Source organism: Salmo trutta, chromosome 15, assembly GCF_901001165.1.
Source record: "Salmo trutta chromosome 15, fSalTru1.1, whole genome shotgun sequence".
In the NCBI taxonomy this organism is placed as follows: domain Eukaryota; kingdom Metazoa; phylum Chordata; class Actinopteri; order Salmoniformes; family Salmonidae; genus Salmo; species Salmo trutta.
Window position 1 is genome coordinate 54,100,407 of NC_042971.1, and position 56,898 is coordinate 54,157,304.

Here is a 56,898-nt window from a genome sequence, read left to right on the forward strand (position 1 = left end):
CAACTACTTCTCTGATAGGGTTCAGTGTGTCAAATCGGAGGGCCTGTTGTCCGAACCTCTGGCAGTCTCTATGGGGGTGCCACAGGGTTCAATTCTTGGGCCGACTCTTCTCTGTACACATCAATGATGTCGCTCTTGCTGCTGGTGAGTCTCTGATCCACCTCTATGCAGACGACACCATTCTGTATACTTCTGGCCCTTCTTTGGACACTGTGTTAACAACCCTCCAGACGAGCTTCAATGCCATACAACTCTCCTTCCGTGGCCTCCAACTGCTCTTAAATACAAGTAAAACTAAATGCATGCTCTTCAACCAATCGCTGCCTGCACCTGCCCGCCCGTCCAGCATCACTACTCTGGACGGTTCTGACTTAAAATATGTGGACAACTACAAATACCTAGGTGTCTCGTTAGACTGTAAACTCTCCTTCCACATCACATCAAACATCTCCAATCCAAAGTTAAATCTAGAATTGGCTTCCTATTTCACAACAAAGCATCCTTCACTCATGCTGCCAAACATACCCTCGTAAAACTGACCATCCTACCGATCCTCGACTTCGGCGACGTCATTTACAAAATAGCCTCCAATACCCTACTCAATAAATTGGATGCAGTCTATCACAGTGCCAGCCGTTTTGTCACCAAAGCCCCTTATACTACCCACCACTGCGACCTGTACGCTCTCGTTGGCTGGTCCTCGCTTCATACTCATCGCCAAACCCGCTGGCTCCAGGTCATCTACAAGACCCTGCTAGGTAAAGTTCCCCCTTATCTCAGCTCGCTGGTCACCAAAGCAGCACCCACCTGTAGCATGCGCTCCAGCAGGTATATCTCACTGGTCACCCCCAAAGCCAATTCCTCCTTCGGCCGCCTCTCCTTCCAGTTCTCTGCTGCCAATGACTGGAATGAACTACAAAAATCTCTGAAACTGGAAACACTTATCTCCCTCACTAGCTTTAAGCACCAGCTGTCAGAGCAGCTCACAGATCTCTGCACCTGTACATAGCCCATCTATAATTTAGCCCAAACTACTAGCTCTTCCCCTACTATATTTATTTATTTATTTTGCTCCTTTGCACCCCATTATTTCTACTTTGCACTTTCTTCCACTGCAAATCTTCCATTCCAGTGTTTTACTTGCTATATTGTATTTACTTCGCCACCATGGCCTTTTTTGCGTTTACCTCCCTTATCTCACCTCATTTGCTCAGATTGTATATAGACTTATTTTTTCTACTGTATTATTGACTGTATGTTTTACTCCATGTGTAACTCTGTTGTTGTATGTGTCGAACTGCTTTGCTTTCTTGGCCAGGTCGCAATTGTAAATGAGAACTTGTTCTTAACTTGCCTACATAAAGGTGAAATAAAAAATAAATAAAAAAATCTACACTGGTTTTTGAAGTGTATTTAACAAGTGACCTCAAAGGGATCATAGCTTTCACCTGGTCAGTCTGTCAAGGAAAGAGTAGGTGTTCTTAATGTTTTGTATGTTCGGTGACATTGTCAAGTTGTTTGCATGTTGGTCTATCATGATGACACCTGAAACCCCACCTCTTTAAGGAATACCTGGGATAGGTTAAAGTAATCCTTCTAACCCCCCCCCCCCCAAAAGATTTAGATGCACTATTGTAAAGTGGTTGTTCCACTGGATATCATAAGGTGAATGCACCAATTTGTAAGTCGCTCTGGATAAGAGCGTCTGCTAAATGACTTAAATGTAATGTAAATGTAATGATTCCCATCTGAGGTTGTATAGGGTTGCACTGCAGTTGCTGAGGGAGAATTGCAAGCTGTACTGTCATGTTGTCCTTAGGTGTGTGTTATTAAGAGCTAACTGGAGCACATGGTCATCATGGGATCTGTCAGTTTTAACACCAACCAGCTAGCGTAAGATTAACTTTTAATAGCTCAACCTTTGGTCGCTCCTAATCTTTGCTCTGCCAGAGTGAGTCGTGGCTTAGTCAGCTTTTAAACACCCAGCCTCTTGCCTATGCTCGACTTGGACTGGTGGTGTTCTGGACAGGACCCCTGTGACTGTGGGAATCTGATGACTGACGGGATGCACAGTTTGAAACAGGAAGTGTGTGTGTGGCCAGTTGCACAACTCTTTCTGATGCCCTCCAGGTGTTCCTTTCTCTCTCTCTCCCACACACACTCAATATTAATTAAAGATCCCACTGAATTGAATGGCAGTCCCATTACCTGCGATCAGCCGTCGCTACATAAAGCACATTGTTCACAGCAAGGCTACAACACGGGTCAAAATGGTGTGTGCTCCTGTGCGTGGCTAGTAGGAACAAGGTACTGGGGTCATGACTCTTGGATGTTGATCATTAAAGTGATATTACTTTTTATGATGCTCACAAAACCCGTAAGGGCCAATTTTCAGGTAGCACAAGCCAGCGAAAGCTGTTGGTCTTTAAAATGTTTTAGAGCTGTAATGTCTTCTGTTATCACCAGAAATGTTTTTGTATTTCACTTTTTTAATTTTTCTGAAAGCTTAACATCAGCGTGTCATTGCATTATATTTGTCACATGCCTTCCTCTCGCCCTCCTTCAGGCACATAACTGAGCATATGCGAGTGCTGAACCTCTTTGCTGAGTTAACCCCACCCCCTGCCTGAACGAGGAGCAACCGGAGCTGCCGCCTCATCAGGTTTACGCCCCCCCGTTCTGTCTGCCTGTCCCAACTCCCATAAGGCTGGCCCCCCAACCCACCATGTCTACGGAAGTGGAGAGCAGTGCACCTGTGGTCCCAGCCGACCCCTCCAGCACTCCCTCCCCCACAATAAGCATCCCCACCACCCCTTCCACAGCACCAGCCAAGACCCCCTTCAAGAAAGAGAAGAAGAAAGGTATTGTATGTAAGGGCCACTCCCTCTCTCCTCACATGTGAGGGATTTGGTGTTAAGGGCTGAACAGCCTTTTTCTGTGATCTCCGACTTGACCTATTTTGACTTGGCATATTTTGATTTCCATGCGTCTTGTGGTGTGGTGGTTGAGGCTATATCATGAAATAAATACAGAAGAATTAGAGGGCATGCTCAACCGGATAGACAGTGAAAATCAATCAATTTAATATCCTTCTTTCATACCTCTGTCCAGCTCCAGAGAAGACTGATGAGTACCTGCTGTCCCGGTTCCAGGGTGATGGTGTGAGGTACAGGGCCAAGCTGATTGGCATCGATGATGTCCCAGAGGCCCGAGGGGACAAGATGAGCCAGGACTCCATGATGAAACTCAAGGTACCACATATCATGATGTAACCGCTACAGTGCACTTACTGTTACGCATCTACACTCAGTGGTCAGTTTATTAGGTACACCCATCTAGTGCCAGGTCGGGCCACTGTTTGTCTCCAGAACAGTCTGAATTCTTTGGGGCATGGAAACGGTATCACCGGGACTTAACGTTCCAGGAAAACATTCCCTCACCATTCCAACACCACCTGCCTGTACCGTTGACACCAGGCAGGATGGAGCCAGGGCTGCTTATGCCAAATCCTGACTCTGCCATTGGCATGACGCATCAGGAATCGGGATTCATCTGACCAAGTGATGTTTTTCCACTCTTCAATTGTCCAGTGTTGGTGATTGTGTGGCCACTGAGGCCGCTTCTTGTTTTTAGCTGATAGGAGTGGAACCCGGTGTGGTCTTCTGCTGCAATAGCCTGTCCGTGACAAGGATCGATGAGTTGTGCGTTCCGAGATGCCCTTCTGCACACCACTGTTGTACCAAGCTGAGTTTGTGGGCCCACCTGTTAGCTGAGCTGAGGTTGTGGGCCCACCTGTTAGCTGAGCTGAGGTTGTGGGCCCACCTGTTAGCTGAGCTGAGGTTGTGGGCCCACCTGTTAGCTGAGCTGAGGTTGTGGGCCCACCTGTTAGCTGAGCTGAGGTTGTGGGCCCACCTGTTAGCTGAGCTGAGGTTGTGGGCCCACCTGTTAGCTGAGCTGAGGTTGTGGGCCCACCTGTTAGCTGAGCTGAGGTTGTGGGCCCACCTGTTAGCTGAGCTGAGGTTGTGGGCCCACCTGTTAGCTGAGCTGAGGTTGTGGGCCCACCTGTTAGCTGAGCTGAGGTTGTGGGCCCACCTGTTAGCTGAGCTGCGGTTGTGGGCCCACCTGTTAGCTGAGCTGCGGTTGTGGGCCCACCTGTTAGCTTTCACGATTCTTGCCAATCTCCTTCGACCTCATCAACGAGCTGTTTTCGGCCACAGGACTTCCACTGACCGGATGTTTTTTGTTTGTCGTATCATTCTCCGTAAACCCTAGACACTGTAGTGTGTGAAAAGCCCAAAAGGCTGGCCGTTTCTGAGATTCTGAAACCGGCGCGCTTGGCACCGCCGATCATGCCACGCTCAGTCGCTTTTGTCATTCATTTTCCCATTCGAACGTTCAATCAAACAGTGCTGTTATAGCAAGCCAAGGTTACGTGACTGTCTGTAGGAGCAAACCGTTTTCGTGAAAGGGGTAGTGTACCTAATAAACTTGCCTTCCTTCCTCACTTACCTAAATTCTAGCTGTAATGACAAAGTGAAAACATGTTTTAAGAAGTCTTTGAAAATGAAATACAGAAACATCTCATTTGTATAAGTATTCATACCTTGGAGTCAATACATGTTAAAAATATGGAGGGTAGTACTGAGTAATCTTCTTGGGTATGACTCTAAAAGCTTGGCACACCTGTATTTGGGGAGTTTTTCCCATTGTATTGGATTTCCCCCGTAGCATAACACTTTGCATTCAGGACAAAAAGTTAATTGCTTTGACCTTTTTTTGCAGCATTACTTTAGTGCCTTGTTGTAACAGGATGCATGTTTTGGAATATTCTCATTTTGTACAGGCTTCCTTCTTTTCACTCTGTTATTTAGGTTAGTATTGTGGAGAAACTACAATGTTGATGCCATCCTCAGTTTTCTCCTATCACAGCCATTAAACTCTAACTGTTTTAAAGTCACCATTGTCTTCATGGTGAAATCTCTGAGTGGTTTCCTTCCTCTCCGGCAACAGAGTTAAGACTCCTGTACAGTGCATTGGAAAGTATTCAGACCCCTTGACCTTTTACATTTTTTGTCACGTTACAGCCTTATTCTAAAATTGATTAAATCGTTTTTTCTCTCATCAATCTACAGAATACCCCATAATGACAAAGCAAAAACAGGTTTAGAAATTACATTTACATATGTATTCAGATCATTTACTCAATACTGTGAAGTACTTTTGGCAGCGATTACAGCCTCGAGTCTTCTTAGGTATGACGCTACAAGCTTGGCACACCTGTATTTGGGGAGTTTCTCCCATTCTTCTCTGCAGATCCTCTCAAGTTCTATCAGGTTGGATGGGACTGCCGCTGCACAGCTATTTTCAGGTCTTTCCAGAGATGTTCAAGTCCGGGCTCTGGCTGGGCCACTCAAGGACATTCAGAGACTTGTCCCGAAGTCACTCCTGCATTGTCTTGGCTGTGTGCTTAGGGTCGTTGTCCTGTTGGAAGGGGAACCGTCACCCCAGTCGGCGGTACTGAGCGCTCTGGAGCAGGTTTTCATTTACATTTACATTTAAGTCATTTAGCAGACGCTCTTATCCAGAGCGACTTACAAGTTTTCATCAAGGATCTCTCTGTACTTTGCTCTGTTCATCTTTCTCTCGTTCCTGACTAGTCTCCCAGTCCCTGCAGCTGAAAAACATCCCTACAGCATGATCCTGCCACCACCATGCTTCATCGTATGGATGGTGCCAGATTTCCTCCAGATGTGACACTTGGCATTCAGGCCAAAAGGTTCAATCTTGGTTTCATCAGACCAGAGAATCTTGTTTCTCATGGTCTGGGAGTCCTTTAGGTGCCTTTTGGCAAACTCCAAGCAGGCTGTCATGTTCCTTTATACTGAGGAGTGGCTGCTGTCTGTCCACTCTACCATAAAGGCCTGATTGGTGGAGTGCTGCAGAGATGGTTGTCCTTCTGGAAGGTTCTCCCATCTCCACAGAGGAGATCTGAACCATCAGGTTCTTGGACACCTCCCTGACCAAGGCCCTTCTCTCCCGATTGCTAAATTTGGCCGGGTGGGCAGCTCTAGGAAAAGTCTTGGTGATTCCAAACTTCTTCCTTTTAAGAATGAAGGAGGCCACTGTGTTCTTGGATCTTCAATGCTGCAGAAATGTTTTGGTACCCTTCCCCAGATCTGTACCTCGACACAATCTTGTCTCGGAGCTCTACAGAAAATTCCTTGGCTCGTTATTGCTCTGACATGCATTGTCAACTGTGGGACCTTATAGACAGATGTGGGCCTTTTCCAAATCATGTCCAATCAATTGAATTTAGCACAGGTGAACTCCTAGTTGTAGAAACATCTGAAGGATGATCAATTGAAACCGGATGCACCTGAGCTTAATTTCATGTCTCATAGCAAAGGGTCTGAACACTTAAGGTATTTTTCATTTTTATAAAATGCATATATTTTTGCTTTGTCGTTATGGGGTATTGTGTGCTGAGGAGTTTATTACATCCATTTTAGAATAAGGCTGTAACATAAGGGAAGGGGTCTGAACTTTCTGAATGCAGTGTATCTTTGTAGTGACTGGGTGTATTGATACGCCATCCTAGTGTAATTAACATCACCATGCTCAATAGGCTTATTTAATGTCTGCTTTTTTTTTTTTTTTTTACCCATCTACCAATCGGTGCCGTTCTTTGCGAGACATTGAAAAACCTCCCTGGTCTTTGTTAGCATGTCACTTTTTTTTGTGTGTGTGGTGTTTATGTAACTCTGTTCTTTGCATGGTGGTCATTGTTTCTTTGCAGGGCATGGCAATAGCCTCTCGGTCACAGGGCAAACACAAGCAGAGGATCTGGGTCAACATATCCATGTCAGGCATCAAGATCATTGATGAGAAAACAGGGGTGAGAACAACTCTTCTGTGGCTTTCTAAACCTTGTCTCAGTGGCTGGGGAGTACCGACCTACAAATGGAATGATCTATTGTAGACAGAGGGAGCACATTTTCAGAATAATATGAACACAGGACATGATCTCGGTCAAGAGTAGATGCCATGTAGGCCTCAGTTCATAGTTATATTATGCTAATGAAGACTACACTTTTTTTAAAGCTGTTTTTTTTTTCATTTCCTCCCTCTCAGGTAATAGAACATGAGCACATAGTGAATAAGATCTCGTTCATTGCCAGAGACGTAACAGATAACCGGGCCTTTGGTTATGTGTGTGGGGCCGAGGGACAGCACCAGTTCTTCGCCATAAAGACTGGCCAGCAGGTAACACACACAGGGACACACAGACTGAACGTCTTTGATTGAATCTATTGACTGTTTTTCCATTAATCTCCTCTCCATATAGGCAGAGCCCCTGGTCATTGACTTGAAGGATCTGTTCCAGGTCATCTTCAACATGAAGAAGAAAGAGTCTGAGGCCTCACAGAAGGTAAGTTACTATGGTGGGATCCGGGTTGTGTTCAGTAGGACACACCGTAGCTAAACATTTTGCAACAGAAAACACTGTTCTATGTGCTAATATTTCTTCCCTGCTTCAGTTTCAAAACTTTTTTTTCCTCCCTACTGAACATGACCGCTATTTATTTATTTCAAGTATTGTTTTTGGAGGTAGCATTTTGGGTTTGCTGACTGGATGGAGGTCATGTGACTGAAGTTGAGGTTGACACTGCCCCCTAGCGCTGTATTACAGTCCTGCACCACAAACCATGCTTTCTTTGTATTGCAATGAGATGACTCGTTATGGCACAAAAATATCACATCTCATCCAATAAGTAAATGGAGAACATATGACATTCCTCCAATGGAATCACCTTGTTTTTCCCTCTTCCTCCATCTGTTCAGGATCAGCGCAATAACACAACAGTTGAGGTAAGTGCCTGTGTATTTGTCATGCCACTTAGCACCTATTTGTGGTTAGGTTTCCTTTTGCTTTTTTTTAATCACCTGTGTAAGTTGATTTAATATAAGCTTGATCTGAGATGTAGGCTGTAGTAGTGCATAATTGACCCTTAATTGCTGTTTCTCAATTATAGAATGGTGGCAACACCTTGCTCAGTAACGATGGCCAGGCAGGCACTGCCAAAGTAAGTGTTTCAGATGATGGAATCATACATGCAAAAGTGGATGCAAAAGAGCATTCTCCAGGACCACCTGTCTACTAGTAGACATTATGTTGTGTTGATCAAGACTATTTTGTTACATCTCTTTCTTTATGATGGCACTGGATATATCTTGATGATACTGGATATACAGTGCCTTCAAAAAGTGTTCAGAAACCTTGACTTTTTCCACATTTTGTTACATTACAGCCTTACTCTAAAATCTGTTTTTTATATATATAAAAATCCTCAGCAATCTACACACAATACCCCATAATGAGAAAGTAAAAACAGGTTTTTAGGAATGTTTACAAATAAAAAAACATCTTATTTATGATAGTATTCAGACCCTTTGCTATGAGACTGGAAATTGAGCTCGGGTGCATCCTGTTTCCATTGATCATCCTTCAGCTGTTTCTACAACTTCATTGGAATCCACTTGTGGTAAATTCAATTGATTGGACATAATTTGAAAAAAAGCACATGCATGTCTATATAAGGTCCCACAGTTGACCGTGCATGTCAGAGCAAAAACCAAGCCATGAGGTCGAAGGAATAGGATTGTGTTGAGGCACAGATCTGGGGAAGGGTACCCAAAAATGTCTGCAGCATTGATGGTCCCCAAGAACACAGTGGCCTCCGTCAATGTTAAGTGGAAGGTGTTTGGAACCACCAAGACTCTTCCTAGAGCTGGCCGCCCAGCCAAACTGAGCAATCGGGGGAGAAGGGCCTTGGTCAGGGAGGTGACAAAGAACCTAATGGTCACTGACCGAGCTCTAGAGTTCCTCTATGGAGATGGGAGAACCTTCCAGAAGGACAAGATAAGAAACAAGAATCTGTGGTCTGCTGAAACAAAGATTGAACTCTTTGGCCTGAATGTCAAGCGTCACGTCTGGAGGAAACGAGGCACCATCCCTACGGTGAACCATGGTGGTGGCAGCATCATGCTGTGGGCATGTTTTTCAGAGGCGGGGACTAGTCAGGATTGAGGCAAAGATTAAAAGAGCGAAGTACAGATCCTTGATGAAAACCTGCTCAGGACCTCAGACTGGGGTGACGGTTCACCTTCCAACAGGACAACGACCCTAAGCACACAGCCAAGACAACGCAGGAGTGGCTACAGGACAGGTCTCTGAATGGCCTTGAGTGGCCCAGCCATAGCCTGGATTTGAACCCAATCGAACGTCTCTGGAGAAACCTGAAAGGCAGGCCGTCATTGTAAATAAGACTTTGTTCTTAACTGACTTGCCTAGTTAAAGGTTCAATAAAAAAAATATCTTTATGATGATGCTGGATAGATCTTTATGATGCTGATACTAGATATTTGTGTGTGTTGTTCAGGAGGTGGAGCAGCTGGATCTGTTTGGAGACATGTCCACCCCTCCAGACATCCATTCTCCTACAGTAAGTTGGCCTGTTGCTGTAGGGTGAGGCTCACTTGATGTGCGCACACATAATATAGAACCCCTCGTTTCTGGAAACATTTCATTCTGTGTTCATAAGGAGACCAAATGATGGCACTGGGGAAATGGTCATAACGCATACACTTTAGAAATGGGTATAATAATGCTGTGGTTGGCGGTTGGTATGCTCAAACATTTGTCATTACATTTTAGGACGGTACGGACAACATAACTTTGCTTCTATTATATTTTTGAAGATCGGCGGCTTTTTGCCTGTTCTTCTTATTCCTAACAAGGATCTTTATAATTGGGTGGCTTTGACAACTCAATCTCTGGTAAAGTTCCTCTCAGGTTCTCGCTAGCGCAGTCTTGCCAGTTGTCAAAGATGTGTGTTTTGTTCTGCGTTGAGGCAGTGTCTCAGGCTCTTGCCCCAAAACTTCACTCTCATTTTCCACCAATCATATCATCCCACATGTCATACAGGGCTCTCAAACTCAACTCTGTAAAGGTCTGTAATCTGGATGTTTGTCTTGAAGTAGTTTGGAATACAAAGGTAAATTCCTGGATATATCTCAAATGTCAGCATGTTAAAAGCTAGCCTACTGCCATCACAAAGCACATTCCTAGAGTTGAGTTTCTGATTCCTGTTGAAATGTTTATTGGTCTGTCGTCAACAATCATTAACTGTCATGTCATTATGTGATTAATTTAGCTATGTTAACAGTTGCTTCTCTTTTTCAGCACAACTGATTTTTATCTCTTTCTCCTCTTGATAACCAGGAGACTAATGATATTCTATTGCTGGATCTGTCTGCTGAGGTTGACAGCAATCAGAACTGTATAAAAGGAAATCCCTTCACTTCCTACGCCACTAACCTTTGGGGCACCCCCCAAACAGAGAACCCCTTCTCCTCCGCGTTTGGCTTCTTTCCAACCCCAGACTCTGACCCTTTCAGCGATGACCCCCTTGCCCAATCAGCACCCCCCAATTCTCTGATCTCAGCACTCTCCACCAATCACAGCCAAGAGAGCTCTGTTCACATCTTGGGCAGGCCAATCATGAACTGCAATGGTCTTAATGGAGACTCTGACCACTTTGGTCAGCAGTTGAACGGGTTGTCCAATAAGAACATGATCCTGGCTCTCAGTAATTGCCAGTGGCCACTAGGTGGCGTTATGTCAGAGTGCCGGGTCCCTGTTCTAATCCAGAACGCTTTGGGACCTGTGGCCTCTCCACAGAACCCCTTTCTCGACATATCTGGGAAAATCCCGCCCCTCTGTAACGGTGTGTTGTTCGATCCCCAAAAAAACGCACCCATGGGTCATGGCAAGGACAGTTCGGTAGTGATAAGCCTCCCTCCACAGAACACTAAGGCTGGACGAGGTCGGAGGAGTGCCAAGGTGAAGCTCCATAATGAAGCTCTGATGTTGCTGCATGTCTGAGAATGAGTCTCTGTCTGCACACCACCTCCCCAAACCATGATTGGTTTTCTAACAATCCTTTTTTACAGCACTGGGATACCATACCACTATACTCTATTCCTCAAGGGCAACAGGTTGCGTTGCACTGGGTTTTGTATCTACCAACATGGTTTTTGTGGAAGTATATTAGGGTTGGTGGTGCGTTGGATTTGTCTCTGGGATGCAGATAGAACTGGTATGGGTTTCTAACGTAGCTAACTGCATGGTGGTGCTCCCATGGCTTCTCTAACTTGCGTGTCCCAGGGAAGTTTAACAACCTCTGCTCGACTGTAAACACTGCATCTGTCTCCTGTTTGCTGTCTATTCATATGTTCCTTGTCCTAACGTTCATGCTTCAGTGAGGTGTGGAGGTAAGTGTTGGTATTTGTGTCTAAGTATTGTTAGAAATATTTGTTTTTAATTATCATATAACTGTGAATACAGTATATCATTTAGTTTTCATCCATACAATAAACCTTATCATTAATTTTGTGCTTACCACAGTTCTCTGACAATTAATTGAGGGCCAGTAAATCATTGTTCACTATTCCTGTGGTAAATTTGGTTGAATAATCTGACATTTCACTGCCAGTGTCCTCCTGCTGACGACTTGTTTGGGGCTGACATGTTTGCTGCTCTCAGTCAGCCTGACAGCTCGTCTGCCTCAGATGACCTCTTCAGTCCCACCACCTCCTCCATGGCAGCTCTGGGTAAGACTAGTGTTACCATTGGCTCGAATTAGTCAATGATGCTACCCATGCAGTGTTGATGCATGTTAGTTCTCTAAAGTGGTAAAATCTGCATCCGTAGCTGTGTGGCTCCAGCAACTATGTTTCATGTGTAATCAGGCTAGAGCAGTAGGCCATACAGCATGGCTCAGCTGGACTCAGCTCAGTAGTGTGCATACTAGCTAGTGTGTTAGATTCTGTTGATTTGCAGCCAGTAGGCTACCTACTGTACCCAAACCTAAATACATCATCACCCTCCTCTCTGTTCTTGCTCTCCCCTCCAGGAGCGTTGCAGTTGGGTCCCCCTTCAGTCACCATCCCTCAGACCGCCCCATCACCATGGGGAGCCCCAGCCTCTTCCATGTTCACCATGCCAGGAGGGGTCACACTCCCCAACCCCCAGCCCACCTTCCCCCAGCCATCTGCCTTCGGTGCCCTGCCCATACCTCCTGCCCCCTGGGGCCAGCAGGCACCATCCCCTTATGGGGCCCCGCCAGTCACCCAGGCTTGGGGACAGCCTGCACCTGCAGGGCCCATGGGTGCACCAGGCTGGGGCCAGCCTCCTATGGCTAACCCCTTCCAGCACGGGCCTTACAACATGATGGGAGGCCCTCCACAGGGTCCACCACGGCCCCCACCCCGGCCGCCAGTAAAGGAGGCCCCAGCTAAGGTGGAACCCAGTGCCTTCACGGCTCTGGACCCACTGGGAGGGGAGAAAGAGAAGAAGAGTGGGAAGGACATGTTCAAGGACTTCCAGATTGCCAAGCCTCCAGCCATCCCAGCAAGGAAAGGGGAGCAGGCACCCGGGTCCGCCGCCCCAAGCACCAATGGGGATGGGGTGTTTGCCCAGTACTTCTCCAGCAAAGTGGGCGTGCCCCAGGAAATTGCGGATCATGACGACTTTGAAATTCAGAGTCGGATTTCAGCTGTTGCCAATGGTAATGGCAGTTATTTAGGATTTTAAATTCCTGTCAATTGATTTGGAGATGACCACATATTTATGATAAGATATCATCCTAGTAAAGATTAATTTAATGTCCAATGAGTATACATAAATTTGAATCCACCTGATTACCCCCTTCTCTCTCTAGACCCACCCAAACCAGCCCCACGGCACTCTGCACCCATGATATCTCCTGCAGTGGTCCCTGGGCCAGGGCTCCTGGATGCATTTGCCCCTACTCCAGCCACATTCCTTGCTCCAGCAGCAGCAGGTCTCAACCAGAACCTATTTGATGACGCATTTGGCGCTGCAACTCCTAATGCCTTTGGAGCACCACTTCTAGCTACGGTATGGATGTACACTCGTATACAAACAGGGGTGCAACTTTCACTGAAATAGCTTTTTTTTTATCCCAGTTTTCTCATTGGAATGTGATACCAAACGAGGCAATGGTGTGCTCTAGGACCATGCGGACGCCTCCGAGCGTCGGCTATGCTGTTTGGAGTGTTTATCCGAATGGATTAAAAAATAAACATTTATGTCCCGCACACTTCTAAAACCAAAGTTGCGCCCCTGCAAGCACACATATAGGGGAATTAGTTCTATCAAAGTTCAATTGATTGTGATGTAATGCTTTGTATCACTATAAAACCTTAATCTTTTCCCTTTTTTATGACGGAACACTGCTGTTGCCCAGACCACTGGTGGCTCGGATCCCTTCGGAGACCCCTTTGGAAACCCCTTTGCCTGAGTGACACCCTGCCCATCATCTTCCACATGTGAGTGACAGACGGATAATGCATTCTGAACCTTAGACTGAATTTAGATATTACTTTAACCCAACCTGTTTATTCTCTTCTTCCAGTTAGGTTTACAGTGGTCCAGAGAATAAGCAGCGACGCTCTACGACCAAATGTCTTCAGAACCAGCTACTACAAGCGCCAGACAATCCTACATAATTACTTCTAACCCCTTGCCCACACTGAATAACTGCCTTTCTTGATGTCCATTACATAGCCCCTCATTTACCCCCCAAAACACCTTCACTTTAATGTCTTGCCCAATCAGTAGTATTTTTTTTCTTTTTTTCGGTTCCCATCTCGCATAGCTTTTCAGTACCACTGAGTTAAATGTAAAAAATGAAATGTATTGTTATAAAGTGACTATTTTTAAAAAGGGATATAATGTGCGAAGGATGGATAGAAGGGAAGGCCCTGGAAATGCTCTATATTAAACACTGAAAAATGTATTCCTTTAAGTGTGGTCTTTTGGGTGTCTGCCTATAAAAATTGTGTTTTAGATAATATTTCCCAGAGTAGAATAATGTTCAGGTTTCAGAAGGGGGTTATTACTGCATCCCTAGACTACACTCATGACTGTAACCCTGTTTTAGTATCCCATGTGTGTTTTCGTATAGGTCACTCAAATAGGTTTTCATAGAGATTGTGGGGTGCAGTGTTTTAATCCACCTATGATTTAAGTTAAATGAGTGGAGTCGGCTCTTCAAAAAAAAAATCTGAAACTGGAGAAAGGCTAGAAACAAGCAATTTTTACTTTGGCTTTCCGAGTCAGCCCATAGATACTGTGCCATTGATGCACATACAGTAATAAGGGCTGACTGTAAAGCACCTGGCTAAATGTTTTCGACCATCCTAGCCAGTGGAGGTTGCAGACGGGAGGACGGCTCCTAATAATGGTGGAAATGGAGTGGAATGGCTGGATTGGTATGGCATCAAACACATGACCCCGCCCCCCCCCCCCCAAATTCCTCTTTGATCATACAAATGGGTTATATGTATGTGAATAAATAAAAAATGCCAGAAACACAGATCATGGAAATTGGTCATGTTTGTATTTAAAATCACAGTACTTTTGTGTTGTAGTTTAGTACCCCCTGATAAAGATTAACTGGGGTGAATTTGACTTTGATAAACCTACTTCACAATCATGTTGACGACATGGGAAAATCAAAAGAAATCAGCCAAGACCTCAGAAAAAAAATTGTAGACCACAAGTCTGGTTCATCCTTGGGACCAATTTCCAAATGCCTGAAGGTACCATGTTCATCTGTACAAACAATGGTACGCAAGTATAAACACCATGGGACCACGCAGCATTCATACTGCTCAGAAAGGAGATGTGTTCTGTCTCCTAGAGATGAACGTACTTTGGTGCGAAAAGTGCAAATCAATCCCAGAACAACAGCAAAAGACCTTGTGAAGATGCTGGAGGAAAAAGGGTACAAAAGTGTCTAAATCCACAGTAAAATTAGTCCTATATCGACATAACCTGAAAGGCCGCTCAGCAAGGAAGAAGCCACTGCTCCAAAACTGGCATAAAAATATCCAGACTACGATTTGCAACTGCACATGGGGACAAAGATTGTACTTTTTGGACAAATGTCCTCTGGTCTGATGAAACAAAAATAGAAAAGTTTGGCCATAATGACCATCGTTATGTTTGGAGGAAAAAGGGGGAGGCTTGCAAGCCAAAGAATACTATCCCAACTGTGAAAAACAGGGGTGGAAGCATCATGTTGTGGGAGTGCTTTGCTGCAGGAGGGACTGGTGCACTTCACAAAATTGATGGCATCATGAGGTGTGAAAATTATGTGGATATATTGAAGCAACATCTCAAGACATCAGTCAGGAAGTTAGAGCTTGGTCACAAATGGGTCTTCCAAATGGACAATGACCCCAAGCATACTTCCAAAGTTGTGGCAAAATGGCTTAAGGACAACAAAATCAAGGTATTGGAGTGGCCATCACAAAGCCCTGACCTCAGTCCTATAGAACATTTGTGGGCAGAACTGAAAAAACGTGTGCGAGCAAGGAGGCCTACAAACCTGACTCAGTTACACCAGCTCTGTCAGGAGGAATGGGCCACAATTCACCCAACTTATTGTGGGGAGCTTGTGGAAGGCTACCTGAAACATTTGACCCAAGTTAAACAATTTAAAGGCAATGCTACCAAAAACTAATTGAGTGTATGTAAACTTCTGACCCACTGGGAATGTGATGAAAGAAATAAAACCTGAAATCAATCTCTACTATTATTCTGACATTTCACATTCTTAAAATAAAGTGGTGATCCTAACTGACCTAAAACAGGGAATTTTACTAGGATTGAATGTCAGGAATTGTGACAAACTGAGTTTCAATGTATTTGACTAAGGTGTATGTAAACTTCCGACTTCAACTGTATCTCCCTCTCTAACTTTAAGCATCAGCTGTCAGAGCAGCTTACCCATCGCTGCAGCTGTACACAGCCATCTGTATACAGCCCATCCAACCAACTACCTTCCTCATCCCCATACTTGTTTTTGTTTTTCTGCTCTTTTGCACACCAGTATTTATACTTGCACATCCTCATCTGCACATCTATCACTCCCGTGTTAATTGCTAAATTGTAATTACTTCGCCACTATGGCCTATTTATTGCCTTACCTCCTTACTTCATTTGCACACACTGTATACAGATTTTTCTATTGTGTTGTTGACTGTACGTTTGTTTATCCCATGTGTAACTCTGTGTTGTTGTTTTTGTCGCACTGATTTGCTTTGTCTTGGCCAGGTCGCAGTTGTAAATGAGAACTTGTTCTCAACTGGCCTACCTGGTTAAATAAAGGTAAAATAAAAAAACTGAGTGGCTACTCACTGTTTGTTATCCTGCATAGTCGATTTACCCCAACCTACATGTACAAATTACCTCGACTAATTATTACCTCGACTAATTACATCGACTCGGTAACCCCTGTATATAGCGTCATTATTGTTATTCTATTGTGTTATTTAATTTAATTTAATTTTAACTTTAGTTTATTTAGTAAATATTTTCGTATCTCTATTTTCTTAAAACTGCATTGTTGGTTAAGGGCTTGTAAAGTAAGCCTTTCATGGTCTTTATTTTCATTTTATTTAACCAGTTAAGAAAAAAACGTTATTTACAATGACAGCCTAACCTGGCCAAGCCCGGAAGACGCAGGGCCAATTGTGCGCTGCCCTATGGGACTCCCAATCACGGCTGGTTGTGATACAGCCTGGACTCGAACCAGGGTGTCTGTAGTGACGCCTCTAGCACTGAGATACAGTACCTTAGACCACTGCACTACTCGGGAGGTCTACATCCGTTGTGTACGGCACATGTGACAAATAACATTTGAGTTGATTTGATTAATATTTGATGCCTTCCGCCGTTTAACCCCATCGAAGAAGAATGGTCTGTTTGGTCTGTTTCGCAAGCGTTCCCAGAAGTCTCGCGATGTTGCGCCTCTCGGTTTAGAAACTCTGTAACATTTGGGCAATCACTATTGTTACAAAACTACTATTCCCATAATCCCCATCACGAATTACATCCGACGTCACCGAAAACATCATGGCGGGGTAGTGTGTTCATGGGCGCTAAACTTGGAATAAAACATCAAACATATGGAATATATCTCTAAAAAAGGAATTTAATCACGAGGTTTGTATTTGTATTGATCATGATACGTATTTGGAGAAGAGGAAGTTAGTCTTTGCTAGATTGCTACATTGCTTTCCTAGGCGTAGAACTTATAGCATGCTAATAATAATGCCCTTTTGCCGTTACTATTCTGTTATAACAAATGCTAGCTAGCAAGATAATGCAATTACTTTATCAGATGTCTGTATCTCGCTATACGTTTTCTGGTGCATGTATTTACCAACCCAATCATGTCATCATCTGTGTCACAGTCTCTCTCTGCAGTAGGACAAAATGCTCCGCAGATCCAGGATCAGTGTTCGGCCCAACGTCAGGCCGGCAGGCAGAGGCCCAGCAGCCCCAGCCTCCTCCCAAAACACTCCTCCATCGTCCCAGGCCACCGAGGCTCCTTCCCAGGCAGGGGGCCAGGAGGTGGACACCACCACTACTGCAGTGCCAGAAACCTCCACAGAGTCCACCACACCCAGAGAGTGAGGAAAAGTCTGTCATTAAATCAAATGTATTATAGTCCCTTTTACAGCAACATTTTTCAATGATTAGTTGCTGCTGGCCAGCAGTCAGAGCTGGTTCTGGAGGTTCGTAACCTCTCATAGGATTTATAATTGTTGTAGAATTGAGAACTGTTCAAGGTAACATGGGTTATACACATTAGTAACTTGCTTCTTTCCCAACAACCATCCACTGACTGTGTGGCTGCTCACATATTCCTTGATTGTCAGCATTGTTTCTGATCCTTTTGTTTTTTGGTATAGGGATGAAAAAGACCCAAATGGTGAGGCTTCCAGTGGCACCCCCTCAGACAGTATTCAAAGGAGGAAGAGGTTATCTTTCATGCCAAACCTTGCCAAACCCCGGGCGGCTGCAACCCCGGCCCTCACCCTCTCCTCCCCCCGGACCTCCAAGTCCCCTGTGAGAGCGGGCACTGAGACCAAAGCCCCTGAGGCTCCAGGGGCCCCCAGCGAGACAGATGCTGGACCCCCACAGGGCATGAGATACCCAAGGCGGAGGCCCTCTGGAGGTAGTAGGCAGGCCAAAGTACAACCCAAACCCAGCCCCCTGTCCCCATCTTCCCCAGCCCCTGAGACAACAACCCCCCCACTGGGGAAGCAGGCAGTGGATTACACATTCCCGTCACAACAGACCCTGCAGGCAGCAGACAAGGAGGAAACATCCTCACAGCTCACCAAACAAGACAAAGGCAGCATCCAATTAGATCTCTCGAAAAAAACACCAGCCACTAAAGCTCCATCCACTCCATCAGAGAATGTCCCATCATCCTCCCTTCCACACAAAGAGGGTATCTCAGTATCTGAGAGAGCTAAGACTCTGGTAACCAGGTCTGTGTCTGTTGGGTTCACCGGGTTGGCACCAGGGAAGTCCAGGCTTAGCAGATTCCTGAATGACCCAACGGACCTGCAGAGGCTGGCCAAGGCCCGGAAGCTCAGAGAACTGCTGAGACAGGAGATGAACAAGAAAAAGGTGAGATTGGTTTCAGTCTCACTGATTTTCTTTAGTTCAGAGATTAAGGCTTGATAATGTAATCTTGTGAAGCTAACACATGATGCATGTTTGATAGCACAGACTCTGCAAAGAATGTAGGATTATTATTGCAAATTGATAGGTTAAGCGAAGCATTTAGTGTACCTCCAACACATACAGTTGAAGTCGGAAGTTTACATACACTTAGGTTGGAGTCATTAAAACTCGTTTTTCAACCACTCCACAAATTTCTTGTTAACAAACTATAGTTTTGGCAAGTCGGTTAGGACATCTACTTTGTGCATGACACAAGTAATTTTTACAACAATTGTTTACAGACAGATTATTTCACTGTATCACAATTCCAGTGGGTCAGAAGTTTACATACACTAAGTTGACTGTGCCTTTAAACAGCTTGGAAAATTCCAGAAAATGATGTCATGGCTTTAGAAGCTTCTGATAGGCTAATTGACGCCTAAAGGTACCACGTTCATCTCTACAAACAATAGTACGCAAGTATAAAACCATGGGACCACGTGTTCTGTCTCCTAGAGATGAACGTACTTTGGTGCGAAAAGTGCAAATCAATCCCAGAACAACAGCAAAGGACCTTGTGAAGATGCTGGAGGAAACAGGTACAAAAGTATCTATATCCACAGTAAAACGAGTCCCATATCGACGTAACCTGAAAGGCCGCTCAGCAAGGAAGAAGCCACTGCTCCAAAACCGCCATAAAAAATCCAGACTATGGTTTGCAGCTGCACATGGGGACAAAGATTGTACTTTTTGGAGAAATGTCCTCTGGTCTGATGAAACAGAAATAGAACTGTTTGGCCATAATGACCATCGTTATGTTTGGAGGAAAAAGGGAGGCTTGCAAGCCGAAGAATACCATCCCAACCATGAAGCACAGGGGTGGAAGCATCATGTTGTGGGAGTGCTTTGCTGCAGGAGGGACTGGTGCACGTCACAAAATAGATGGCATCATGAGGTAGGAAAATGCTGTGGATATATTGAAGCAACATCTCAAGACATCAGTCAGAAAGTTAAAGCTTGGTCGCAAATGGGTCTTCCAAATGGACAATGACCCCAAGCATACTTCCAATGTTGTGACAAAATGGCTTGAGGACAACAAAGTCAAGGTATTGGAGTGGCCATCACATAGCCCTGACCTCAGTCCTACAGAAAATGTGTGTGCAGAACTGAAAAAGCGTGTGCGAGCAAGGGGGCCTACAAACCTGACTCAGCTACACCAGCTCTGTCAGGAGGAATGGGCCAAAATTCACCCAACTTATTGTGGGAAGCTTGTGGAAGTCTACCTGAAACGTTTGACCCAAGTTAAACAATTTAAAGGCAATGCTACCAAATACTAATTGAATGTATGTAAACTTCTGACCCACTGGGAATGTGATGAAAGAAATAAAAGCTGAAATAAATAATTCTCCCTACTATTATTCGGACATTTCACATTCTTAAAATTAAAGTGGTGATCCTATCTGACCTAAGACAGACTTTTTACTATGGTTAAATGTCAGGAATTGTGAAAAACTGAGTTTAAATGTATTTGGCTAAGGTGTATGGAAACTTCTGACTTCAACTGTACTATGTCTATATCAGTGATAGGCAATTTTGATGGGGGTGGGGGACACAAAAAAACAGAGCTCATCATGAGGGGCTGCAGTGGCTCATGGGTCTGTGTACCGTTAGCAGTTTTTAACTTTATAACTGATGATCATTACCGTTTGGTAATTCGACCATGCTTAGTACAGGATTAGATAGCTGGCCACTAGACTAACTTACCAATCTAAAAAAAAAGGTTGCTGACATGGGCTAATTGAGTGACTGCTGATGCACAACCACAACTGAGTCCCCCCCTGATTTTACTGAGTTACAGTTCATATAAGGGAATCAGTCAATTAAAATCAATTCATTAGTCGCTAATCTATGTATTTCACATGAATGGGAATACAGCTATGCATCTTTTGGTCACAGATACCTTAAAAAGGTAAGGGTGTGGATAGGGTTGCACATTTTGGGGAATATTCAGAGATGGAAACTTTCTGTGGGAATTAACGGAAATATATGCTAATTAATATTACTACCATTTAAATGTAGATGTTTCTTGCATTGGATATATTTACCATATCATATGGAGACAGAAACATAAACCTTTTAATGATTAAACCCTCCAATAGAAAAAAAAAAACAATTTAGTCACGAATTGATCTTTAATTAAATGAGTTGACTCTTCATATGGTATGATTTCACTGAACAACAAAAGAACGGGAATAGTGAATGATCCCCAATGATCCATCGCATCTCCCAAAAACGTTTTCAACATACATCTGTAAAATGATAGTCTAGAAACTAAAGCTTTGGTTGTCTTCCTCTCAGGCTTCCATGTCTTCTCCTTGGACCTCCTCAATGTCCACCTCTTGAAAATCAGAGGTGGACATCACTGTCACTTTCCAACCTTGTTGAGGATGGCTCGTTGTCAGGCTCAAAAAGCCTCACATTTGCCCGGATGGCCACCAATTTTTCAACCCTTGTATTGGTCAGCCTGGTGTGTGTGTGTGTTCCCAAACAAGGACCAGTTGCGCTCTGAGGCAGTGGGATTTGGAGACAACAGGGGAAAGAGCCTCAGATTCACAAAGTCCCTTCCACCAGGTGGCTGATGAGATATGTTGGCACGACTGCCATATTGCATCTCCATCCCAAAGCCCTTGCTTGCATTTACATTTACATTTAAGTCATTTAGCAGACGCTCTTATCCAGAGCGACTTACAAATTGGTGCATTCACCTTATGATATCCAGTGGAACAACCACTTTACAATAGTGCATCTAAATCTTTCAGGGGGGGGGAGTGTACTTCGTCATACTGCCAAGAACCTTGCCCTCATCCAGGCCAAGGTGGCGAGACACGGTAGTGATGACACCATAGGCCTTGTTGAGCTCTGCACCAGACAGGATGCTCTTGCCAGCATACTTGGGGTGCAACATGTACGCCGTGGCGTGTATGGGCTTCAGGCAGAAGTCTTCATGCTTTTTGATGTATTTCAGAACTGCAGTTTACTCAGCTTGGAGCAACAGTGAAGTGGGCAGGGCAGTACGGATTTCTTCTCTTACATCTGCAAGCAGAGTCTGAGCATCAGACAGGATGGCATTGTCTCCCTCAATCCGTGTAATGACTACTACTATAGGTTTCAGGAGTTTCAGGCTGCTTACCACTTTCTCCAAAATGCATCATCCAGGAGGATCCTCTTGATGGGGCTGTCCATATCGGCCATTTCTTGGAGAGACTCCTTCCCCTCCAGGAGACTGTCAAACATGATGACAACACCACCCCAACGGGTGTTGCTGGGCAGCTTCAATGTGGTGCTCTTATTCTTCTCACTTTGCTTGGTGAGGTAGATTGCTGCTATAACTTGATGACCTTTCATACCTAACCATTTAATTGGCTCTCTTGTAGAGTTTATCCATTGTTTTCAGTGCCATGATGTCATTGAGGAGCAGATTCAATGCATGAGCAGCACAGCCAATGGGTGTGACGTGAGGGCAGGACTCCTCCACCAAGCAGCCTTCATCTTCGCAGCATTGTCTGTCACCAGTGCAAATCCCTTCTGTGGTCCAAGGTCATTGATGACTGCCTTCAGCTCATCTGCAATGTGGAGACCGGTGTGTCTGTTGTCCCTTGTGTCTGTGCTCTTGTAGAACACTGGTTGAGAGGTGGAGATGATGTAGTTAATTATTCCTTTCCCACGAACATTCGACCACCCGTCAAAGTTGATTGCAATACAGTCTGCTTTCTTTATGATTTGCTTGACCTTCACTTGAACTCTGTTGAACTCTGCATCCAGCAAATGAGTATATAAATCATGTCTGGTTGGAGGGGTGTATGCTGGGCAAAGAACATTCAGAAATCTCTTCCAATACACATTGCCTGTGAGCATCAGAGGTGAACCAGTTGCATACACACCTCGAGCAAGACATTCATCAGCATTTCTCTGACTACGTTCCTCCATTGAGTCAAAAAAACTTCTGATTCCAGGAGGACCATGAGCTGTGTCTAATTCATCATTTTCACCTCGAATAGAAGTAGAGGGACTTTTGTCAGAGGTTGCTTATTGTGAGCGCTGAGGGAGCTTTGTGCACTTGGGCAGATGATTCTGCATATTTGTTGCTTTCTTCACATATGATTTGGCACAGTATTTGCAAATGTACACAGCTTTTCCTTCTACATTAGATGCAGTGAAATGTCTCCACACATCAGATAGTGCCCGTGGCATTTTCCTGTAAAGATTAGAACAAAAAATAGAAAAAAACAACAAATTCAATTCCATGTAAAGATAAATAGTTAAGCAGTTAGATTAAACATCTAATTTGTAAGATAAATGTTTTAAAATTAAACATTTATGGAAACAGGTGAATTAGCAGGCTCAAACAAGCTAAAACCCACATGGTAGCAAAAACTAACTAGCAGAAATTGTTAACAAGTTAGAAATTATTTAAACACACTTTACTGTAGGCTACTATTTAATAGTTAACAGAAAAGCTAGTATGTCATATGAAATATTTTCACCCCACCCAGTATTGTAATCAAAACTTACCAGAAAGCATTTAGTCCTTGGCTCAGACAATGTAGTAGTGTGGGCTCAATAGCATCTCATTAGTTTGCAAGATCTTGAGAATCAGCTGTACATGTGATGGAAGAATGCACTGTGCATGCAGAGGGTTGCAATTCCATTGAATTGTGGAAAGTTTAACCAAAATATGCCACAATATATAGAATTGCCTTATGTGTATCCCACAAAAAAAGGTTCACTGTTATAAGCTACATTTTTTGATGAATGTAAGCAAAATTCCCAAAACTCCCAGGGCTTAAGGTATGGGCAGGCATAAGCTATGGACAACGAACACCATTGCATTTTATTGACGGCAATTTGAATGCACAGAGATACCGTGACGAGATCCTGAGGCCCATTGTCATGCCATTCATCCGCCGCCATCCCCTCATGTTTCAGCATGATAATCCACGGTCCATGTCACAAGGATCTGTACACAATTCCTGGAAGCTGAAATCGTCCCAGTTCTTCCATGGCCTGCAGTCAACAGACATGTCACCTATTGAACATGTTTGGGATGCTGTGGATCAACGTATACGACAGAGTGTTCCAGTTCCCACCAATATCCAGCAACTTCTCACAGTCATTGAAGAGGAGTGGGACAACATTCCACAGGCCACAATCAACAGCCTGATCAACTCTATGCAAAGGATATATGTCGTGCTGCATGAGGAAAATGGTCGTCACAGCAGATACTGACTGGTTTTCTGACCCACACCTAGGGTTGCAAAAGGTCAGAAACTTTCCAGTAAATTTCCAGAATTTCTGTAAATTTTCCATGGGAAGTTAAAACCTCTTAACGCATGTTAAGGATAGGGGGCGCTACAGTGAATTTAAAAAAAAAAAGTGCCCATTTTAAACGGCCTCCTACTCAAACTCAGAAGCTAGGATATGCATAGTATACAGAACTCATATGGCAGTCAAAACCCCGAGACAGAACCTAACAGGAAGTGGAAATGTGATTTGTGGACTCACTTTCAGCACTTTGCCTATAAAACACACCGTGAGTTAGGATTCATTGAGCACTTCCTATGGCTTCCACTAGATGTCGACAGTCTTTACAAAGTGGTTTGAGTCTTCTATGGTAGAAACTGACCCAAAGAGAGGCTTTGGAAGTTGGTCACAGGGGGAGGGCCATTACCATTATGACGCGGGTGCCCCTGGCTACCCTCCCCTTTCGAAACGTTTAGTAAGACAATGCAATCGTCCCCCTTGAATATTATTGAAGCTCTGGTTGAAAAAGGCCCTAAAGATTTATGTTATACAACGTTTGACATGTTTGAACGAACTTAAATATATATTTTTTGCACATTCGTGACGACAAGTCCCGCGCACTACGGTACATTTTGAGTAGCCTTCGGAACGCGCTAACAAGAAGAAGCTATTGCGACATAAATTATTAACTTTTTCAAACAAAACTACATTTGTTGTGGACCTGGGATTCCTGGAAGTGCCTTCTGATGAAGATAATCAAAGGTAAGGGAATATTTACAATAGTATACAAGAGTATATTTGATATTAGATTGTTCCAAGATGGCGCTAACCTGTATCGCCTAGCCTATTTTTCTGAGCATAGCATCCCCTTTTATTGCAAAGTGTGATTTCCCAGTAAAGTTATTTTTAAATCTGGCAATGCGGGTGCATTTACGAGATGTTAATCTATAATTCTTTGAATGACAATATTACATTTAAAAAATGTTTTCGAATAGTAATTTAGTAAATTGTAGCGCTGATTCACCGGATGCATTTGAGGGAAAATATTTTCTGACAGTCACGTGCCGATGTAAAATGCTTTTTTATATATAAATATGAACTTTATCGAACAAAAGAATGCATGTATTGTGTAACATGATGTCCTAGGAGTGTCATCTGATGAAGATTGTCAAAGGTTAGCGCTTCATTTAGCTGTTTTTTGGTTATTTGGGATGCATGTGGTTGGTCGGAAAATGGCGGTGTGGCTATTTTGACGATGTACTCTCCTAACATAATGTAATGTTTTGCTTTTGCTGTAAAGCCTTTTTGAAATCGGACAACGTGGTTCGATTCAGGAGAGGTGTATCTATAAAACGGTGTAAAATAGTCCTATGTTTGAGAAAAAAAAAATATTACATTTGGTTATGGTTAGGCTATGAATATGGCGCTCTGATTTTTCGCTGGATGTTGATCCCGCATGCGGGACGAGCGCTTAAAGAGTTAACCCCATGGGGCACTCTGTTCACAACGTTGACATCAGCAAACCACTTGGCCACACAACACCATACACGTGGTATGCAGTTGTGAGGCCGGTTATACGTACTGCAAAATTCTTTAAAACGACATTGGAGGCGGCTTATGGTAGAGAAATGAACATTCAATTATCTGGCAACAGCTCCGGTGGATGTTTCTGCAGTAAGCATGCCAATTGCAAGCTCCCTCAAAACTTGACATCTGAGGCATTGAGTTGTGTGACAAAACTGCACATTTTAGAGTGGTCTTTGATTGTCCCCAGCACAAGGGGCACCTGTGTGTGTAATGATCATGCTGTTTAATCAGCTTCTTGATATGCCACACCTGTCAAGTGGATGGATTATCTTGGCAAAGAAGAAATACTCACTAACAAGGATGTAAACACATTTCTGCACCAAATTTGAGAGAAATAAGCTTTTTGTATGTGTGGAAAATTTTGCGGATCTTTTACAGTATTACAGGAAAACACCTCACACTGCCTGATGATGCTTGATGAAGACCTAAGGGTCGAAACTTTGTTACAATAAAATCACCTGGGAGCATGAGCAGCAGTGTGTGCCATTTTTCCTTTCTGTTTTCCATGACTTTGCCTAAAACTCCAGCACCTGCGGAAAGTACCTGGATGTGCATATGTTCTTCAGCTTTTGGACATCTTTTATGTAAACAAAATTTGTGCACAACATTTGAGAGAAATATGTTTTTGGGCGTATGGAAAATTGGGATCTTTTATTATCACTCATGAAACATGGGACCAACACTTTACATGTTGCGCTTCTTGTTCAGTGTTGCCCATCCCTGGTCTATATAAACTCAGCAAAAAAAGAAACTTCCTTTCACTGTCAACTGCGCTTATTTTCAGCAAACTTAACATGTGTTAATATTTGTATGAACATAACAAGATTCAACAACTGAGACACAAACTGAACAAGTTCCACAGACATGTGACTAACAGAAATGGAAAAATGTGTCCCTGAACAAAGGGATTGTCAAAATCAAAAGTAACAGTCAGTATCTGGCGTGGCCACCAGCTGGATTAAGTACTGCAGTGCATCTCCTCATGGACTGCACCAGATTTGCCAGTTCTTCTTGTGAGATGTTACCCCACTTTTCCACCAAGGCACCTGCAAGTTCCCGGACATTTCAAGGGGGAATGGCCCTAGCCCTCACCCTCCGATCCAACAGGTCCCAGACGTGCTCAGTGGGATTGAGATCCGGGCTCTTCGCTGGCCATGGCAGGGCACGGACATTCCTGTCTTGCAGGAAATCACGCACAGAACCAGCAGTATGGCTGGTGGCATTGTCATGCTGGAGGGTCATGTCAGGATGAGCCTGCAGGAAGTGTACCACATGAGAGAGGAGGATGTCTTCCCTGTAACGCACAGCGTTGAGATTGCCTGCAATGACAACAAGCTCAGTCCGATGATGCTGTGACACACCACCCCAGACCATGACGGACCCTCCACCTCCAAATCGATCCTGCTCCAGAGTTCAGGCCTCGGTGTAACGCTCATTCCTTCGATGATAAACGCGAATCCGACCATCACCCCTGGTGAGACAAAACAGCGACTTGTCAGTGAAGAGCACTTTTTGCCAGTCCTGTCTGGTCCAGCGACGGTGGGTTTGTGCCCATAGGCGACATTGTTGCCGGTGAGGACCTGCCTTACAACAGGCCTACAAGCCCTCAGTCCAGCCTCTCTCAGCCTATTGCGGACAGTCTGAGCACTGATGGAGGGATTGTGCATTCCTGGTGTAACTCAGGCAGTTGTTGCCATCCTGTACCTGTCCCGCAGGTGTGATGTTCTGATGTACCGATCCTGTGCAGGTGTTGTTACACGTGGTCTGCCACTGCGAGGACGATCAGCTGTCCGTCCTGTCTCCCTGTAGTGCTGTCTTAGGCGTCTCACAGTATGGACATTACAATTTATTGCCCTGGCCACATCTGCAGTCCTCATGCCTCCTTGCAGCATGCATAAGGCATGTTCACGCAGATGAGCAGGGACCCTGGGCATCTTCCTTTTGGTGTTTTTCAGAGTCAGTAGAAAGGCCTCTTTAGTGTCCCAATATTTCATAACTGTGACCTAATTGCCTACCGCCTGTAAGCTGTTAGTGTCTTAACAACCATTCCACAGGTGCATGTTCATTCATTGTTTTGGTTTATTGAACAAGCATGGGAAACAGTGTTTAAACCCTTTACAATGAAGATCTGTGAAGTTATTTGGATTTTTACGAATTATCTTTGAAAGACAGGGTCCTGAAAAAGGGACTTTTCTTTTTTTGCTGAGTTTAGTAGCCTAGAGATTCTGTTAAATCAGTGGTTGCTGTCACTATTTCCAGATGCTAGATGGCAGCAAAGTACACTGTCAAGATAATAATAATCATATAATGTATACATTTTAAAGATATCTCTTTATTGCTCCACTGAATATAACCGTGTAATGTTTTCAATGCGCAGAAACTGATGAAAGCCAAGGTGTGTTTGAGTGAATATACGCTGGATCCCTCTAAAATGACCATGAGAGATCTCCTATACTACCTGCCTGATACCAACCCCATGACGTAAGGTTATATATAGGCTACCTTCCGTGTGGGTCCTATACAGTATAATCTGTGTTAAGAGGGTTTTTCTGAGCCCTACGATCCCTGTGCTGTGTGTTCCTACCAGGTCCTATCTGGAAGAGGAACAGAGGGAGAACCAGACTGTTCTGCCGCTCACCCCCCCAAGAGAAGAGTAAGTAGACAGATCACAATGGAAGTGAAATGGATCACACAATATAAAGAGGTGTGCTATGCTGTTTAACCCAACTTAAACTACCATCTCTGTCCCCCACGGGTCCCCTACGAGGCCCCCAACGCCAGAGGCCCCGGCTGAGACAGCAAGCCAGTTGGATGAGGATGATGATGATGCTAACGATGGGGTGATTGTGCCGCGAGTGAGGGTGGCAGAGGACGGGTCTCTGATCATCGATGAGGAGAGGTCAGTGTTTAAAGAAGCTTTCTACGGTTCCTTTTGACTTCAATAGCCACTTGCCCGTTATCATGACTTATCAGTGTGAGCCATGTTACCTGACTTGGTGTGGGTGTGTCCTCCAGTTTGACGGTAGAGGTCCTGAGGCAGAAGGGGCCAAATCCAGCTGATGATGGAGACCCAATCTTTGAGCGTGGCTCCACAACCACCTACTCTAGCTTTAGGAAAGGGACACACGTCAAACCCTGGTCCAACAAAGGTACAGTATGACAACCACTTGGTATCTGATGTGTACTCCCACATCATGCACAACTAGGCAATCTGCATTTGTTTCTGCACATTGAAACCAAAAGTCTTACTTAAACCAAACGTGTGTGTTTCATCAGAGACAGACATGTTCTTCCTGGCTATCAATATGGTGGGAACAGACTTCTCTATGATTGGACAGCTGTTTCCTCACCGCGGTCGCATTGAGATCAAGGTATATATTACCTGTATACGCTATGATAGTCTCAATATTTCCTGTATAGAATATTCTAATTATTAGCCTCATTAGAAATCACTGATATTCTTAAGATATTTGCTTTACTCATCAAATACTGTAGGTTGGGCTGTATCACTTTAAAACTGTACTAGGCATGGTTGTGTTACTGCAGGTTTATAATTTGGTCTCCTGGTTTTTTATCTTTCAGAACAAATTCAAGAAAGAGGAGAGAGCAAACAGCTGGAGGATAGACAAGGCCTTCAGTAATTTTGGAAAACTATTTTATCAGAAGCATATTACTATACTGAGTCATTATAGATGGGATTGGGGAATCAAACGCATTATGGTATTTTCTCTGTTCAGAGGAGAAGCGTAGGCTGGATCTGGAGTTCTTCACTGGCCTCTTGGAGAAGATCTTGGGCATCGAGGCGAAGAGTAACACAAACAACAAGTCCCCCACGGAGAAGAAAGTGATCAAGAAAAATAAGAGAAAACCAATAGGTAACTAAGATACATTTCCTTGTCTACTTCGTATTGGTCGTGTAGGGACTTCCACCACAAGTCAATGCCTGAATTTCTCAGAGTGGATTTGCTATGTGTTGCATCACATATAGCATCTCTCACCCATGAAAGTGATGAGATTTCTTGGTCATAGTTCATATTAAGAGGGTAGTAATGTCTTCAGCCTCACTCACTAGCCATCCTTGCGTTCTGTATGGGTCTCAATATCTCTCTGCTCTCTGTCCATCAGAAAAGAAAGCAGCGAATCAGTTGAGTGACGTGGAGGAGGAGAGGTCAGATGCGGAGATGGACAGCGACGAGGTGGAGGGAGAGAAGGAAAATGTCTCTAACGTAGGGACCACACCTGCCGCTGACGCCACCACCCCCAAGAGAAAATGCAAAAGGAAGGATGGAGGAGAGTCCTCCCCTAAAAAAGCAATGTATGGAAATAAAAAGAAGAGCAGCAACCTGATAACAAGTGATCAAGGTGCGGTAGAACCACCATGACTTCAGCAGTGCTTTTCACAGTAGCCATATAACTGAGTTAAAATACACAACATTTAGTAACTAAGGATCTTGTCTTACTTACTGACATTGTTGTGTCCTCTGCTTCCTCAGAAGAGGCTGGAGTACTGGAAGGTGAAGTACCTGAGGACCAGTCACCTGCTGAAAGGTAACGTGCAGTTTGGAAACAATTTCACTATAGGATAGGAAACAAGTGTTATGTGCTGAGATATCTCTATTCTGTATTTTTGTATTAGTTCAAAGCAAGCAGAAGGGCCAGTGGAAGGCGATAAGGGTCATGTGGAGATCAAACCAGCCCAGCTGTCCCGTGGTCGACCCCAGAGACCCCTCCCTAACCTGGGGAGGAAGTGGGGCCAGAGAGGCCTGCATCCCAAGACCAAGCCTAAAGATAAGGATAAAGATGGGCCCACACCTGTGGAGGAGGAGAACATTGAAGAAGGAGTTTCTAAGGAACAGGTTGGTCTTTGTGTTGGGAGGAAAACCTAATTTAAGACAGCAAATAGAGGTTATATTCTCGTCAACATCATCGTGGATAGAAATGTTCCAGTGGTCATATAATGTTTCAGGGCGGCAGATAGCTTAGCGGTTAGAGCGTTGGGCTAGTAACCCTTGAGCAAAACACTTAACCCTAATATGCTCCAGGAGCTCCGTACTACTATGGTGACCCTGTAAAACAACCCATTTCCCTGCACCTATCTAGTGTATGTGACAATAAAACATATAAACTGAGTGTACACAACATTAAGAAGACCTTCCTAATATTGAGTTGCATCCCTTTAGCCCTCAGAACAGCCTCAATTCATAAGGGGATTGGACTACAAGGTGTCGACAGTGTTCCACAGGGATGATGGCCCATGTTGACTCCAATGCTTCCCACAGTTGTTTCAAGTTGGCTGGATGTCCTTTGGGTGGTGGACCATTGTTGATACACACGGGAAACTGTTGCGTGTGAAAAACCCAGAAGTGTTGCAGTTCTTGACCCATAACCGGTGTGCCTGGCACCTTCTACCATACCCCATTCAAAGGCACTTCAATCTTTTGTCTTGCCCGTTCACCCTCTAAATGGCACACATACACAATCCATGTCTCAATTGTCTCAAGGCTTTAAAATCCTTCTTTAATAACCTCTTAAAGATCTGACCCTTTTTTTAGATTATCGCCAAAATTGACATTCTAACAAATCTAACTGCCTGTAGCTCAGGACCTGAAGCAAGGATATGTATATTCTTGATACCATTTGAAAGGAAACATTTTGAAGTTTGTGGAAATGTGAAATTAATGTAGGAGAATATAACACATTAGATCTGTTAAAAGATAATGCAAACAAAAAACATGCACTTTCAGTGTTTTCCCTATCATTTTGAGATGCAAGAGGAGGAGTTTAGGAGCAATTTAGATTTTGGCCACCAGATGACAGCAGTGCGTGTGCAAAGTTGTGCAATACTGCACAATATTTTCTATCAAGTCTGGCCGAATGTGCCGAATTGGTCAATTGATACATCTTCAAGTACATAACTATAGAGAACATATAAAAATTAAGTTTACACACTCCCAGGAATGTGATACAAAAAAAAAAAAAACACATCTAGATGGCCGGGCGGGGTGGGTGTGGAGCCAGAGACAGCAGTGGGGTCAAATTGCAGAACCCAGTCCCTACATTTTAATATAAAAAATGATTTTATCAAACAAAACTATCTCTGGGACACTCAGAATGATAAATCAGAGCAAGATTACTGAATGTAAGTACATTACTTACCTTCAGAGGTGAATGTATCAAACCAGTTGCCGTGGTAAAGTTTTTTGTTGTTGTGCACTCTCCTCAAACAATAACATGGCATTTCACTGTAATAGCTACTGTAAATTGGACAGTGCAGTTAGATTAACAAGAATTTAAGTTTGCTGTTACTTACAACATCATTCTAGTCACATTTGCGCACGTTAGCAACAACCGTCCCGGTATAGGGACACCGATCCTACGGGATCTTTAGGTTTTAACATGTCTTCTCCCCTTCATCTACAGTGGGGGGGAAAAAGTATTTGATCCCCTGCTGATTTTGTACATTTGCCCACTGATAAAGAAAGGATCAGTCTATAATTTTAATGGTAGGTTTGTTTGAACAGTGAGAGACAGAATAACAACAAAAATATTGAGAAAAATACATGTCAAAAATGTTATAAATTGATTTGCATTTTAATGAGGGAAATAAGTATTTCACCCCCTCTCAATCAGAAAGATTTCTGGCTCCCAGGTGTCTTTTATACAGGTAACGAGCTGAGATTAGAGCACACTCTTAAAGGGAGTGCTCCTAACCGCAGCTTGACACCTGTCCACAGAGGCAATCAATCAATCAGATTCCAAACTCTCCACCATCACCAAGACCAAAGAGCTCTCCAAGGATGTCAGGGACAAGATTGTAGACATACACAAGGCTGGAATGGGCTACAAGACCAGCTTGGTGAGAAGGTGACAACATTTGGTGCGATTATTCGCAAATGGAAGAAACACAAAATAACTGTCAATATCCCTCGGCCTGGGGCTCCATGCAAGATCTCACCTCGTGGGGTTGCAATGATCATGAGAACGGTGAGGAATCAGCCCAGAACTACACGGGAGGATCTTGTCAATGATCTCAAGGCAGCTGGGACCATAGTCACCAAGAAAACAATTGGTAACACACTACGCCGTGAAGGACTGAAATCCTGCAGCGCCCGCAAGGTCCCCCTGCTCAAGAATACATATACATGCCCGTCTGAAGTTTGCCAATGAACATCTGAATGATTCAGAGGACAACTGGTGAAAGTGTTGTGGTCAGATGAGACCAAAATGGAGCTCTTTGGCATCAACTCAACTCGCCGTGTTTGGAGGAGGAGCAATGCTGCCTATGACCCCAAGAACACCATCTCCACCGTCAAACATGGAGGTGGAAACATTATGCTTTGGGGGTGTTTTTCTGCTAAGGGGACAGGACAACTTCACCGCATCATTTGACGGGGCCATGTACTGTCAAATCTTGGGTGAGAACCTCCTTCCCTCAGCCAGGGCATTGAAAATGGGTCGTGGATGGGTATTCCAGCATGACAATGACCCAAAACACACAGCCAAGGCAACAAAGGAGTGGCTCAAGAAGAAGCACATTAAGGTCCTGGAGTGGCCTAGCCAGTCTCCAGACCTTAATCCCACAGAAAATCTGTAGAGGGAGCTGAAGGTTCGAGTTGCCAAACGTCAGCCTCGAAACCTTAATGAATTGGAGAAGATCTGCAAAGAGGAGTGGGACAAAATCCCTCCTGAGATGTGTGCAAACCTGGTGGCTAACTACAAGAAACGTCTGACCTCTGTGATTGCCAACAAGGGTTTTGCCACCAAGTACTAAGTCATGTTTTGCAGAGGGGTCAAATACTTATTTCCCTCATTAAATTGCAAATCATTTTATAACATTTTTGATGTGCATTTTTCTGGATTATTTTGTTGTTATTCTGTCTCTCATTGTTCAAATAAACCTACCATTAAAATTATAGACTGATCATTTCTTTGTAAGTGGGCAAACGTACAAAATCAGCAGGGGATCAAAAACTTTTTCCCCCCACTGTACACTGACTGAAGTGGATTTAACAAGTGACATCAATAAGGGATCATAGGTTTCACCTGGATTCACCTGGTCAGTCTATATCGTGGAGGCAGCTCTGCAGAGTCGTCACTAGCTGGCACAGCGACAGTCATAAAATCTGATTTTAAACCTAACCTTAACCACACTGCTAACCCTAATGCCTAACCCTAACCTTAAATTAAGACCATAAAGCTCATGTTTGTTTTAATGAAATTTTGCAATATAGCCAATTTTGATATTGCAGCTGGCCCATCTAACAGAAATTGCTCAGTTCTGCCTCATCCCAATAAACGTCAACCTGCATAATGCACACCGATCACACACAATTGTTTCTTGTCCTTAGAATGTTACAAATGTTTTAAATGAATATCAACTCGGATAGTACTGTCCAACCTCTACTTTAACACTTTCAGGTTGAAACAGCTGCTTCGTTGAAAGTCAGTCAAAAGAAGAAGAAAGCAGGTGATGTCTCTGAGGAAGAGGAGGAAGAAGCCAACGATAAACCCATCAAAACCACTAGGTAGGTACAGTTCAAGTCGGAAGTTTACATACACTTAAGTTGGAGTCATTAAAACTCATTTTTCAACCACTCCACAAATTTCTTGTTAACAAACTATAGTTTTGGCAAGGCGGTTAGGACAGCTACTTTGTGCATGACACAAGTCATTTTTTCCAACAATTGTTTACAGACAGATTATTTCACGTATAATTCACTGTATCACAATTCCAGTGGGTCTGAAGTTTACATACACTAAGTTGACTGCCTTTAAAAGGCTTGGAAAATTCCAGAAAATGATGTCATGGCTTTAGAAGCTTCTGATAGGCTAATTAACATAATTTGAGTCAATTGGAGGTGTACCTGTGGATGTATTTCAAGGCCTACCTTCAAACTCAGTGCCTGTTTGCTTGACATCATGGGAAAATCAAAAGAAATCAGCCAAGACCTCATAAAAAAAATTGTAGACCTCCACAAGTCTGGTTCATCCTTGGGAGCAATTTCCAAACACCTGAAGGTACCACGTTCATCTGTACAAACAATAGTACGCAAGTATAAACACCATGGGACCACGCAGCCGTCATACCGTTCAGGAAGGAGACGCGTTCTGTCTCCTAGAGATGAACGTACTTTGGTGCGAAAGGTGCAAATCAATCCCAGAACAACAGCAAAGGACCTTGTGAAGATGCTGGAGGAAACAGGTACAAACATATTTATATCCACAGTAAAACGAGTCCTATATCGACATAACCTGAAAGGCCGCTCAGCAAGGAAGAAGCCACTGCTCCAAAACTGCCATAAAAAGCCAGACTACGGTTTGCAACTGCATATGGGGACAAAGATTGTACTTTTTGGAGAAATGTCCTCTGGTTTGATGAAACAGAAATTGAAAAGTTTGCCCATAATGACCATCGTTATGTTTGGAGGAAAAGGGGGGAGGCTTGCAAGCCGAAGAACACCATCCCAACTGTGAAGCACGGGGATGGCAGCATCATGTTGTGGGGGTGAATTGCTGCAGGAGAGACTGGTGCACTTCACAAAATAGATGGCATCATGAGGTGTGAAAATTATGTGGATATATTGAATCAACATCTCAAGACATCAGCCAGGAAGTTAAAGCTTTGTCGCAAATGGATCTTCCAAATGGACAATGACCCCAGGCATACTTCCAAAGTTGTGGCAAAATGGCTTAAGGACAACAAAGTCAAGGTATTGGAGTGGCCATCACAAAGCCCTGACCTCAATCATATAGAAAATCTGTAAGCAGAACTGAAAAAGCACATGTGAGCAAGGAGGCCTACAAACCTGACTCAGTTACACCAGCTCTGTCAGGAGGAATGGGCCAAAATTCACCCAACTTATTGTGGGAAGCTTGTGGAAGTCTACCTGAAACGTTTGACACAAGTTAAACAATTTAAAGGCAATGCTACCAAATACTAATTGAGTGTATGTAAACTTCTGACCCACTGGGAATGTGATGAAAGAAATAAAAGCTGAAATAAATAATTCTCTCTACTATTATTCTGACATTTCACATTCTTAAAATAAAGTGGTGATCTTAACTGACCCAAGACAGGGAAGTTTTACTTGGATTAAATGTCAGGAATTGTGAAAAACTGAGTTTAAATGTATTTGACTAAGGTGCGCACACACACACTGAAGAAGGTCACAGCCATGGATTGTAGTGGGCAATCTAATTGTTTGTTTGTGTATTTCAGGTATGGTAGAATACCCCAAAAGACACAGCTCCTGAATTACCCTGCAAAGGAGGAGGGGGACTCGCCCTCTGACTCTGCCCCCACTCCTGCCTCAAACGGATCCCCCTCCACTTCCTCCTCATACACCAAGCCGAAAGCCAAACCACCAACCAGAAGGGCCAAAATCAAACCTGGCCCCGCCCTGCCAGGTAGGAAGGGCCAATCAGCGGCCCGGAAACCCAAGCTGATAACCCTGAGGGCATCCCAGTCTGAAGATGATGATGATGATGATGAGGGAGGAAGAGAACAGAAAGAGGAGGCACAGGCCCAGGGGGACCACCACAATCCCACAAGTGCCCGGGAGGAGAACCAGGCGCCAGCGTTTGTTCCTATGAGCCTTCGCTCGCCACAACCCGTCGTCACAGAGGTTGAGGAGACCATGGAGGAGGTGAGAGTGGTGACACACATACCATTTTCATACTACTGAGCTGACATGTACAGCGCTGTCCTGGTTACGCATCCACTATAATTGCTGGAACTGTACTAGAAAGGGCAAGGTGAAAATAAAATATCAATGCTAGCACAGGGCGATATAGATTGGCTCAATGGTTTGAAAGGGGTGACAGAGTCTACAGTCCTGGGGATGTAGATCTTCTCATAATGGAGTCACCTATGTATTTTTAGTTCTTTTTTGGGTTAATTTACAGTGATTGGAAAAGTATTTAGACCCCTTGACTTTTTCCACATTTTGTTGCGTTACAGCCGTATTCTAAAATGGATTAAATTGTTTTTTTCCCTCATCAATCTACACACAATAAATACCCCATAATGACAAATCTGCAATACCCCCATTGGTTTACCCATTCATTCACTCTCTGACTTGCTATTCACAAAACTGCTTTAGTTATCCTAAACTTTTAAATGCAGCACAACCTTCCCTCTGTATGTATTTTTATTAGTTTATTATCAGTTTTATCATGCATTGTTTTTCCATCCTTTAACCTTCCTCCCTGTCTTCCTCTCCTCCACTCACAGCTTGATATCTCTACCAATCTGCATGACGTCCTGGCTCTATCCCAGGATGCATTCTGTCCTGACTTGTCATGCGATCAGGCGCAGGGTGAAATGGGCAGAGTGCCTTGTGAACATCAGTTGGACCTGTTAGTAGTAAGTCATCATGTGCCCTGTCTTGTGTGGACAAAATGTGTTTCCCTATACGTCAGGAGTATTCAACCAGGGGTACTGCAGGGGATCCACAAAAAAATCATAAATAAACTGGATTTTTTAAATGTATATTTTTTATGAATATGTTTTTTTTATGTCAACTTTATTTCTCAACTCCTAATGTTGAGCCAATTACACTCACTGGAGTCAGTTACACTCACTGGAGTCAGTTACACTCACTGGAGTCAGTTACACTCACTGGAGTCAATTACACTCACTGGAGTCAGTTACACTCACTGGAGTCAGTTACACTCACTGGAGTCAATTACACTCACTGGAGTCAATTACACTCACTGGAGTCAGTTACACTCACTGGAGTCAGTTACACTCACTGGAGTCAGTTACACTCACTGGAGTCAATTACACTCACTGGAGTCAATTACACTCACTGGAGTAACTGACATGTGCTTTTTCAAAGTCTCTGCTAATAGGCTACCAGTCAATAGGCTACCAGTCAATAGGCTTCCAGTGTGGCAAGTGCTGCTGGTATGCTTTTTTTTTGCCAGCACATTGCTAACCTCTGTTTAACCAGCTAAACAGCTGCTTCTGGCAGAAATGTGTCTGGAGTTACTTTTCTAGCTAAAAGGTTGGAGTTTGAACTAACAGTATACTTCCTCTTCCAATTATTATGTGGGGAGGTCAAAATAGTTTTTCATTGTCTACCAAATCTATTCATTTTTAAATGTTGATTACTTCTCTTTGCCATTATCATTCACCTAATGATAAGACAAGACGTGAAAAAATATGCTTTTGATAATGTATGATGGTAAGAAAAGGTTGAAGACCCCTCCTTATACAGTGCCTTGGAAAGTATTCGGACCCCTTGACTTTTTCCACATTATGTTACGTTACAACCTTATTCTAAAATGTATTCAATATTTATTTTCCATCATCAATCTACACACACTACCCCATAATGAAAATCAAAACAGGTTTTTAGAAATGTTCTGCAAATTTAATATCACATTTACATAAGTATTACATAAGTATTCAGACCCTTTACTTGAAGCACCTTTGGCAGCAAAAACAGCCTCGAGTCTTCTTGGGTATGACGCTACAAGCTTGGCACACCTGTATTTGTGGATTTTCTCCCATTCTTCTCTGCAGATCCTCTCAAGGTCTGTCAGGTTGGATGGGGAGCGTTGCTGCACAGCTATTTCCAGGTCTCCAGAGATGTTTGATCGGGTTCAAGTCCGGACTCTGGCTGGTCCGCTCAAGGCCATTCAGAGACCTGTCCTAAAGCCACTCCTGCGTTGTCTTGGCTGTGTGCTTAGGGTCATTGTCCTGTTGGAAGGTGAACCTTCGCCCCAGTCTGAGGTCCTGAGTGCTCTGGAGCAGGTTTTCATCAAGGATCTCTCTGTACTTTGCTCCGTTCATGTTTCCCTCGATCCTGACTAATCTCCCAGTCCCTTCCGCTGAAAAACATCCCCACAGCATGATGCTGCCACCACCATGCTTTACTGTAGGGATGGTATTGGCCAGGTGATGAGCAGTGCCTGGTTTCCTCCAGATGTGACGCTGGGCATTCAGGCCAAAGAGTTCAGTCTTGGTCTCATCAGACCAGAGAATCTTGTTTCTAATGGTCTGAGAGTCCTTTAGGTCCTTTTTGGCAAACTCCAAGCGGGCTGTGATGTGCCTTTTACTGAGGAGTGGCTTCCGTCTGGCCAATCTACCATAATGGCCTGATTGGTGGAGTGCTGCAGAGATGGTTGTCCTTCTCCCATCTCAACAGAGGAACTCTTGAGCTCTGTCGGAGTGACCATCAGATTCTTGGTCATCTCCCTGACCAATGCCCTTCTCCCCCAATTGCTCAGTTTGGCCGGGCGGCCAGCTCTAGGAAGACTTGGTGGTTCCAAACTTCTTCCATTCAAGAATGATGGAAGCCACTTTGTTCGTGGGGACCTTCAATCCTGTAGAAATGTTTTGGTACCCTTCCCCATATTTATGCCTCGACACAATCCTGTCTTTGAGCTCTACGGACAATTCCTTCAACCTCATGGCTTGGTTTTTGCTCTGACATGGATGATAAGTGTTAACAGGATGCACCTGGGCTCAATTTCGAGTTTCATAGCAAAGAGCCTGAATACTTATGTAAATATGGCATTTCTGTTTATTATTTTTAATAAATGTGAAAGAAATTCAAAACCATTTTCGCTTTGTCATTATGGGGTATTGTGTGTAGATTGAAGATTGTTTTATATATATTTTTTAATACATTTTAGAATAAGCCTGTAATGTAACAAAATGTGGAAAAAGTAATGGGATCAGAATACTTTCCCGAATGCGCTGTACATCAAAACCATCCCTGCTTCAGCCATGTTGTTATACTATGTTTTGTCATATCACATTTGATTTATATAGCACGTTCCACAAGGCCTCAGTTTTATATTGAGGTCACTGGGTCAAGCACCCACCTGGTTCAAGCACTTCAGCTATTTTGCTCCAGATTGTGGATCTCTTATGAGGACTAATGTGTTTTTTTGTTTTTTTCATTCTAGGATGTAATTGACTTCCTGTCTCCAGATAACATGGAAGGTTGGTTGGTCATTTCAAGAGCTGATATCTATTGCATCCTCTTAAGTAAAACATTCAAAAACCTTTCTCCCTCTATCCACTAACTATAGAGTGTTAATTAAACAGTCTCTCTCTTCTCCTCGGTCTGTGTTCCAGTATCTGATCTACCTCTCAGCACTAACTATAGAACGTTAAACATTCTCTCTCTTCTGTGTTCTAGTGTCTGAGGAGAGCTACAACGAGGCAGCTAGAACCTTACTGGCCATCGGCAACCTCACCCACCTGTCTCAGGCTGCTGAGGCCTGCACTGCAGGAGCAGATGATTTCATCACTGAAGAATGTTCCAATGAGGAACAACAGTACCATATGTCATCACAGCCCGCTGACCAATCACAAACTAGCACCACTCCTTCTGAATCTCTGACCCCTGACCTTTGGGTCACTGAGGAATCACTGACTGCTGAGGATTCTGTCCCTGTTGCCACGTCAACAGCCTCTATCCCAGTCTCCAAGATATCAGCCTATGTTGCAGTCGCTATGACAACAACCACATCTGTCCCAGTCACCACGACAACAAAAATAGCCTCTGTCCCAGTCACTACGACAACAGCCTCTGTCCCTGTCACCACAACGACAGCCTCTCTCCCAGTCACCAGGACAACCCCCTGTATTCCAGTCACCACAACAACCGCCTCTGTCCCAGTCACCACAACAACATCCTCTGTCCCAATCACCATGACAACAGCCTCTGTCCGTGTCACCACGAGCACAGCTTCTGCCCAAGTGCCTCAGAGCAGTGACGCGCCAACTCAGGAAACCACACCCGCAGAGGAGGAGCCTCTCAGACATGGGGAGGGAACTGTTATTGGACACGCCTCTCATGTGGAATTATGTTCAGAAGTGTCCAAGCAGCAGACGACCTCACAGACCAGGAGGAGCCGCTTCCCTAAGGTCAAACCCAACCTGGGCCTGGCTGCCAGGACCACACAACCCAAACCAACACATCCTACAGAAAATATTACCACACAGCCAAAACCACCACAGTATACCATCACACAATCAGAACCACCACCACAGCCTATGCTGAATATCACTGCATCCTCAAAACCACAGCCAACCAAGAATATCACCACAGAACCACCACTGCCTACTGAGAGTATTACCACAGAGTCAGAACCACAGCCCAAACAGAGAAGTACCACACACTCCAAGCCACAGCGCACTGCAAATATCATCACACACAGAGAACCACAGCCCATTCAGAGGACCAGAGTAGCCCATTCAAAGCCACAGTGTACACAAAATATTACTACGCACACAGAACCAGACCAGCCCACACTAAATACCACCACACAGTCAGAACCACACCAGCCTACACTAGATACCACCACACAGTCAGAACCACCCCAGCCCACACTAAATACCACCACACAGTCAGAACCACACCAGCCTACACTAGATACCACCACACAGTCAAAACCACCCCAGCCCACACTAAATACCACCACACAGTCAGAACCACCCCAGCCCACACTAAATACCACCACACAGTCAGAACCACCCCAGCCCACACTAAATACCACCACACAGTCAGAACCACCCCAGCCCACACTAAATACCACCACACAGTCAGAACCACCCCAGCCCACACTGGATACCATCACAAACACACTCTCAGAACCACAGCCCATCCCAAATCTTGAGCAGCCAGGCCCAGGTACATGCAGAACCAGAGCCACAGTCCCAGAGTCACCTCTGAGGTCATCAGAAGAGGAGAAAGGTCGCGATGGCCCAAAGGAATATACGTCCTCCTCCCTCAGTGCTGTAGGGTCTCAGTCAGGAACATCAGACACAGACCAGCCCAAACAGACTGGTCCTCCAACCCGCAGAGCCCGTTTACCTAAACCCAAACCCAACCTGGGTCGCACCGCTAGAGCTGCCACACGCACTTCATCCCAGGTACCAGAAAGCAGAAACTGCCCTGTAGCCCAGACACCAGATGTGGCTACCAGGCCCAGCTCTGAAGTCCAGATACCACATGTTGAGGCTACCAGGCCCAGCTCTGAGGTCCAGATACCACATGTTGAGGCTACCAGGCCCAGCTCTGAAGTCCAGATACCACATGTTGAGGCTACCAGGCCCAGCTCTGAAGTCCAGATACCACATGTTGAGGCTACCAGGCCCAGCTCTGAAGTCCAGATACCACATGTTGAGGCTACCAGGCCCAGCTCTGAAGTCCAGATACCACATGTTGAGGCTACCAGGCCCAGCTCTGAAGTCCAGATACCACATGTTGAGGCTACCAGGCCCAGCTCTGAGGTCCAGAGACATTGCACTGAAGTTCAAACACCAGAGGCTGATGAGGTTCCCATGGAAATACAACAGATTCTCCAAGTCATCCCCCTTACTGACATCATTGATGTTACCCAGGTAAAGTTATTATAAAAATCAGCTATTAGTTTAGCCGTAAGCGCTATTTTACAATTCAATGTGTTCCAACAAAAATGTCTGATTGTCTTCCGGTTGCATTACCGTAATGTGCTTTTAGAATGTGTGTCTGATCTGTGTGCCTTTTGATGTTTGTATTCATAGGAGGAAATACAGCTCATTCACCAAGTCACCCCCCTTACTGACATCATTGATGCTACCCAGGTAATTCATGAATTGTATTCCTACCACAGATGTCTGGTTGCGTGTGGAAATGTGCTCCAAAGATGTGTGTCTGATGTTTGGATTGACAGGAGGATACATCTCTCCTCAAGGAGGAAATCTTCTTCTCTCAACGAAGTGATGCTCTCATCACACAACATTCAGAAAGTTCTGGATCAACTGTTCTGTTGGACCCGGCCCAGCCAGACCCTGATGAGCCCATCTTCATCCTCTCCCTGACTGAAATCCCTTTCATCCCCACGGAGGAGGAGTATGGCTGTACGTCCCAGACCCTCTCCGAGCCCCTCTCTTTTCTACCGGTCGCAGACGCATGCTCTCAACTGCAGCAGAGGTTAGTGCCTGTCTGTCAGTCATCACAAACCCGGTCCACTTAGTTTCCCCCCCAGATGCAATTTATCCAGTGGTGTAAAGTACTTAAAATACTTTAAAGTACTACTTAAGAAGTTTTTTGGGAGTATCTGTACTTTACTATTTAAATGTATGACAACTTTTACTTTTACTTCACTACATTCGTAAAGAAAAGGATGTACTTTTTAATCCATACATTTTCCCTGACACCCAAAAGTACTTGTTACATTTTGAATGCTTAGCAGGACAGAAAAGGTCCAATTCAAGCACTTATCAAGAGAACATCCCTGGTCATCCCTACTAGCTCTGATCTGGTGGACTCACAAAACACAAATGCTTTATTTTTGAATGATGTCTGAGTGTTGGAGTGGGCCCCTGGCCATCCGTAAATATAAAAAACATGAACAATTGTGCCATCTGGTTTGCTTAATATAAGGAATTTGAAATGATTCATACTTTTCCTTTTGATACTTAAGTACATTTTTGCAATTCCATTTACTTTCATACTTAAGTATATTTAAAACCAAATACTTTTGGACTTTTACTCAAGTAGTATTTTACTGGGTGATTTTCACTTTTACTTGAGTCATTTCCTATTAAGGCATCTTTACTTTTACTCAAGTATGACAATTGAGTACTTTTTCCACCACGGAATTTATCTACCATATGAATGTACGTTCTCGATATCTCTCTCTTTTGTGCTGTCGGTCTCTTGTCACCTGACATATGCCTCTCCTCTCCTTCAGCAGTGATATTGTTGGTCCTGGTGGTGGTTTGGAGGAAGGGTATGCTGGTATCCTCTGTAAAGCCCCTGAGCCCATGTCAGTGGATGAGGTCGTCCCTCAACCCACGTACACCAGTATCAAGGAAGTGGAGTATGGCTCCACAGCAGGCCCAGTAGATGTGTGTGCCTCAGCCAATCCCTCAGAAGACTCCATGGCTGATGCGGAGACTAAGGAGGACATAGATCCTCCTTTTAAGAGGAAAGTGCCAGAGAGAGCCAGGAGAGGTGGGCACAGAATACACAGTAGTTGTACATCTAATACAATGTTTAACAGACACATGGTTTCCATCGTTTGTTTGTTCATTCAATGCCATCCATTCATCCATCCTTTTATCCCTCTATCCATTCTTCTATCAATCCATCTTTCTGTCCATCCATTCATTCATCCATCCTTCTATCAATCCATCCATTCTTCTATCCTTCTATCAATCCATCCATTCTTCTATCCATCCAGGCTATCTTTCTATCCATTATCCATCCTTCTAGCCATCCATCCATCCATCCATTCTTCTATCCATCCAGCCTATCTTTCTATCCATTATCCATCCTTCTAGCCATCCATCCATCCATCTATTCTTCTAACCATCTATCCATCCATCCTTGTATCCATCCATTGTTTTATCCTTCCATCCATCCATCCTACCTATCCATCCTTCTATCTATCTATCCATCCTTCCATCCATCTATTGTATTGTGTAATATGTTTTTCATATAGTTCTGTCTGTGACCTAGGCAAACTGCAGATGAGACCTAACACAGCAGTAAGGAAACAGCCCAGTCGTTCGGTCCTAGCCAAGGAGGCTGTGTCAGCCTCCACCTCAGACCATACCACCATCCCAGAGACGGACCATAAGACAGCCTCCACCTCAGACCATACCACCATCCCAGAGACGGACCACCCCACAGCCTCCACCCCAGACCATACCACCACCATCCCAGAGACAAACCACCCCACAGCCCCCAGCCCCCCAGCCCAGCCAGGTCCCTCCCTCACAGAAACAGCATCAGGAGAGGTGGCGGCTGAGGAGGCACAGCAGGAGATTGTGGGCCCTTTAGACCTCCCAGAGACAGAGGAGGACACGCCCACTGGAGGACATGAGATGGAGGACAGTAGGTCCGGGGCGGAGTCTCAGGTTGCCCGTCAAATGACACCGCTGGCTACGAGTGGCCCCTTGAGCAGGTGAAGATTCTAATACCTGTCAATCTCTCCATCTGTCTCAGTTTGTACTATCTAACTCCTCAATAAAATATGAAATCTCAAGTAGTTGAAAGGACCTCATGTTGAATTATAGTTGTTGATTGACAGGACACATTCGGTTAATGTTTTCCATTGATTAGATTGATTGATTAGGAATAATTATTGATTTAACTTCTTTAATATTCCTTCCCTCTATAGGCCTGGTAGAAGACCCAGAGGATTTCTTTCTTTCATGTCCAATAAGACCAGCACCCCTGCAGCTACCCCCTCTGCCCCTCCTCGAGGGCCCAGAGCAGCCTCTCAGAGGCCCCAGGTCAACACCACCCGGCCAGGGGGGAAACGGGCGGCGCCAGCCCCCTCCACCAGAAACACCACCATTAGTTCCACCAGAACGGTCACTAGGCCAGACAGTTCCCCCAGGGTGACCTGGGAACAGCCCTTTGATGTCCAGGCCTTCCACTCAGACCCAGATCCCAGTACTTCCCAATGTACTACAGCTACCAAGGTAAAGAGATGGACAACATGTGGTGATATTTTATCTCTGCAAAATTGCACTGAACACAAAAAACATTGATCTACCATTGTGGGAATAATCTTGAACGATCAGACACAGAATTATTATTGTGCTTCTATCCTACTCTCTCTCCCGCTCTCTCTTTCTCTATCTCCCTCCCCATCTCTCTCTCCACTAGCCTTCTCAGGTGCCAGCCACCCAGCCCAGTACGTCTACCTGTGTAGACAGCTGTTCAGCAGGCGAGGAACCCCTCAACGTGTCCCAGTACTTCTTCACTGAGGTTGAGGAAAGTGAGGGATGAGAGGGGGAGTAAGTGAAAGGAGAACAGGAAGGCACTCTCGGTTTGAATCAAACTGGAAAACAAAATGTTAAGAAATCCATGAAAGATTGCGCTTGAGAAAAATCAGGGTTCTTTGCACGTATGTTTGTGTATGTAGCAGTAAAATTACGTCTCTGATTGTGGTTATGCTGTTTCATGCTTGCAGTGAATACATTTGGCCACAAGATGGCAACAGGGAAAACAAACAAGTGAAAATGTATCTTCAAATCAGAAATGTTTTGTCCAAACTGGCACCTAGAAGCTTTGCCAATGTCCCATATTGGATGATTACATTTTGGGCTCTTTCACCCCAATCATATCATCTAGCCTTTTGGGTAATCTATATATTCTAAAATATATTTATTTGGTTATATTTTTTCAAACCTCACAAAGCTAGACATTCATGGTCATTTTTCTCCATCTGCGTACAAGCAGAATACTTGAAATCAGTGTTAACTCACTCTTCTACATCGGAGAGTTTGGCAGTTTACTCAGGGACTTTCACATTCAGATTTGTGTTTTTATTTGAAGCATTGTTTACGTTTAAATCGGAAACCATTGTCTTAAAATGAGCATTGTATATATGTTTATTTTAATGTAGATCAGATATACTGGAAGGGGTGTATTCCCTGAGCATTTACGGTTTTTCTTTCTTGGTGCATGAACAAGACCCAGCTTGAGGGACACCACAGCGATGTCAACACTTGTTTCTTTATTTCATGCTACCTGAAGATACAGGAAATATATTTTCAAATGGTTCTGCACAGAAACCTCTCATTTAATACATGTACAAGTGACAAACTCACAGAAACCGTGCACAGGTCACGAGTCCAATTTCAAGGATTTATTATGTTCTGCAGCCACTGTTCAAACTAACGTAGCTGTTATGTAGCTCATGTGAATACAATTTTATACGTTAGTGTTATGTCTTGCTACATTATAGAAAACTGAGTATAGAAAGGTAAAATAAATGTATAAGAATGGTCAGAGTGTACTTGAAACTGGACTAGTGTAGAACAGTCCTGCTGCACACTAAACACTGCTTCTTGCAGACCACCTATGCAACCTATGCAACCTATGCAGAACCTTATGTTCACATAAGAAATATGTTACGAAGATTTTCAAAAAATATTGTGCTGTTATTTTGGAGAAGATAGCATGGATATCATCTTAGTTAGGCTCAACAGAAATTAAGAGGACACATGATCTCAAAAGCCTTAAAAGTGCAATGAAAACTTCAGCATTTGAGTGTAGTCTTTTTTTTTTTGCTGTGTGTGTGTCGGGGGATGGGGGAGGAATGTGCAGATGTTTAATTTCCAAGCAGCATAGAGAGGCAGTGAGATCGAAGAGACGAGGCTGCATGTTACTAGGTGACCTCACTACATAAATATTCCACCCTCACAGTCAGCCCTTGTGCAGTGTCACTCTTCTTTCGGTCCATGTTGAATAGGGATGTAACGGAATTCACTTTTATAGACCCCGTGCTTTTGAATTAATGAGGGGTTTTCCAACAGTTTCTGTTCTGCCTTAAAGATGTGATAAAACACTGCAATGGGAGGCATTACTTGCCAGTCAATGTTTTAAGCCAGTATGAACTCATCACTAGTAATGTCTGTCTCTGATTATGAACATGCAATGGTAGATTGTCATAAACGTTTTTGTGGATAACTCCGAACCACTAATTGTGGCGATAAACTGAATACTGTAATCTGTAATTAAGTGTAATCAGGAACCAATTAAGTCAAAATATAGGGAATAGTTGAAGTGCATTATCCTCCAGGGAAGAAGTGGTAGAGCTTCCGTTGATAGTAGACGTTCAAGGGAATCCACATCCAGGGTCCAGTCTGGGTGAATTACACAGGTGTATTTGATTTGTACTCGTGGGTCCTGCATACCATAGGGCGGCGCACAGTTGGCCCAGCGTCGTTAAGGTTTGGCCGAGATAGGCCACCATTGTAAATAAGAATTTGTTCTTAACTGACTTGCCTAGTTAAATAAAAAAATAAAAAATACCATGTGCACGGTCACGATTTTGGTATGTATACTTCCGTTATTCACTACAATAAACAAACAATGGAATCTACTGGTGCTTCCCAATAATAGTGCATTTTCCCCGAATTGTGCCCTCATTCACTATTTACCACAAATCTAAAATCATTGGATTGGTGGAGGCATGACATGGACTTGTGGGAGTTCCCACTATATATCAGTAATTGCCTTTAAAATCAGTGAAGGGAAGTGAATACCGTTTGGGAAGAAGGATAGATCATTGGGACATAACCTACATTTACATATCTATGGTTTTAGTACAGCCTCCTACTAGTAGGGTTTCGGTGGTAGGACCTATCGACAACGCCACCACCATTTTTTACCGTGTCGTACACTGAATTAAATCGAGTGCACCTAATTTCTGAATTCGATTATGCTGAGCCGTGGGGTATTGGTCTATGGCCCGTGACGTGACCGAGCAAAAGCGGTGAGGGAGGAGCGACATCAAATGGAACAGTATTCTGCGCCGCTCTGTGATGTTGTCAACATGGTACATCGTCCAGAAACATACAATAGCTATTTTCCATAGAATTTATGTTTGGATTTTTTAAATAGTTTTCATTGGAAGGCACTTTTGCATGTGAAAACACCGAATCCTGCTCATTACTACACGTGCTTAATTACGTCACGTTTGTTTATGAGCCGATTTCTCCATCAGACAGAGTGTGGCACCAAGTTCGCGCCCTGGAAGCAACCTGGTTTCGAACTCAATAGAGTCAACTTTCAGCCGGTGCAAAACACGCTTACAATGGCGCCCGGGCAAGATTCATCGAATCCCCTCAATGTTTAGAGGTTGGCTCCACCGGCCTTCGCTCTGATTGGAGAAGCTGTCTCTCCCAGACAGAGGGGGACCTTGAGTTACCGCAGACTGCCGAGTAAGCACCGAGCAGTCTGACTGTACACTACTGCAGATGTAATGGGGGGCCTGGCCCCGAGCCAACAGCTAGCTAGTTAGTTAAAGACGGTGGCAGTTGGGTCAACGCAGCCGTGTATGGTGTTCTGTCCCCGCAAGGGTGCTTGCCGTTTTTACTAGCTACACGTATGCAACATTGTGCCAGTAAAATTGAAACTTCATCGGCGCCAGCTAGCCGCCCCACCGCTAGCTGGCTAGCGAACTAATGGAAATGACTTTAGTATAACGGGACTTCAATCTGTAAGTACATTTAATTACAATGAGCTGTTCGATGTTACTTATTGAATCTAGTTAGCTGGCTAGCCAGTAGCAACATAATTGTTTTATTTTTGCCGGTCTAACTACGTTAGCTAGCTAGTTATGTGGGTTAGCTAGCTAGCTCACTAACTAGCGAGCTGCCAAGCTGGCATGGCATTTTGGTGTTGCACTGTCATACAGCGCGAGCCAACCCTAGCTAGCAGTTTCAGGCGAAGACTGAATGCAAACCCCTTTGTTTGAGAGGCTAGCAAGACGGCAAGTACAATTTGCTTGACGCAAACGCTAGATTATTGCTTGCAGACCAGCAAATTTATGCAGCAGCATTGGTATTTTAATTTAGTAGCTAGCTATATTTGTAATATTATATTACTTGACACATTACGATATTAACTGTAACAATCACAATGTAGCGCGGTGTATTGCTGTTCAATGATACATTTGTGAAGCACCGGCAGGTGCTCATTCAGGGATTGCGTGAATCTGTATTTAGACGGTGGCAGTTGCAGCCGTGTATGGGGTTCTCTCCCCCCAAGGCTGCTTGCCGTTTTTACTAGCTACATCTTTTTTTTAGTCAAAAAGATGAAGTCATTTTTTTTGTCTGCCTTCTGCACACATGCATTTGATAATACGCTCTTACTGCATGGCGCATTATAGTGCATTGCGATGCCGTTTATTTAATATATACTGACTGTCACTGAGTGCTTGATCTTTCTTCAATTATGTCTGTAGTGCACTTATGATAAAACATTTGTGTGTATATATATATATATTTTTTTTTATTTATTTCGCAGTCCCACACTTGCCCTGATGCCAGACTGACTATGCAGTAGAAATGCGGCTCTTGCAGATAATCAAGGTAAAATTTGATGTTGCCCTGTTACAATTAACATATCTCAACCTAACCATAGATAGGATTATTAAAATCAACATATTGTCAAATGTAGCTCTAGGCTATTGCTTTGACGTGTTATTATATTGTTTTATCATAATTTGCTCTATGTATTGTCTGTGTATTCAAGACTATAGGGGAACAGTATTGCTATTGGCAATATAATCTGCATTTTAAACAATCCATGGCAAGTATTATGATCCATGGTAAGTATCATATCCTAAACTAACCAATGGTGGAAGGAACCTATAACCAAATCAGAACATCACACTAAACCAGCACCAATCAGATGCTGTAATGATACAAGCATGCCTTCCCTTGTCCAATCAGAGTGATATACCGGTATTTATGACCCAATCACAGCTTTAGCTGGTACAGCATCATCACTACTGCTCAGCATTGAGCAGGCCTCTGACCAGTTATATAAGTCCATGGCTCCAACGCAGCAGCACTGTCTATGCTAGCTCAAGGCTGCCTGTGGGTTCAGTGAGTTCGAGACAGCCTCAATGCAGTGGACTGCCGCTGGGGGAAAAATGTGACCTCGTTTGACTGGTGTTGCCTGGAGGCGCTCCAAGCTGCAGTCTGGGAAGTGGAAAGGACAGTCTATGTTTTAAACAGGTGGCCTTCCCTACTGCCTCTACTTTACTGTATTGTAAATATAACTGCCGCTACTGTACTGTAAATATAACATGTGCATTTAAACTACTAAGTCATGTTAAACTACTAAGTCATGTTAAACTACTAAGTTGCGGTAAAGAAGGAAGGAAGGAGTTAGGAGGGCAGATTCTCTCCAGGAGTATTGAGTTCAAGTTATGTGAAAATTCTAGGAAGGGCTAGTTTGGTTGTTTTTACATTACATTTTTCTCCGACCTAGAAAATGATTTTCCAATGTTTGTGTGACATCCAGCATTCTAGTTCAATATTGCAAGAGCTGAGTCGAACTGTTTCATCATAAAGATCCCCTTGAGTCTGTTTTGACCATTTGGATTCAGAACATGGATTCCCCAGGAGTAGGCCTAACAGTTATAGTCTACTTTATAATATGATGCTAGCTTAAGCAACAGTAAATGTGTTTTCTCAGATCCCTTATTGTCTTTTCTGTTTTTGTATTGGCTTGTCTCGTTGTGAGTTCTAGAGTAATGAATTGCAGCTAGGGATCACTGACTCACTGTTCATGAATCAAACAGTTATATTTCATGCTTGTCTCTCTTGGTTTTAGGTACTAGTTCAACCCTCAGACTGAAATTAACAGGCTATGATGGCTCCCCTGAGGTAAGAACAGCCAAGTCCATTAATGAATGACAGTGCAGTGCTACTGTATTATTTAATGGACTGTAAAGGTGTCATTATCTCGTTCTAACAGCTGATACACATCCTGAGAAACCTGCTCTAGCCTAGGCTAAATTGTGGTTAAAAAGGTTTCCTAGTATTATGTTGTGAGACCCAAAATCTCTACATATAGCTGAATTTACAGAAGCTTCCTCAGTATGATGTAATTGGAAAGTCTTTTGGCAAGTCTCAACCTAGAGTATCCACACGAGCAGTCGTGTCGATTTATATTATCATGTCGAAAATTTTGAATTAACTTTTTCCTTTCTTTCACAGAAAAGACTGCAGGTCACTCCCGGTTGGACCAAAGGGGAGCAATAACAAAACAACTCACCAGTCCTTCCCTTCGCTCCTTCCTGGGAGAAACAAAACACTGTCATCATAAAGAACAAATGGGAGAAAAAAAAATCTATTTTAATTTCTGATTTTTGTAATCATATCTAAAAAAAATTGGGGGGAAGGGAAAGGGGGGTGTGGGGGGGGTATAGATGACATCATGATGACTCTGAAGTTTCATACCTTCTCTGTCTATTTTTGTGATTTATTAACACATTAGATAGATGTACAGTAGCTTGTTAGGGACTCTAAGCCTTGATGATATGTTTGTTTTCAGGAAGGAGAGGAAAAGCCTAATGACACAAAGCAATGTAATAGCACAGTCTCCAACAACAGAGACCTAACCTGATCCCAGGTCTGTTTGTGCTGTCTTCCATGGCTTTGGTGACTGCACAAACGGATCTGGGACCAGGCTAGCAGAGACCCACGTCTACGTTTACGAATTCTACAGGTGGCCCCTTGTGGGCTGAGTACAGTAACTGACAGGCAGCAGCATGTCATCCACTCTGCCACAGAACAAAACACAGTTCAAACAGCAGCATTATCCTCCTATTTATGTTTTAACACTCACTCAGTTCTACCTGCACTGTTCACACGCTCAACTGCCGTATGTGATCGCTCCTTAACACAGTATTAAGCTAGGCCTAGACCTGTATCATTATCTCTACAAAACACACTTCAACGTCTTGGAAGGGAGTGGTTGCACCTCGAAGCGTAACCATTCAAACGTTGGGTTCACGATTTTACGTTTTAACAGTCCTAATTGCTCTGCTCTTTTAGGTGATTCACACCCTTCAGCTCTCAAATTCTTCTCTCATTCTCAAAACTCTTAATATTTACACACTCTACAGTATTTACTGAGGCTAAGAGTCCCCCTTTTTCCATGTTGGCTAGTAAATGCTTGGTAGTGTGTTTTTGTATTTTAAACGTTTATGGTTTTAAGTAGATTTGCTTTTTTAAAGTTTTAGAATGTTTGTTGCTAGTATAAAACCATGTGTAGACAGTTATGTATGCTGTGATGTAGCCTATAGAAGTAGCTATAGTAGAAATGCATTGTTCCCTTGTGGTAAGTGAGTGAGATGCTGCCACGGAACTGAGACACTGATGATTGGTGCTATTTTGGACTTTAATCTGCTCCTTGGAAAGGTAGCTGAGATGGGTTTTCTTGTTTTACTTTCACATTCTGAGTAAAGAAGGTGTTGGTTCTTTGTTGTCATGGTTGTTGTAACTTGGTCTGGATTGGCATAGTTTTTCTCTGTTTTCTGTGCGGCTTTCTCATTGGATTTAAGATTTGAGGAAATATAAACTTTTATCATGGTCAATGTTTTACTAAAGGAAAAGAGGATTCATGTGAGAAGATTTGAGGATATACCATGTTGATGGGAGCAATCACAAAACTGCAATTGTTAAAAACACTAGTTACCCTTTAATACTGACATGTGCATTCAAAGGTATACAATGTATCTAGTAGTACCCAGCACTGGTCACTTTTAGAAAATGTTAAGCTTTTTTTAGTTGGTGTGTTTTGATTGACAGACAGACAATCTCGAAACCAGGAGTGCAGTTCCGCCCCTAGCATGTTTGTGTGTAACGGAGATCTCTTAAGAGATTTTGCACACTTACGAGTGAGTTAGGAATTTGTCACATGGAAACATATAGAAGTCGCCACAGCATAACGCAATGTTAATGTCTATCTGCTTCAAGTTGATTAGAATAAGTAAACAGTAAAACGTAAAATGAAGGTTATTTTTTGAAAAGTCATGCTTTTCAAAAATGGCACTTGAGAGAACTTGATAGAGTTAAATGCTAAAAGGAATGAACACACTCCATGTGTTTTAAGGCCCAGCCTGTTTGGGTTTGGGTTCAGGGTTTCAACTTTTCCTCATCTTCTTCACCAGCTGGATATGACTTAATCCTATAGAGTCATGTGACTTAATGTTAGTTAACGTGAGACTGGAATCACATGATGCATATAATCTTGTTTCAAAAAAATTAAATACATTTTTCCAAATGTAGCATAAAGTTAGAATAGAACAATCTTTTTAATTTATGTATTTTTTTAATGATTTTGTAAATTAATGTTGATGAGAAGCTTACTTTGTTATAAAACAGACGAACTAAAACCAAAAAGCTTTTTGTTTGTAGCTATAGATTTAAAATATCAAAGTAATGTCAGTATTTGCAGTTTTGTCTTTGCTTCCCTGTTAATTTATTTTGTTAAAGATTCTAATATTAATATGATAATAACCAACTTGAAAGCCCATGTTATTATTCTTTTGTCTTCCATTCTCCCTCGATTCTGGGGACCTTTTTGTACCAGCATGTTCTAGTGTTATTGATCGCTTGCTCTCTTCCTCATTGAGTTGATTTGTTACACATTTTTCCTCTTGCAGTTCTTTCCTTTCAGACTAGTTAATATGAAAGCTGTTTTGTACATAGCAAAGTGAATAGCATATACAGGATGTGCTGTAGTGTGTTGAGTCAGGTATTCAGTAATTACCACTGTATATGGTTGGAAAAAAAACACGATATGCCAGCTTTGCAAAATTATTACAACGATGCACTTAACTTACAGTATCCCATGTACTTTTTTTTGGCAATTTTAAAAGTTGTGCAATAAATATGCAAGCTTGTAAATTTGTGTTTTTATTTGAATCTGTTGATGTTGCTGGAGTTTTTCCAGTGTTGTAGGAAACTTGTGCAATTGTGCTTTGTTCGAGAAATTGATCCTGCCGCGTCATGGAATACGGAGTTGCAAAAAGTAGTCATTTTCAAGCAGTGGTTTATAGCCATCAGCAGACAGTTCAGACAACAGTTCTGACAGCAGTTCAGAGCCGATCCAAAGCGTGATTGTATAAACCTGTGGCGTCGAAGAGGATATTACTTACAACATAGTTGGATGAATCTTTCCCACCCCAAACCACTTTTCTACTGACACAGGCAAACTAAGCTTTAGGACACATATTAAGTGCAAAAACTTATCAGAGCAAACTCACCCAGAGATAATTGCTTTTCAGGGATAAATCAAGATGCATTGGAGAATTGTGCATTGATATGATGGCAAAATGGTAATACACTCCCACACAAGGACATCAAATCCCTCTTTCATTCAATATCGAGGTCAGTTTTACACATAGAAAGGCCTTATTAGCAGTTCTGTTAGATTCAGGGAAAGTTTTGGAGCATTGCATGGAAAATGCTGTCGAGGAAACGGAATCGAGCTAACGCTTGGCAAACAATTTCATACCCAAACTGCAGAATTGTGATCTTAGGACTATAGCTAGATTTTGGGAAACTTCCTTCAGTACTTCTTCTCTTTGTGTGTGTGTGTGTGTGAATGAGCTTGCGCGTGTGTGTGTGTGTGTGTGACTGGTGTGTACATTTTGTGGGCGTAGATGTTGTCTTCCACTGCAGGATTTGAGCTGTGTGGTAAAGTTGGGTTCATGCATGCAAAGCCCATTATTCCCTGACATCTGGGTACAGGCAGGAGGGTCTGGTCAGATAGAGCAGAACCACTGCTGAGTCCTCCCTCCTTTCCTCCCTCGTTCCCTGATGCTGTCTGTTTCTGTGACCAGCTCATTCTAATCTCATCAGCAGCTCCAGCTTTCAAACGCCCCTCTCTCTCTTCCTTCCTCTGGACCCCTCTCTCTTTTCCAAAACAATACCAAGGATTCCAAGTCGGAAAATGTTTTATTGTCTGCATTGCAGAAAGATGGAAAAAAACACAGACACAGGAAAGTTTGCATTCAATTTATCATCAGACAGTTGTGTTATAACGTTCAATTTATAGATGTGTGTTTGACCTCTTCTTAGTAATTACTGTGTCAGGGTGGTGCCTTCCAAGCCAGACTTTAAATCATACTCTGGCGGTGAAGGCTAAAGCACTGTGTTGTATACTTCAAGGCACTGTGTACTGTAGCATGGTAAGTTATGGTCCACTGGGAGTCTGGGACCAGCTCTTTCATAGAATAATTTTATCAGCCGTCTACCCCTGAGACCCAGGACATTTTAACTTTCCTAAGGAAAACATCCATTCCAGACACATGCTCACGAACACACAAATGCTGCAGTTTTGCGATTTTTGATGTTATTTTGTGATGTTATTTTAGTGCGCATTGTATAAGGGTCATCAGCAATTAATGTACTGCATTTGAACAATGTGGATTCCAGTTATGCTCCCTTAGACTTTGATGCTGTACACACACACACACACACTTATGACATCAATTTCCTAACTTACCGTATAACATCAATGATACATGAGCTTTCAGCTTTTTCAGGCTTCTTCAGTGCATGAGTGTCTGTGGCAACACAGGATCTTAATCACTTACTGTTATTTTAGAGTGAGGACAGGATCAGGAAATACCTCAGGAGCAGTCTGTACGATCTCCATGAAACCAAAGGTGATTTCTCTCCTTAAAACCCAACTACATGGCCTCCCAAGTGCTAGAGGTGTCACTACAGACCCAGGTTCGATCCCAGGCTGTGTCGCAGCCGGCCGCGACCGGGAGACCCATGAGGCGTCCGAACCAACTACAAACTAATGAGACCCCACTGTGGAAAGGATATATTCTCACAATCATGATGATGTTCTCTATTCTGTCCTACGACACCCTCTGCCCCCCTTATTAACCTTGTTTTTTTATGATTTCTATTTTTACTGTCTTTTTTGTAACTTACAGTATGAATGTATTATTCAATGCATTTCTCTGGGTTATAGTAGTAAAGGCCAAATTCAATATTTTATTTTTGTGTATATATATTTTAATACCTGTAAGGGTCCTAAAATTCAAAATCGAATTGTTAAATGATCCATAGTATGACCATCTTATACAATTCCGTATGTCTGACTGCAGAGAGATGCTTGGGAAAATGGTCAGGAGGACCAGCATGTGTGTGTTTTCAGGGGAAGGGGGCGGATCTGATCTTCATCACCTAAGACTTGACATTGGTTAATCAATTCTCAAATTTTTGCTCAATCTTGCATGGTTTCTCAAACAGCTGTAACTGTATATGCATTCATAAATCAGGTCCTTTCTTGTGTTGGGCTCTGGGATGTAACAACTGTTGAACATCTGAGCTTATAGTTGATTGTGGGGGAAAGGGGTAGAGTGTGTAAGAGTACGTGTTTGTGTGTATGTATCCCACATCTGTTGCTAGGGGTAAGGATGTTAGGGACAATATAGGAGGAATCACAATAATTGTTTGCTAAAATAATAATTGCTTAACAAAAAAGTAATGTAATGCAATGGCAATCCTGGTTATAGGTAACAATCCTTTGTATGAACTGCCAACATTATTACGCATATTAATTGTTAATGATGGAAATTAAGATACGCACGATTTTTAAATATATGTATATGTATTTTGAATAGTTATATATAAAGCAAATTGAGGTGAGAGCATTGGAAATACTTTTAGAGATTAATCTGCTACTGTTCTGTGGGTGGAACTGTGTTCTCTTTTTTTCGAAGGATAGGTCCTGGCCTCTCGGGGGGCCTAGGGATCTGGGAGGACGGGGGTGGTCTGCCGGTCACTGGGATGACAACCCAACTTGGGATGGAGAGGGGCTTTAGTGGGTGGAATAGTCGAGAACAATTGGAGGGTTACTTAGTAGCAATGCAAATATCATGGTACAGCTATATGGACACTCAAACACTATGGTTTTAATGGTAAATTTACAAGCATACAGTACCAGTAAAAAGTTTGGACACACCTACTCATTCCAATGTTTTTCTTTATTTGTAGTATTTTCTACATTGTAGAATAATAGTGAAGTCATCAAACTATGAAACAACACATATGGAATCATGTAGTAACCAAAAAAGTGTTAAACAAATATTTGAGATTCTTC

At 43.4% G+C, this 56,898-nt stretch overlaps 2 protein-coding genes and 1 long non-coding RNA gene across 11 annotated transcripts in view; all 3 read left to right on the forward strand.

Annotated features, from left to right (window-relative positions):
* The window catches only part of LOC115149362 (disabled homolog 2), a 17,354-nt gene extending 3,471 nt beyond the window's left edge, over positions 1-13,883 (forward strand). The window contains exons 2-15 of one of the 5 annotated variants that reach the window (XM_029692162.1): positions 2,567-2,861; positions 3,112-3,251; positions 6,797-6,895; positions 7,132-7,263; positions 7,346-7,429; positions 7,843-7,869; positions 8,034-8,084; positions 9,441-9,503; positions 10,283-10,903; positions 11,556-11,673; positions 11,976-12,629; positions 12,783-12,982; positions 13,332-13,413; positions 13,500-13,883. In XM_029692162.1, the coding sequence (XP_029548022.1) occupies positions 2,726-2,861; positions 3,112-3,251; positions 6,797-6,895; positions 7,132-7,263; positions 7,346-7,429; positions 7,843-7,869; positions 8,034-8,084; positions 9,441-9,503; positions 10,283-10,903; positions 11,556-11,673; positions 11,976-12,629; positions 12,783-12,982; positions 13,332-13,385 (2,379 nt within the window). In that variant the 5' untranslated portion in view covers positions 2,567-2,725 and the 3' untranslated portion in view covers positions 13,386-13,413; positions 13,500-13,883. The remainder of the gene's footprint in view (positions 1-2,566; positions 2,862-3,111; positions 3,252-6,796; positions 6,896-7,131; positions 7,264-7,345; positions 7,430-7,842; positions 7,870-8,033; positions 8,085-9,440; positions 9,504-10,282; positions 10,904-11,555; positions 11,674-11,975; positions 12,630-12,782; positions 12,983-13,331; positions 13,414-13,499) is intronic. The other 4 variants (XM_029692163.1, XM_029692164.1, XM_029692165.1 and 1 more) reach the window with 4 other exon arrangements.
* Positions 13,884-16,968: 3,085 nt separating this feature from the next.
* LOC115149363 (mucin-5AC) lies at positions 16,969-47,282 on the forward strand. Of its 5 annotated transcripts, none has more exons than XM_029692170.1 (25): positions 16,969-17,098; positions 17,350-17,568; positions 17,851-18,577; positions 27,879-27,982; positions 28,089-28,154; positions 28,257-28,400; positions 28,517-28,650; positions 28,778-28,872; positions 29,084-29,138; positions 29,239-29,376; positions 29,627-29,863; positions 29,995-30,049; positions 30,138-30,357; positions 33,920-34,026; positions 35,721-36,147; positions 36,735-36,866; positions 39,422-39,458; positions 39,658-41,701; positions 41,744-41,867; positions 42,030-42,089; positions 42,179-42,438; positions 43,202-43,464; positions 43,972-44,419; positions 44,636-44,942; positions 45,130-47,282. In XM_029692170.1, the coding sequence occupies exons 2-25, from the start codon at positions 17,372-17,374 to the stop codon at positions 45,250-45,252; spliced, it is 6,504 nt and encodes a 2,167-aa protein (XP_029548030.1). In that variant the 5' UTR covers positions 16,969-17,098; positions 17,350-17,371; the 3' UTR covers positions 45,253-47,282. The 5 variants fall into 5 exon arrangements, with proteins under 5 accessions (XP_029548030.1, XP_029548031.1, XP_029548027.1 ...); XM_029692171.1 differs by having other exon boundaries at positions 39,658-41,504; positions 41,757-41,867; XM_029692167.1 differs by having other exon boundaries at positions 39,658-41,867.
* An 839-nt stretch (positions 47,283-48,121) lies between these two features.
* On the forward strand, positions 48,122-53,681 carry LOC115149365 (uncharacterized). The gene is made up of 4 exons (XR_003866854.1): positions 48,122-48,472; positions 49,282-49,346; positions 50,599-50,651; positions 50,985-53,681. It is a non-coding gene; the product is annotated as an uncharacterized LOC115149365 (long non-coding RNA).
* Positions 53,682-56,898: the final 3,217 nt, after the last annotated feature.

What these genes read in the sequence shown, in the direction of transcription:
- LOC115149363 (XM_029692167.1), top strand. Translation starts at nt 17,372, where the DNA reads ATGCTCCGCAGATCCAGGATCAGTGTTCGGCCCAACGTCAGGCCGGCA. An exon ending in AGGAGATGAACAAGAAAAAG is followed by an intron (nt 18,578 to 27,878) that starts GTGAGATTGGTT and finishes TTCAATGCGCAG; the next exon opens with AAACTGATGAAAGCCAAGGT. An exon ending in GCGGTCGCATTGAGATCAAG is followed by an intron (nt 28,873 to 29,083) that starts GTATATATTACC and finishes TTTATCTTTCAG; the next exon opens with AACAAATTCAAGAAAGAGGA.